This window comes from Pinus tabuliformis, chromosome 1_2 (genome assembly GCF_031772625.1).
Source record: "Pinus tabuliformis cultivar Carrire ecotype Pingquan chromosome 1_2, CPIR1, whole genome shotgun sequence".
In the NCBI taxonomy this organism is placed as follows: Eukaryota; Viridiplantae; Streptophyta; class Pinopsida; order Pinales; family Pinaceae; genus Pinus; species Pinus tabuliformis.
Window position 1 is genome coordinate 541,953,393 of NC_142298.1, and position 72,089 is coordinate 542,025,481.

At 38.8% G+C, this 72,089-nt stretch overlaps 1 protein-coding gene across 2 annotated transcripts; it reads right to left on the reverse strand.

Annotated features, from left to right (window-relative positions):
- Window positions 1-4,125: 4,125 nt before the first annotated feature.
- Window positions 4,126-51,550, reverse strand: LOC149206733 (RabGAP/TBC domain-containing protein). Of its 2 annotated transcripts, XM_089395551.1 has the most exons (16): window positions 50,956-51,550; window positions 48,381-48,560; window positions 48,135-48,210; window positions 47,894-48,001; window positions 47,528-47,612; window positions 25,303-25,357; window positions 24,734-25,156; window positions 19,652-19,732; window positions 18,855-18,914; window positions 15,191-15,289; window positions 14,971-15,081; window positions 14,556-14,627; window positions 14,269-14,385; window positions 12,788-12,937; window positions 4,747-4,847; window positions 4,126-4,653 (listed from the first exon to the last, which is right to left on the reverse strand). In XM_089395551.1, exons 1-16 carry the CDS (start codon window positions 51,064-51,066, stop codon window positions 4,353-4,355), a joined length of 2,130 nt encoding a protein of 709 aa, XP_089251677.1. In that variant the 5' UTR covers window positions 51,067-51,550; the 3' UTR covers window positions 4,126-4,352. The 2 variants fall into 2 exon arrangements, with proteins under 2 accessions (XP_089251677.1, XP_089251678.1); XM_089395552.1 differs by lacking the exon at window positions 19,652-19,732 and having other exon boundaries at window positions 50,956-51,547.
- Window positions 51,551-72,089: the final 20,539 nt, after the last annotated feature.

A 72,089-nucleotide genomic window follows, 5' to 3' on the forward strand; every position in this document is an offset into this window, starting at 1 on the left:
GGAGTGTTTGAGATTTGAGGTGGACTTGGACATATCAACAAAGGTGGATGTCTATTTTATTACTGGGTTATAGCCATTGGGAGAGGAGGTTCCCCTAGATGCATATTGCATGCCCATGACCCTAGATGAGTGGGAATTTTGTGATTGTAATGAGGGCATCGTTGAGGGCAGCACCATCTGAATCTCAAAGATCTAGGATGATCATTCGTGTGTGGTGGGACTACTACCCACCGCATTACAGGATGCTAGATGGGGATCGTGGAGCATATGATTAAAGGGACCTTTCTTGACTGGGCCTTTATAAGTGTGTGCTCAATAGAATCTACATTGTCTAATGACTTGGACCTCTATATCATACTAGAGCCATGCAATGTTGTAAGGTTATGGGTGTGTGTGGGTCACAAGTTTTCATTATTTTACCATGGTCATGGAAAACATAAATGTCATGCCTCTCCCACAAGGCAGGCTTCTCAATAACATGCCATAAATCTCCAAGGACATAACATCACACAATTTCATCGATGGATTGTTGGTTTACTAGAATATGCGTTATCTAATGACATCAATATCCTTATTTAATGTTGCAAAATTATCAATAAAGAAATTTTGAGGTCTAAAATAGGCCTCCTAAGGAATATTATAAAATAATAGTGGAAATAATAAAATAAGATTACATTACATCATCAAATTGTAGAAGAAGAAAAATAAATAAATAAGTAAATTCAACTTGTATTTTCAACTTATTTCTCTATGGTTTCACTCAAATTTCGAGTGAGAGCACTCGTTGGATGCGAAATTTAATTCTTCAACCAAGGAGTACCAATGTTGCTTACTTTTAATGGACCATGCTACATGAAAAATGAGAAATACATAAAAATATGATTGCAATCACGTTTTTTTATGTATTTCTCATTTTTCATTTAGCAAGGTCCATTGAAAGTATGCAACATGAATGCTCCCGCTTGAAATTTGTGTAAAACTATAGTGAGAAAAGTTGAAATTTCTTTCTTTTTTTTAATCTTTTCACTTTTTTACTCCAAAAATGGTGAATCATCATCTTGAATTTTATTGGTTCTTATAAAGTTGATTTTGATTGTGTATTTTTGTTTTTTAGGCCCATTTTTTACCTCAAAATTTCTCTCATGAGATGTGTTTGGGTCACAAGCCTTCCTTAATTTACCATGGCCATGGGAATAAGTGATAAATAGATTTTGGTGTTCATACAAAGTGAGAGGTTGTACTTCCATTGTTAACAAATAAAGGGAGAGGTTGTACTTCCATTGTTAACAAATAAAGGGAGAGGTTGTTAACAAACCTACATTTGGAGATGGAATACATGCTCTCTTCCTCCATTTTAATTTTCTTATTGAGGGAGCTAAGTCAATGTACATTGTGAGAATAATGGTGAAGGATTTCACATTAGAGGGCACAATCTACGTTCCTTGTTATAGTCTTGTTATATTAGAAACTATTTTAAATGAGAATTACAAGGATGACAATCCTTATAGTTGTGGTTGGATTTATAATGGGAGTCACACCACTTACATGTATCTTTATTCTTTCGTTGCTACCATCTCCATTGCCTTATTTTGTGGGCACATAAAAATTTCCAAATTGGGCAACATCCTCTATACTATGACAATTTCATTTCATTATCTTGCATTTTTTGTTGCATTGTTTACCTAAGGAAGTGGGGTAGTGTTTGGATTTGTATATCTATTTAATTTTCTATATAAATTTAGGTGTTCTTTATTTAAAGAATAGGAGATTCAAATAAGAAATAAAATATTGTAAGATCACAAAATAAAATAATAGATTATAATGGACAACTATAGAAAATCCATAATACCACAATTAGTAATACCTTAATTGAGAAAACAATGTTCGCTTGCATCTTCAAAGGGGAAACCTCCAAATGAGTAGAGCTCCAATTACAATATGCTTGACAAGATATCCCATTACCTTGTTTGTATTCTATTATAAATTTTTATTTTAACCTACTAGGAACTTTCTAGTGAAGGAACTTTGTTGTATACAAACCTTCTAGTAACCTTTCTTACAATTATTGTTTTCACACTATATCTACTACAATGACGTTTTAATAGAGATGATCTGAATACATAGCAACCTATCTATCAAGGGGGTCAGGGTAGAATCCTAACAATTTATGGATTTCTACGAGTCACCCTCGAGAATTCCATTTTCTAGTTTATGGACTAGTGAATTCCATTAATATTAAGGAGCAAGATTTGACTCCTAATAAATAAAAATACCATTGCAGTAGCAGACTTCTATATATATTCATCCAATGATTAGTCTTAGCATTGGCACAATTATTTCCACTTCATGTATTGGGTTTCTTTGTCTCACTGAGGATAATACTTCTCATGCATCACATTTTTCCCACATACCCGTGAGCTCACTATGCTTTTCACATTGTTGGTTGTGGGATTCCCACCATGTCTTTGCAATAAGTGGCATTTTCAAGGTTGTGAACTTGATATTCTTAACATTGTTGAGATGTTTAGCATAAAAGAACACCAACAAGATAATAACTACTAATCAAGTGCTTGCTTAATGCTTAATATGGGGTTTCTTCGTAATTTAATCATTTGATAAACAAATAATTTTGCATTTAAATTTATATTAACAAAATTATACAAGTGAAACTAACATATTTATCTTCATAACTAAAACACTTATCTAACTATGGCAATCATTGGGTTCAAACAAAAATTAACGTTAACAGTATACAAATGGGGCCATATAAAAGTAAGTTTACACTTGTATTGGGGATGGTTGGCTACAAATAAATGAAATTCAGATTTGTGTTAACTTTTAATCGATTTCGTACTAATCGAGTGCTTAATGCATCCATATTCCCTTTGATAAATGGCATGCTGTGGTCAATTTTGGCCTTCACAGGGTTTCTTTGTGATTTGATTATCTGGTAATCAAATTATTTTTGTGTTTATATTTAACTTAACAAAATTATATAAGTGGAGGTAACATATTTATCTTCATAATTAACACTTATCTAAGTTTTTTGTGTTTATATTTAACTTAACAAAATTATATAAGTGGAGGTAACATATTTATCTTCATAATTAACACTTATCTAAGTTTAACCTGCAATGGGTTAAATCTCTCATATTGAAAAACAAGCATCTGTTTTAAACATCATCAACAATATATTTTTTTCCTGTTCAAACACAAATTAACATTAACGATATACAAATGGGGAAGTAACATATAAAATGTAAGTTTACACTTGTATTGGGGTTGGTTGGCTACAAACAAATGAAATTCAGGTTTGTGTTCATTTTTTATTGATTCCATGGACATGAGCTTGTGGTCCAATGACATGTCCATGTCTCGTTTAACAACAATGTGGAGGATTCACCATATGCAAGTTTCATATCTCAGCTCTCAGCCCTCTAATGATAGGGACACTAGAAGTGATCTTTACTTGGCTATGGTTTGGATCTTCTGCTGAAAGGACTTTGGTGATTGTCTAGGCTAATAATATTATATTACTGGTAAAATATTGCTAATAATATTATATTAATATATTTCTAATAATATTATATTACTAATATTATAAACATATTTTAGTTAATGTTTAAAAATCTGTAAATTATTACCATTTTCTAACATTTTGGAAGTGTTGTTTCTAAAAGCCATGTTGTTCCATAAACCTTTACCCATCTAGTCATTCCAACCTCTAGGTGACACACATTATTAGCCTGCGTCATACCTAAAATAAAAGGAAAAGTAAATGCATCATGCCTCCTCTCTAACAGTTTGAGACATGATCTTCAAAATCCTCAAACGCAAGTTGATGAATTAAAAAGCCTCGAGTCATTAAAAGGCAATAAGTGCATAACATAAAGTAATTTCAAGCATGCCTGGGTCACAGAGATTGTGCCCTAGTCAAATAGAACAGCTAGTGAAGACCTAATGAAGTACGGGTTTATGTTTGAGCCCTTCCAGCCTAAAATCAAAATTAAATACGAATTTTCAATTCGATTGAGATGCAGGAAAACTAGACTTAAAACCTTGAAGTCACTTGCAAGTTAGAAAACACATTGGAAAAATAACATTTCCATGATAGAGAAAGCATGATAAACCTGCCAAACTTAATATGAATTTAATAAATGAAAACAGTGTTACAATCTACAATCATAATGTACAAATATTTAGTTGACATGTTTACCAAACATGGTCGAGTGCTAAATCCAAAAAAGGTTAAGGGCGGTTCCTTGATAGTAGATGTATCTCCCAATGTAAATAATTGCCCAGAATCACAAGTGGTATAATTACTTGAAAAAAAAGGTACTGTGCATAAATTTTTAATATGCATCACTGTCAATAGGCAAAGAAGGTGGTGTTCCTGGGGGTATACATGCAGAGCCCGCATCACCAGCACAGACACAAAGTGCCTCTGTATCTCGCAATGTTGCTTCGAGATCAATATGACAACTGAGTTCATTAATGAACTTTAATAGAGTGTCGAAGTCCATTTGCTCCTCTATTATTTTTTTCCGATGGCGCTTAAGAAGTGCAACACACATGTAAAGATGGAAGTGCTCTGATAAGTAGTGTGTCCATAAAACCTCCCATAGTCGCATCACCTTATCATACTCAAATTCTCTGAAACAAAATTATGTATCTGAGCAAAGTTTTTCAATATAATGCACACAAAAATGTGAATCCTGTGACATTCAAAGAGAATTGTTTTCTGACCTTTTAAATTGTATAAGAATCCATCGGAAGCAAAAGAAATAGTTGAGGCAATCAGCCTGCTTAAAGTAGTTATGTAAAGGGCTGTCCAATATCTCTACTAGCTGCAACATTTCAAAAGAAAAACGATAGATGAGGAGCTAAAAAGATTATATACATTAGCTATATCAAAACGAATTCATTTTAGGGTATTGCTCTTAGTGCTAATTTTTTAAAGGAAACTGTGCTTGATAATATAAAACAATTCGAGTAAATCCTTCAAAATCAATCTCAAACTATTTATCCGTAGCCATCAAAATGAAGACCCACGCATGTTGCCCTCGAAGACATCAAATCTCCGGAAGCTCTCCACTTCCACTCCATTTCTATTTGTCCAGGGAAATCTCTAATTACTATCTTTTCCCTCCAGATTTTGCTGTGATGGACTAATATGTTGCCCGTGTCTGCCACCAGTATGCTATTCATATATTATCTCCTTGGTGTAAGTTTTGACATCAATACAAAATATGCCCTAATCAATACTGAAGATTAAAATATTAACCTCTCTTAATAGAATACGGATTGTGTTTCCAGGAAGATCTGAGTATGCACTTCTTAATTTCACTGAGAATTAAGGAAAGTTTAAAGCAATAGCATACACCCAATTGTGCTTGTACAATAAAAATGCAGTTCTTAATTTCAATGTAAGAGAATGAGGAAATTTTGCATAGAGAAGAGCTAAAATTCAGGAAAATTGTGGCATAAAAATAATTGTCTTTCCCTTCTGAAGTGTCACATAAGCCAGGAACCAATGCCAATTTTTGACATATTTTTGGCACAAGTATTGGGGTTTTCGCAATGCATTATATTAGCTATCATTTTGGGATTCAACTGCGTTAAGTAAGTCATTCATCTATGACCATTATAACTGACTAATTTCTCATGATTTTTGAATAGTCCACTTAGCATTCATTGCATCAGGTGATGCTCATAGGGGTGAAGAAGTGGGATTGAAACTAGTGAAATGAATCACATAGCGTCAATCTAGCTACCCTAAGTCACTAAGTCTTATTTCACGTACCCAAGACTGATTTTGAGATCAATTTTAATGTGTTAAGAAAATGTACTAGAAGGTATAGTTTTTAAATTCAGAACCTGTCTTCAAGCTAGCCATCTATCAAACGAGTTTCAAACCAGAACCGGATCAAACCTTAGTGACAAAATATGCAAAGTTTGTTCTTCTATATACCATGTAAAGGTGAAAATATGAAAATGGAACAGAATGCAATACATATCAGCAACAAAAATACATAATCAATGAGGTCTAAATGGCCTCTAGAGTCCACAAACCACGCTACAAACTACTGGGCCACTGGCCTACTACAAATCACTGATCAACATGATCACTCATCAAACTCATCACCACTAGTAGTAACGGGATCATCAGCAGGAGCTACATAAACATCATCTACCTCAGAGTCTTCAGACTCCTAAGATTCCTGAAGAACTTAACATGCCTAACCAATGATGTTGGTTTAGGGTATAGGGTTTAGGAGTTAGGCTTTTACAGTGTGACCAGTTTAAGATGGGACTGGGTCCAGGTTGGACGCTGGTTTGACCCATGGCCACCGGCCAGTTTGACTGGTTCTGGTTCAAACTGGGCCAGTTTTAAAACTATGCTAGAAGCTGCTACTAAAAGGGTAGAATAGATGCAACTATAAAGCAACTGACTTGAGTATGTTGTCTTCTACCACTCTCAAACATCCTGAAACAATTAATGGTAATGTTAAAAGTTTAATTAAAAGGAGAAAAGGGAAAGATAAACAACCATTGATTGCTAACATTGCTAGGGTTTAGGAGTTAGGTTTTTTGTTTAGGGTATAGGGTTTAGGAGTTAGGATTTTACAGTGTGACCAGTTTAAGATGGGATTGGGTCCAGGTTGTATTAGAATAATACTATTTAGTGTTTAATGCTCATTCTTATTAGCTGTTGCTATTATTATCTTTTTAGCAGTTTCTTAGATGAAACTGATTGTTTCTATTTCCTAATAGAAACTTGATGTTTCTACTACTGTAAATATCTCTGTATTATTAGCTTTATTTTGCTCATCAATTCAATTCATTCATTGGAAATCCATATGTGTGTTTCGCACTGTTTTATGGTATCAAAGCTCAGGTATTTTTTTCGAAATAATTTTTCATAGTTTGAAAAATATTTCGAAATTGCTCTTCTGTGGAGAATTTTTTGCTTCAGTTTCTATTAGGGTCACTGTGCATGGTTTTGGATCTGGGCCATTCCGTGGAAACTAGTGCCTGCAATCGATTGATTGTGGTTGCATTAAATGATTCAGCGTGCGTACGTTGGTTTTTTCTACGGGATTTCTTGCTACATGCCTACATTGGACTCCATTTGATCACAGTTTTTCTGCTCCACGATTCAGTTTTTTCTCAGAATCTGGGTTTCATTCTACACACAGGTTATTTGTTACAGTCCGGATTCGATCCGCAGCTATCACATTGCCAGTATCACACGACGGCAGCAATTTAAAGTTGACGGACACACCTGATCTCCACACAATTTTTTTTTTGAGTGCACGCGGGATTTTTTTTTGCATGGACATTGCATTCAAGGTAACTGGCCCTGTTTGGAGAAGGTTCTGAGCAACGCCCATTGAGGGCTGGAAACGTCTTTGTTAACAACGAGCAAATTTAGAGAGGTCGACTGAGACGGAGCGGGAAGTGGCTGTCGATCGAATCGCAGCCCAGGGTTTCTTCTCAACATTGCGCAGATTGGCTATTCTCATGCTTCAGGAGGAAATCCGCTATTCTCATGCTTCAGGAGGAAAATTGTGACCAGTACACAAAACGGATATATAGTGTTCCTCGAAGCGTTAAATAATTCAGTCGTGCTACTCTGAGCTGCGAGGAAGAACAATTCCACAGTCTACGAATTTATCAGATCTCTGCGAGTGACAGGCATGGACTTCTGAGAATATCTCAACCTTACAGAAAGTGAACTTGCATTCTAGCTCATTGCACCGTGGCAGCATTGGAGAGGCAACGGATCTTTTCGGATAATCAGCGGAGGTATTTCGTGTGGCAACGACATTTTTTTTACAACAAATCTTTCCAAGCGTTTTCAAGTGCTTCTAGTGTGCTTCAAGAACCACCATCAGAATACGCATTACGCTACTCAAAGGTTTCTCTTTTGCGTGGCGAAATAAAATCTGAGCCAGGGCAGTATCACGTAAGTACGTAACAGTTGTTTTTTTTTACAGTCAACGAGTGTAAAATCTACGTGGAAGAATCAGTTTTTTTTGGTCTACGTGGAAAAATTGTTTTTGGCATTCCTTCATATTTACACCATCACGATTGTAAAATCTGCGTGGAAAAATCAGTTTTTCTTGGCATTTCTTCATATTTTACACCATCATCTGTGAGTTTTTGTCCGGATCAGCCGGCATTTGCATTAAAATTCGTGCCAGATTTCTTTGGTGTTTTCTGTGTCTTGGGAAAAGTGCAGATGGCTTCGCTAACCAATCTGATGTTGGAAGGCAGTCAACGCTTTAATGGCACCAATTATAACATCTGGAAACAGAGAATGTTGACCATTTTTGAATATAGGCGTCTTGACCAGCTTGTTTTGGCCAAAGAGCTCCGTCCTGGTACAGCTGGTACCGATCAAGATAAGTTTGATGATCGAAATCGAGAGGCTGTTATGCTTCTCAAACTTTCTGTCACTGATGATCAGTTACCGCAGATTCCTTCCGGCAAAACAGCTGCTGAAATTTGGCAACATCTTAAGGAATTGCACGAGACATCCGACAAGAGCAGAGCCTTCTTTCTCAAGAATCAGCTATTCTCCATCATGATGGATGAACATATGTCTTTACAAGAACATCTTAACAGGATTAAAGACATTCGAGATCAGCTCGAAGCCATTGGTCGGACCATGGAGGAAGAAGATATGGTAGTCATCACTCTGAAAAGTCTACCGAAATATTATGAGCACTTCATAGAAACACTCAACATTACCACCACAAAAGTTGATCTGAAGTTTCCAGAGTTATGCACCAAACTCCTATAGCAGGATCGTTGGAAACAACAGTTTGGTAGTAGTGCTTCATCAGTGTCCTCGGAAAATGCTTTTGCTGCCAAATATCAGTCCTTTCAGCAGAAAGGTTCTTCTCAACCTTTTGATCTGGCTAGGAAGAAAAGTGTGCAGTGTAATTACTGTCACAAGTTCGGCCACATGAAGAAAGATTGCCGACAGAGGATTGCTTCTGAACAGAAGAAACAGGGAGGGCCCCATCAGACAGCGAATGTTGCAGAACGTTCCGAGCAGACAGATTCTGCCTTTTACGCCTTTATGGCTAAAAGGTCTTCAGATCATGTTCCGTCTTCTGCCTGGTACATTGACTCTGGTGCATCAGTGCATCACGCCATTTCTCTCACAGGCGTGACTGGTTTATTGACTTCTCACCTTTCAGTGATTCCATGGTATTTGGCGGAGGTGAAAAGTACACAGTGGTTGGCAGAGGTACAGTTCAGATCCAGTCTGGTGGGCGCACACTCATCTTCCTGAATGTGTACCATGTTCTTGGTATGGAATTAATCTGTTGTCTGTCAGCCAGATTATGAGGAACTCTCCTCAGCTTGATGTAGTGTTCAGTGCGCACAAGTGCTCTATTATCGACAGGGAGACTAGTCTTACGGTTGCTGTTGGCCTAGAAGATCACGGTCTATACAGGCTTCTTGACACTGGTGATTCTCTAGAAGTGGCTCTAGCAACTCGTGTTTCTCCCATCAGCACTCTGTGGCATCAGCGATATGGGCATCTAAACATGCAGTATCTCTCTCAGCTTTCTCGGGAGGGACTTGTGTCAGGGTTACCTGATATTCAGACTCAGCAGTTGGGCGTGTGCGGCGCCTGTCAAGCTGGCAAGCAACATCAGTCTTCATTCAAGGATGGAGAATCTTGGCGCGCATCTAAGGTACTCCAGTTAATTCATGTTGATATTTGTGGTCCTATGAATACATCTTCTATCACTGCTTGCAAATATTTTTTGCTTATTGTAGATGATTTCAGTAGAAAGATGTGGGTGTATTTTCTAAAATATAAATCTGATGCATTTAGTACCTTTCAGAAATTTAAAACCTTAGTTGAAAAAGAGTCTGGCTATAATATCATGACTCTTAGGACAGATAACGGGGGGGAATTTTGTTCTTCTTCTTTTTCCAACTTTTGTGATACTCATGGCATCAAACGCCAATTAACTACACCCTACACTCCTCAACAGAACAGTGTTGTCGAACGCCGCAACCGCACGGTTGTTGAAATGGCTCGTTCCATGTTACAACACAGGAGTGTTCCGAACAAATTCTGGGCTGAAGCAGTATTTACTGCTGTTTATCTTCTTAACCGATCTCCCACTCAAGTTGTTAAGGGGAAGACTCCCGAAGAGGTTTGGTCTGGCCGTAAGCCTAAGATCAATCACCTCAAAGTATTTGGCTCAGTTGCATATGTTTGGATTCCAACTGCTAAGCGCTCTAAGTTGGATTCCAAAAGCCAGAAACTCATGATGACAGGATACAGTGATCATCACAAGGCCTATAGACTAATAGATATAGCCACTGGTCGTCTTAGCTTCAGTCGGGATGTAGTATTTGATGAAGACAGAGGATTCTTTCAATCTTCTCCTTCTGAGCAGTGTTCTGAGGATCAGTCTCACAATGTTCTTCTTCCGGTAGGTCCACCTGATAGGAGGGATGATGCAGCATCAGTGTTTGATAATACACTACCTGAGCTTCCTCCGGAAAATAACCCTCCTCTTGCTGCCCCTATTGTTCTTGAGCCTTCTCCACCTCCTCCTGATATTGGTTCCTCTACTCTTCGGCCTAAATGGTGGGCTAAAACCATTGGTGATCTTCGGGATGATGAGCTTCTTAAAGGTAGAACTTCTAGACATAAGAGCAAACAGCAGTCTACAGTAAATTTTGCTCTTATGGCTAACCTACACAGTATTTTTGAGCCTCAAACCTATTCAGAGGCTAAGGGTACATCTGAGTGGGAACAGGCTATGGAAGTTGAATTCCAGAGTCTTCAGAAGAATCACACGTGGACCCTTTCTGATCTTCCTGCAGGGAAAAAGCCCATCAGCTGCAAATGGGTGTATAAAGTGAAATACAAAGCTAACAGAACCCTAGACAAGTATAAAGCTCGTCTTGTGGCTCGAGGGTTCTCACAGAAGGAAGGCATCGACTATGAGGAGACTTTTGCTCCTACAGCCAAGATGAGTACCATACGGCTTGTCCTTGCCCTAGCAGCGCAGTTCAATTGGAGAGTTCATCAGATGGATGTAAAGAGTGCTTTCCTAAATGGTGACTTACTGGAAGAAGTCTACATGAAGCAGCCTCCAAGATTCAAGATTGCCGGTCAAGAACAGAAAGTGTGTAGATTAGCTAAAGCACTCTATGGATTGAAACAAGCTCCTCGGGCTTGGTACATGAAAATTGATCAGTACCTGACAGATCATGGCTTTCAGCGGATCCCATCTGATGCAAACTTGTATATCAAGCATACTGGTGATGATACTTTGTTTGTGGTTGTCTATGTGGATGACCTTATCATTACTGACAGCTCTGCACATTTGATCCATGGGATCAAACAAGACTTATGCAGCACCTTTGATATGACAGACTTGGGACTTCTTCATTACTGTCTGGGGGTTGAAGTCTGGCAGACTGAGAACAACATCTTTCTCTCTCAGTCCAAGTATGCCAAAACTCTTGTGGACAGGTTCAGAATGCAGGATTGCAAACCGGCCACAACTCCTATGGAACTAGGGCTCAAACTTTCAACTCAGTCATCCTCCCCCCTTGTGGATGAAACTTTATTCAGGCAATTATTGGGCAGCCTCATCTACCTTACTACCACTAGATCTGACATCAATTTTGCAGTGAGCTACATTTCCCGCTTCATGTCAACTCCTAAGGCTGATCATTGGATAGCAGCGAAGCGTGTGCTACAATATGTGCGTGGCACTTCTGATTATGGACTCCTATACACTCGAAGTTCCGATCCTATACTCAGTGGTTACACAGATTCTGACTGGGCCGGTTCGGTTGATGACCATAAATCTACAGCTGGGTATGTGTTTAGTCTAGGATCCGGTGCTGTCACCTGGACTAGTAAGAAGCAGCAAGCAGTGGCTCTCTCCTCAACAGAAGCAGAGTATCGGGGAGCAGTTAAGGCATCCTGTGAGGCAGTTTGGCTTCGACATATGTTTGCAGATATGCATGTTTCCCAGACAAGTCCTACTCCCTTGTTTTGTGATAATCAGGGAGTGCTCAAACTTGCCAAGAATCCAGTCTTTCATGAACGAACAAAGCATGTGGAAACCCATTGCCACTACATTCGTCAGCTTGTTGAAGACGGATCCGTTCAGTTGCAATATGTTCCCACAACAGAGCAGCCCGCAGACATCTTCACCAAGCCTCTTGGTCCTGATAAGTTTGTAAAATTCAGAGGGTCTATCGGTGTTGTAAATAGATTGAGCATTAAGGGAAGGTATTAGAATAATACTATTTAGTGTTTAATGCTCATTCTTATTAGCTGTTGCTATTTTTATCTTTTTAGCAGTTTCTTAGATGAAACTGATTGTTTCTATTTCCTAATAGAAACTTGATGTTTCTATTACTGTAAATATCTCTGTATTATTATTGAGCTTCATTTTGCTCATCAATTCAATTCATTCATTGGCAATCCATATGTGTGTTTCGCACTGTTTTAGGTTGGACGCTGGTTTGACCCATGACCACCAGCCAGTTTGACCAGTTCTGGTTCCAACTGGGCCAGTTTTAAAACTATGCTAGAAGGTGCTACTGAAAGGATAGAATAGATGCTACTATAGAGCAACTGACTTGAGTATGCTGTCTTCTACCTTTTTGATAACCCCTGAAAAGATACTTCATAAAATACAAACTAGTAAAGAGCAGGGCAACAAGAACTTAACTCGTAATTGCCAATATCTGTTTCAGACTGGAAATAAAAATGTCAACCCACCTTTGAAAGAGCCAAAAGCTGTGAATGCATTCCATTTTGATCCCGGTCAAAATTTGGGCCTAAGCGCTCCATTAAAGCAACAAAACACCAGAAAGCCTCTGATTCATCCTCCATAACAAAGAGTATAGGAGACAGTAGATCACTCATACCCTGCATCATATTCAAAAAAATATATTAAAACATGCATATGAACACCAAAGAATGACTTAAAATGCATTATATAGAGAAAACTACATAAAAGGAAAAAAATCTGAAATTACCACATTAAAAAATCACGAAAAAATAAAATTAAGGTTGGAATTAATATCATCAGGATTCAGAACACCTTATTGAAAAAAAAAATCATTCCTAGCGAACAAAAATATAGAGAAGTAATTCAAAATTAAGAATATTTGTTGCTCTGCCCATCATGATTCAGAATGTTTGTTGTATGTTAATATGTATCATGTTCTCGCATCTGACAACAATAAAGGCAATACACTGCAGTTTGGAAGGGGGGCTATCTCAACTTACCTATAACTATGATTGATGTTCCTAACAGTTATAGTTGCTTATGCACATAAATATTGTCCAAACTATTACTCTTTCAATGTGTTCCAGTCTGAATCTGTTTTCAATGTTTCCTCATTTGTAGCCACTTGTTAAAAAGGGAAGCAAATGACAAATGAAGCATGCTAAAGTACACTGCAACAAAATACATGACAGAGACGCAGGATGACGAATCACTGATTTTGATGTTTTCATCATGAAAACAGACAGTAGAGACTGTAAAAAACCTAGTAAGTTACAGAACACAGCAACATTACAAATCTAAATACCAATGAATGCAGATCCCACAAGCATTTGAATACAAGAGTCCAGAGCAAATTTATAGAAACCAATCAATCGGTGCTTGAAATTTGAGACACTTACTACTCTATCTAATGATTAACTATCATAAATTCATCTTAATCCCAGATCTAATAAGTGCTGAAATGGATCCAAAAACTACTCAAGGTGTTAAACTCAATGAGGTTATATCATCCGGTTAAAACATTTGAGATTGTCACCTTGAATTTTTTATACTACTCAGCAATTAATATTAACTCTGGATTAAAATAGATCTATGCCAGTTTATTTAAAAAAAAATTATGTTATCTGTATTTTTTATATTGTTTATCTGGCAAGTTAATATCCTCTTGTATTGTTAATGTCATCTAGTATTTTTATATTGTTCATGTCTGCTTGTGTTTTAGGTTGGCTATTTTTCATCATTTGTTTGGTTGCGTTACACACACACACACAATCACATTGTCCCCTACCTGAGCTCTATAGAGCACGTCACTTATCACAGAGCAATAAGAGATCTAGAAACTGAAACAAATTGCTGAAATTCAAGAATCTGTTTCACATTTTTTGGCCCATTCCTACAATGTAATGTTGTGCTTAAAATTGATACCAAAAACAGCATACATCCCAGTTTCTATAAAGACCATACTCACCTGGCAGTATCCAAGATCAAAATTATAAAAGGAGTAAGTCAACAATATGTCCCTAAGTCGATCCAGATTTGGGTTGTCATCCCCAGCATAGTAAGGCAAGGATCGATCTGTCCTCACCTGCATTAGTGTGAACAAGTAAACGAAATAACCATCATTGTCTTTCTCCCCTCGTTCATGGCTACATATATAGATGTTTTGACTCTTTTGAGTTCATAATTCTGCTTGCAATCCTTGTATTATAGACAAAATGCAGGCAACAAATTGCTACAGCAGTTAGGAAAATTTACCACATCCTTTTCGATACGGCTTTTACGCTCTCTGAACTTGGAAAACTTTTTTGCCTGTGTCTGTGATATACTCTGCAAAGCATAATAAGTGATGAATCAGTTTATGTTGTGGGCACAAATTTCTAAGTGGTGAAGATGTTCACAGTAACAAGCACAATTATGACATCAGGGGATAAGCCCTTTACACTGACCGTTCTGCTTCTAATATGGGTAACCAATTCAACTTCCAACGTAATCCTAGTGTAGAGGAGATTCCAAAATATACATCATAAACAACAGAAAGGTGTGAATCATGCTCTTTCTACTCTACTGAACACCTGCTATATTTGACACCCTGTTTTCATATGTAAAAGGGATTAAAAATAAGTCATTCAACTGCCAAGGCAAATTAACCCAGAAAATTGCATATTCTCACCTGCCACTGAGATCTCAGAATTTGGTACTCTTCTTTCCTTATCAATGAAAGATATTGGCGTTCTGCATAGGTTGAATCAAACTTATAATAGCCCAGTAAGAACTTCCAAACCTGAAAAAGACATTTTGTCTATTACATCCATAAAACCACCTAGGCAATAGAAACATGGAAATGAACAAAGCAAAGCCAAAAATGATAATAGAAGCATCGAAACACAAACCTCTTGGCGTAGACCGTGCTCCATTCCTCCATGAAATATCCTTTCCTTTAGAGCCTTTGAATCAACTACCCGTCCTTCCAAATCTAAAAAAGTTGCCCACTGTGGAGAACATCTCAGGATTACTATAAAATAATTCATCTTTAACATGCAAGCACCCTTTTCTTAAACAACAAAAAGATCATATGAGAAAATAATTGCAGTCAGAAGCAAGCACACCTGACTGATGCAAGGAATTGAAAACACAGACCTCAAAACAGTCTAATGAATTTAATCAAAAAGTAGATGACTGTGAGCAGATTAAACGTATCACGCAGAAAAGTGTTGGGGTATTAAGTTATTAACACTCCAACAGCATAGCCCAATATAATAGTCATATTATGGTCAATGAAACTTAAGAAAAGAACAATTAGTGATAAGATGTAATTAGTTAAGTGAGAAATTTGGTAGCACACAATTACCTTATAAACAAATTAAGAGATTCCCCCTCATTGTATCAAATTGACTTTATTCATGATAAAATTATATACCATATCATGTGTATATCGTGCATTTATTTTTTTAAACATGTTATCAGAGCAATGTACTGGTCTGGAGCCTTTGATTACTAAATAGAGTCCTGGAATTGAAGGTTCAAAAGTAAAAGAGCAGAACTCAAAAACCAAGGAGAAACAAAAAGGGAAGAGAAAAATAAGTTTCAGTTTGTAAATTAAAAATTTCCTAGATTTGCGAAGTTTAGAAAATTGGTCTCTGAATAATTCAGTGAAAGAAGGTCCCAATGCTTCATAGAAACACAGTGAGCACTGTTGAGAAAACTAGAGCAACAAGAATTAGGATTTCTTTTACTTGTTTTCTCTTATTACATTGACATTTCTTGTGACATTAATTTAGATCATCATCATTATTATTATGTGTTTATCATCATCAAGACAATGCCAATAAAGAAGATCACAATGCAAACAAGAACACCAGAAAATTAGGCTCTTCGCCAGGGCAAAACCCCTCCATAGGGGAAAACCCAAAACTTCTCTTTCTTATAGAATTCTCAAGCAAGACTTCCAAACCTTAACCAAGATAATCCACCAAGTAAGGGCCAGCCATCCAAACAAAACTTCCTTCTGCAACTCGGATTACTTCTGTTCACTTGGCCGAAAATCTGAACCAAAACAGTATCCCTTCCACACGTGTGAGTTTGCTAAAACAAGAAAAGATGCCCAAAAACAAAATAAGAAGCCTTCTCTTCCTCCTTGCTGATCTTCTCTTCTTCGCTCTGATTTCCCTCAGACTTCTTCAAGAGATGTGAACTTGCTTGATGCCTTTGGAGGTCGAATGGCTCTCCTATATATAGCCTCTTGGTGTGGTGCAACTACCTTCTTGTGGAGCCGACTTGGTGGGCTGGCCGACCCATCACTTGGTGGTTTCTTGTCCTTTTTATATTCAAAAATGATTTCTTTTACATTGATCCAAGAGCCCTTTAAGGGACTTTACATCATGACCTTGGCCTTGACCTTGTCAAAACCCTAGGGCACTCAATGGGTGCCGAAACTAATAAAATATTCATGGGCAAGAAACCTATTCTTCAATAAATAATTTTTCTTTTGCAAGATATAATTTTTCTTTTCTTTTTCCTTTGACAAGTACATCAAGTCACGGTACATAAACAATTATGAAGACCGAAGCTAGTTACCATTTTCAACAAGCACATCACGTGCAAAACCGGACTAGAAAGAGACAGATGACACCATATGCAGAATGTGTCTGCTTGCCATAACTGAACAGATCTGACAGATAATGCACACAAATACTCCAAATCAAATCAGATTGAAGAAAACAATGGCCATAATGAAAGCACAAGATTAAAGTTTTAAACTTCAACTGCAGACATTCTTCTCCTCAAGCCTGCAATCAGATGGTTGAATGGAAGAAAGGAGGATAAACATTGAACCAATGTTATCAGAACCGAACGGGAGATCGAACCGAAAAACCTTGTGGACCGGGAACTGGACCGGAACCAGTAAAAAAAAAAAACAAAACATATTTTAAAGAAAAACATATATATTCATGTGCATCCATATGAATCCAAACCATTTATACACAAATATGCAAAAGTTCTCATTTATATAGCATTTAGTGCAAAACATCGCTGAACCAAAAAATATCAAGATGCAGGTTCTAAAAGGCCCTTATAGTCCAAAATAACATGATAGTATGATACTACAGTCTACAATACTACAGCTAAGCCTACAAATGCTAATTGTCAATGTCATCATTAGAATCATCATCTTGATCATCCTCCTCATCCTCATTTGAAGAATGAGTAGCATCCAAGTCTGTAATCATTTGCCTATATTGGGATCTTTGTCATCAATAGAATCCTCTAAGCATTAAAATAAGAAAGAAAAAGCGTAGCATGTCAAGTCAAGACTTTGTTTGAGTGATGGGTGTATTTTTAGTAGAGTCATGATAGAAGAGTTCGACAACCATTGCCATTAGCATCAAAGTACATAGAGGGACTGGTGTTCTTTATTAAATACTAGTTCCTTACCCTAGTACATGACAAAATCCAATGGAAACGTTGCAATCCCCACAATCCTGATATCCTGAAAATTTGTTAAGTCTGCTGGATTTTGAGTAATCTAAAATTCTACTTTCTCAATATGAAATCCAATGAGGTTGGAACCACTCTCAAACATCCTCAGTCATTTCATGGTAATGTTAAAAATTTAAGTAGAAGGATGAAAATGAAAGATTAAGGAGAATGTCACTTTTACGATTAAAGAGAATGTCACTTTTACATTCTTAAACATTACCATGAAATGCATAGCAATAATAGGACCATAGGCTTGAATATTAGGCTGAGGACCATAGGCTTCAATTTTAGGTTGGCCTGGGGGAGAATTAGAAGTCGGCCAACCACTTGAAAAAATCAAAAAATAAAAAAACGCACTTTTTTTATGTTGACCTCAGAAGGTACAAACTGAACAAAACCGGTCCTGAACAGGCCAGTTCGGACCAGTTTTGGGCCAAAAACAGCCAGACCAGCCGGTTCCACCGGTTCCGGTCCAGTACTGATAACATTGCGTTGAACAATGATATCCTAGACAGAGAACATTCCTTGGGACATCTAGGAAGCACACCAACACAGCAACTGCCACTTCAACTAACCTTCAGAACTCAGACTTCCAGTCCTATCTATAATGTGGACCCTCATAGGAAATAGTTTCCCAGACGTAGATAAGACAAGTCACTTTATAATTAACTAGAAATTCAATATTACAGAAACATGCCCCAAGATAAGTATGTTATATACAATGATCTATTCAAATATCGTAACAACAAATTTGATTAATCCAAAAATTCTCCATGGCAACATGGTGACCCATTTGAGAACAATCGAAATTAAAAAATTGACTCTTCACAAATAATTGCATATGATCAAATGTTAACACTTCATTTCCAGATAAATGTAAGTATCATGCAATGCCAAACTACATCTAGACCTACTAATTATTGTGCAAATGGAGAACGAAAGACATGAAAATGCAGAATCTCTCATACAAATGCTTTAGAAAGAAACCTTGACCATTCTTTAAATGATTGTAGTTCTCTGACCAATGCACATTACTAAATTCTCAATGGAATTATTCATACTATTTGAATTTTGTACCTCATCACTTCCGAGTGGAGGCTGTCGAGGCTTTCCCCATATTAAAGTCTGTTGATCGGGCTGTTAAAAGAAAAACAAAATGGGGTCAAAACCATATTTGCTTGTAATGTTTGAATGTTTGATTGTGAATATCACTTAAAAATGAACAATTAAAGGAAATAAAATTTAAAAGTACAGGGATTTTTTTGAAGTGTGAATGCAAACAAATATATGAACAAATTCTTTAAAACAAGATGATCATTTAGAAGAGAGAGCAAGGAAAACATTGAAGAAAAGTGAAACCATAAACAAGTACAAATTATTAAAAGTAGAAAAAATTCTTTCCATTCTACTGTTGCCATGTATCCTCTCGAATGGCAAACACTTTCACACAATGTCATCTTTGGTATCCTGAAATTCAGGAATTTAGCCAGCCAATCAATAAGGCTAAAACCATGGTTATCTACACCTTCTACAAGTTAATTACCACCAGCCCATAAAATAAGAACTACCCTACTTAGTAGAAAGAAAGTTAATGGGCAAGCTGACTTTTCACTATAAATAATTCTCCCAGATAATGTTGCTTGATAAGAGGTAAATTTTGACATCTTCGAGATTGGATTAAGAATGGCACATGTAACTAAATTGAATAGGAACAATAATACTAATTGCCTCAACTTGACTCTACTTTGTTGTGAAGTCAGATGCTCAAGTCTACACTTGAGTCAGACAGATAGATAGTAACATATCCTATTGAAGATATAAGGTGGGGAACTCTCGTGAGCTAAAGCACAGAGAACAGGCTGTTGTATAAGTACCTGTGTCCCATTGACAAGCTCAAAAATTCCTACATTAGTGGCTGCTTCTCCTTCAAGTTTTCCATTCGTATGATCAATACACTGTTTGACATGAGCAGTCATCTAGTATCAGATCACTATTATAGGATAAGATTAAAAAGACTAATTTTTCCTCAACATCCAATACAAAGAACGTTGAAAGTTGTACTATCAGAAAAAAGAGAAAGAAGAATATTTCAACTACACCCTTACATGTAGCTTAATATTTATAATAATCACTCATCTACAACACACTTTCAAGGTAGTTCTAAATGGCAAGAATTTCAGCATGGTAATATCAGCAACAAATTTGAATTGTTCTGACATTACACATGTGAGAAACTATCAATTCAAATGACCAAAAAGATACTGAAAGATATGATTCCTCAGTCTTTCTCCTCCACTGTAATGATCTTCTATCAACTCTTGCAAAATGACAGATAACTTGTCAGGAGGCCAAACTTAGGCCCTATTTTGCACTCTCAGCAGGGATTATGACTTGCTTGACCTCAAGTGAAAGGGTTCTATCTACATCTAGCAGAAGGGGAAATTCAAGAGGGTTCTCATGCTCTAATCAGTTGATACATCATTATAAGTCAATATACTTAAAGTTGGACATACTTAAACATGTTATGCTGATTGAATTAAATTATGGGAAAAGGACCATACAAGTTGTGCATTTGTCTGTGCCTTGAAAATATGATAACCAAGATTAATCAGCATATCTGAACCATCAAACATCAACTAATTAATAAACGTAATTCAATATGTGAGGACTGAGGCAGCCAAAGCTCAGTGTGATGAGCTATTAGTATTGGAACTATTGGTGTAACCTGCACATGTGGCCACAGCACATTCATATGCATCACTATGTGTATGTAATTATAACTAAGGCCATATTTTATTCCATTTATCATATACTAGGTTTGTGATTAAGGCCGACCTAGTCAAACTTAATATGTAGGCACAATAACCTACTTGGGGTGTGTGCTCCTGTTATACGGGCCCATAACCCCCCAAGAAGACCCCTCACTTGAGTTGTGTATAAATACATACTCTCATTTATAACATCTCATCTTGTGATCAGCATCTATTATACAAAGCGTGATAAGCCTAAGGACACTTATATTCGGTGTTTTTCTCTTGTGATTGGCATATTCTCTTGGTTGCACTTGTGTAATTCGATATGTAACACACTTCTACTTAGCTTTTACACTCTCCAGTGCGCTAGACCTCTAGCCCACTTGTAAAGAGACTATTTCAGAATTTGGACAAGATTTGGCTCCATCAATTCTCTTGTTGACCCTTTGTAAATCACAGAATCAAAGCAGGGTGTGAACCATCTTCTATCAATTCTTTTGGCTGATATGAAAAATATTGGCTAGTGGTATCTTTGATGGTGCAAAGGGTCTCTATAGGGATTCTACAGTTTCTGCTTTCTTCTAAGGTGTTCTTTGGCACTTTTAACCTTTATTTAAGGGCAGTATGTCCATTCCTAGGATTATGTAGGGTTTTGTATCATTTGGATTTATTAAGGCAAATTTCTAAAGTCCTCATTCCATTGGGAGCATTCAACCTGCTATTTTTGTGCCTATGGATTCAAAGTGATTGCTTTCCCATTTGGATGGGACCAATGATCAGTCTTGGGTGGATCAAATCACTACCCCACTTCGAAGAAAAGATCTATGGATGCCCTTGGCAAAGCAGCTTCCTGCTAAAGATGATGCTAGTTATGACCTCATATTTTTGAAGGGCAAAGCTCTTGGGTTTATCACTATTTATGTCAAGTATATTTCATTCATCATATCAAGGATAACAAAAGTGCAAAGGAACTTTGGATACCTTCAAAACACTCCTTGAAAAAGTGAATACTACTCAAGTCAGCCAACCTAGCACTGAACTATCCAATCTCAAGATGAGTGACTTCAACATAATTGAGTATATTGCAAGGTTTAAGAACCTAAAGGCTGACACTGTCCAAGTAGGAGGAAAAAGAAAAACAGATCTAGAACTTGTAAACAATGCTTTGAATGATCTCTCCAACATTGAAATATTTTGTTCTTATGGTCTACAGTATCCCTTTATTTGTCAAGGATCCTACAACTCCTACTCTTGAGGAATTTTTTTCTATTCTCTTTTAGCACCAAATTACCTTATTGAATATGGGTGAATATTGCTATCTCAAACCCTCTTAAATCTAAGACCATCCCTTCAAGTCTTTCCTTGTTCACATTTCAAAAATTGAAGAGCTTGCAAGATCTATAGGAAGCACTAAAGACCTTTTGATAAGAACATTTGATCTTCTCATAATACACTCTGCATTTTGGTCCTCTTCTTCTTAGCAAGAATGGATTGTTGACTCTAGAGCTACTCATATGACCAAACATGAACACCATCTCTTTGATTATAGAGAACAACATAGTGGAGTGAAGGTGTTGGACCAAACGCCCATCACTACACCTCCAGATGCTGAAATATTGAACCAAGAAGCCAAGGCATTGGCTTGATGGATGGTGTGCCTAGATGGACCCAGGACACCCCCAAGTTGGCCTTGACCCTATTTGATGGGCGTTGCTTTGTTCCAGAGCCCATATAATGATGGAATCATGGAGACCACTTAAGATTGTTTGCGAGGGCTAGCACATCATGCCTAGATGTCAATGCGTGCCCTTGAGGTTGCCATGTCATCCCTACATGCCCTAGAAGGGTGACATGAGCCTCCTTGATGATAATGTCATGGTGAAGGATATGTTAGTTGGAGATGTACCCATGAACTTTGATGATGTACCTTGGAATGAGGCGCACTCAAGGAATGACTTTGTCACTTGCTTGATGGAGATGTCCATTTTACAAGATGGTGCCATGTTAGAGAGCATTTATGCCCACAGGTGTGGGAGATTATTCATATATTTTTCATGTTTTATCATTTTTTAAAGCTGTATTAAGGTCAGCTTGTGACCTTTGGACCTAGTTTAATGCTCCAAGCAAATTTTTAGGGTTTTTGTTGTAAAGTTATAAAAAGTAACTTGTTTACCCTAATAAATAGAGGGAAGTCACTTTCATTTTCTCATCATCACATTTCACTCACTGCTTTCTCTAAAGGAATGTACACTAATTCTCTTGTACCTTTCTCTTGAACACAATGGATTTTTAGCGGAGTGAATTGTCTTGGGAGGGAGACTTTTAAATGGAGAACTTTTTGGGATTGATGAAATGATTCTTGGTGGAAATGTCTTTATTGCCATCTTCTTCCATTTGCATCTTATTCTTATGAAATTAGGGTTTCTATTGTTCCATATTAAAAAGTGCAATATCTTTCTTGAAATCTTGATTCTTCATGGTTATGCAAAATTTGTCTTTCAATAATGCATTAAAGAACTTGGTGCATGCATCATTTGACCTTAAATCTCCCATATGAGAAAGTCTGCTTGATTACTCTCGTCATGGCCATCTCTTCGGGAAGCCTCTCTTATGGGGATAACATCCACCACTAAACAATAGGAGAGACACTATTGAGGTGACAATTGTAGCTAATACCTTGTTTCCATAAGACCTAGGTTGCCTAGTGAGGCTTTGCATCAGGCTTGCTAGATATTGCAGCAACAGGCCCCATGTTCAACTCAAGGGGTAGTGTTGGAATTATTTGTGTAATCCGCACATGTGGTGGTGTTAGAATTATTTGTGTAATCTGCACATGTGGCCACAGCCCATTCATAAGTGTTGTTATGAACTTGTAATTATGGCTATGTCCATATTTATTCATTTATCGTATATCAGGTTTGGGTTAAGGCTGACCTAGTCAAACTTGATATGAGGCTCAATTACTTTCGTTTGGATTATCGGATTATCCTTGCTCAAAAAGGATAATCCACTCTGGCAGATGTCTGCCACCTAGATGGAGGAAATATGTGGATCTCAAGTTGGAAAACCAACGCAGATGTCGAACTGGAAGGAAAACAGATTAATGAATGGAACAAGTTTAGGTAAAGCACTGATAAAGTTTTCCTATAATCTAAGGGATGAAGAGGATGCATGATGCAGACTGAGAATCTATCTGGTTGGTACTACACTGCTAAATTGGAGTATTCTAACGCTCATCCACATGATGACGAGGAATCAAGATGAAAATGGTCAGGATATGGATATTAAAGCCCCTCTTAAAAGTTAAAACTGAGACCTCTTTGTTTCTTGCCCCAACAATAAAATTCTGATATGGGATAACCTGCAAAGAAGATCCTGGATGTGTCCTAGAGGCTAGCATATGTTTTTTGTGCAAATAATGGGGAGAAACTGTAAACCACTTGTTCCTTAAATGACATTTTGAGAAACTGTAAACCACTTGTTCCTTAAATGACATTTTTCCAAAACAGTCTGGGATGTTGTGAGTTTATAACAAAGGAAAAAGGGAATTGGACGAGTAAAAATGTTGAGGACGCATTGCAAAAATGGGTAGATGATAAGAGTCGTGAGTAAACACCCACAGTAGTTCTATGGTCAATATGGATTGCCAGGAATAAACCTATATTCCAAGATATCGTTCTTTCCCCTCACAGTTGCTACACACGATCGAATATAGTTATGGCAGCCTGCCAGAATATGTTCCTTCACACTTGTTTTCAGGCAGAGCAACTCCATAGCTGATGACCTGACAAAAAGAAGATGGGGTCTTCTCTCTTTCCCACAGGCAGATTGACACCTAATCCTGTTCTATTTTTTATATTCCATGTTGGTAACTTTATATCAATATAGTTCTTGAAGTGATGTTCAAAAGGAAATTTTCTATGATAATAATGAGTAAATGCCCAGCCTATCATGAGACTCTTTTATAGTCTTTCCTAGGGAACAGAGCTTCCTGGATATTTCAGTCCAAAGTCAACTATGACTTTACAAAATGTACCATTACCTCTTTCTATTGAAATTCAAATAAATTCAAGAGGAAAAAATAACTACATTCTTAATCCAAAATATTTCAATAATTGATTTCCCCATAGATTAATGAAATAGTGGAACAACTCATTAGAATCATCACACATTGAGTAATATTTCAGGAAATAATGTACTGACCTGTAAAGCATCCAGAGAAACAGCTGGTTGACTTTCTACTGAGTTGTCCATTTCTTTTTCTGGTTTTATTGCTTGAGCACTACCATGCTGGTCATTATCTGTATGTAAATAATTCTCTTCTGGACTGTCTATGCCACTCAATAAACGATTTTCACCAAAGATTTGAGCAGTAGTCTCACGAGCAAATTTTGTCACCATGGAAAATTTTTCCAAACCATGAATCAAAATCTCACGAGCAGGATCCCTCAAGCGCTCATGTTGACCCCCACCATTTTTCAAACCACCATAAATTTTATCTTGGTAGTTTTGATTGGAAGTATCCGCTGTGTTCTGAATAGAAGGAGCTGGTCCTTCTATATGAAGAGAAGATCTGATGTTTGCAACTGGAAGTGCTCCAGGTAGTTCCAAAGATGTTAAACTTCTCTGCAGCAAAACAGCAATCCAGACATTGCAAAATTCAACTTATGACATGGAATTTCCTTTTAGCATAAATGAATTTCAAGACCAAGCAGGGATTAAAACTATAGACACAAAATGAGCTTTAAGGTATTCCCTCAAAAGGTAACTACCTGAAGCGGATCTTGAATGTCATTTACAAGAAATACATTGGCATCATCAGCAGACCTGAAAAGACAAAATATTGCAGTGACATTTGCTTGGGTCATACCATTGTACTGAACATATTACTATATCAATTTCCATGACTGAACTATGAAGCTAATAAGAGAATATGGTCAGAAAATGTTCCAGACATGATCAGCTTCCTAGGCTACTTAATTTACAACCATATTCAAACAGTGCTAACATATGTCTGCATTTTTCATTGATCTAGAACATTGAACAACATATTCATGATTTTGTGCATACCAAGGTGCTTGGAAGCAGGAGCAGGAGCAGGAAGCAGGAGCGGGGAGTGACATTTTCAAAAGCTCCCGGGTCGGGAGAAAATTTTTATATAATATATATTTTGATGCATATATGTCAACAAAAGTATGTAGAATGATGAATTAGATATAAAAAAACATAGAAAAATGGATTGAACCATATAACATAAATCATCTAGAAGTTATAATCCTCATCAACCACGTCCATAAGTTAGTAACATACAACATACCGAGTCTCGTGATTCATCAATCTTAAAGTTTCAAGCTTTCAAAATTCAATATATAACATTTATCATCATTGATCACTAAAGTTGTAACTTGTACTTGTAACCATTACCATTACCAAGTAACCAAACGATAACAAAGAATATCTAACATGAAATGAAATGTTTCAACTTTCAACTTTCACGAAGCATCATATTCATAATTCATTACCAATGAGTTATAATTGCCAACTTCAAACTTCAAACTTAAATTTCCATATATTGTTTACAAAAAATATCATAATAAATATGAAAGAGTCAACAGTTATAAATGTTGAAATTTGGTACCGGAGGACAGGTGGTTCCCTTAGGCTTTGATCTTTGGCCTAGGGAAAAGTGTCCAAAAGAATTTAATTTTTCTCCTAAAGTGACTTTATAATTTTATAAAGTTAAATCTAATTTAAAAGTGACTTTAAGTGATAAAGTTATTAAGTCTAATTTTAAAGTGACTTTTATAAAGTCAATGAAAAATTAGAAAGGAAAAGTGACTTTGGAAATAAATGACTAAGTGGGTCTTTATTAAAGTGGGGTGAATTAAAAAATAGAAAGTGAGATTTAAATGAGCATTTAATCTCAGCCATTGGATTTAGAGATCACCCAAAAGTCACTTGGATCACCCAAAAGTCACTTGGAGTTATATTAAAGGAGGAAAAGGAGGAAAAGGTCATTCATTCTTTCATGAGCAGATTGGGAGAAGGAGAGCAAGAGAGATTTCTGAGCAGGGAGGAGAAGGAGACAGCAGTTTGGCACACATTCCAAGGCAGCAGTTGAGCAGATTTGTACAGCTGATTCAGCACATAGTGAAAGGCAGATTTTTGCACAAAAATCGAGGAGCAGTTTGCTGATTTTTCTGCACACAAAACGGAGGCCGTACAGCATTTATTGCTGTCCTGTTTGCTGTAATTTCCAGATTGCTGTGAGGCACGGGAAAGGAGATAAGTTGTAAATTTGCTTGTTGATTTTTTGCTGAATAATTCTCACTGTAAAAAGGCAATTTTCAGAAATAAAGAAGAGCTCTCAAACTGGTTTTCCCCAAGAGTTGTAGGGGGTTTTTCCAGGGTCAAGTTGACCAAAAATATCAGTGTTTTAATGTGTTTTAATGGCTGTTTTTGATTGCTGATTTTTAATTCTGAAATTTCCAGCATTCTGAAAAATTTCCAGAATTTGTGTTTTCAGCAATATTTATTTTTTTCAGTCTGTTAAATGTATGGTTATGGGAATGGGCATTTAACTACATGGGAGAAATAAGGAGAAACTGAAAACCGGGGTGGGAAAACAGAAATTTTTACATGGTATCAGAGCTTGAGTGCTGAAGGGCAGTTTGGGACAGCAAAAGGAAAAATTACAGTTGCTGATTTTTCACTCAGAAAATTCCAGCAAGCTGATTTTTTCATAAACAGCAGTTTTATCTTTACTACAGCAGTGCTATTTTTCAGTTTTAGGACAGCAGGATGTCATTGGGATTGAGGGTGAGGATAGGCTGGATGGGCATATAAATTACAGCGTTTGGAAGGAGAGAATGCAGAGTATCTTTGAGGAGGCAGAAGTCTGGGATATCATGGTGCATACCGCACAGAACCCTGTGGTTGTGCCCACTGATGTTACTCAGTTGGCTGAGTATAAAAAGAAGAACAATAAGGGTAAGAGGTTGATTCTAGACGGAATCAAAGACCATTGCATTCCTCATGTGAGAGGAAAGAGCAATGCCCATGAGATGTGGACAGCATTGTCCAATCTCTACCAGAGTACCAATGAGAACCGGAAGATGGTCCTGAAGGAGAAGCTGAAGAACATTAAGATGGGTAATGATAGTGCAGCTGGATATCTCACAAAGATTACTAATGTGAGAGATGAGTTGGCAGCGATTGGAGAGGCCATTCCACCCACTGAGTTGGTGCGGATTGCAGTGAATGGCCTCCCCCGTTCATGGTTGAACTTTGCTGATGGGGTTTGTGCACGTGAGACCCTTCCCACATGGGAGAGGTTTTGGGATGATTGCATTCAGACAGAGATCAGGAAAGGTCAGCTTGGGGCAGCCAAGCCAGTTGAGCAGGATGAGGACGTAGCACTGGTGGCAGGAGGCAAGAAAGGCAAAGGGAAGAAGCAGGCTTCCACAAGCAGTGGTGGGGGCAAAGGCAAAGGTAAAGGTAAACAAGGGAACACACAGAAGGACTATTCCAAGGTGAAGTGTTGGAATTGTCAAAAGATGGGACACTATGCAGTTGTGTGTCCGGAGAAGAAGAAGAAGAAGGGGAAGAACCAGGACGTGGCAGCTTCAGAAGAGATTGAGGACTTTGCTGGTCGTTTTGACCGAGAGTTTGCGTTCACTACGTGTGAGTCCTCTAGTGCAGGATCACCTGCCACACAGGTTCAGAGGGAGCATGCTTTTCCCTCGATTAGCGGAGCATCTACAGGTATCTGGTATGTGGACAGTGGGGCTTCATGTCACATGACAGGAGTCCGTGAGTACTTCTCAGAGCTTTCAGAGAGTGGCACTGATATTGAGGTAGTACTCGGTGATGACAGAGTTGTTAGAGCAGTCGGGGTGGGGACAGTGACATTTCAGAGGGAGTCCAAACCTCCCTTGAAGGTGTCAGAGGTTCTTTATGTGCCAGGGATGAGGAAGAACCTCATATCCGTCTCAGCTTTGGAGGACAGAGGATATGAGGTACTGTTCAGGGGAGGACAGGTGTTGATGTATCCCAGGGGCACTCCAGCTGATTCAGCTAGAGTGATAGGTGTACGCCATGCAAAGGTGTACAAGTTTGCATTCCAACCCCTTTTGGCATTGAGCAGTAGTATCGACAGCAGAGCTAGCAGTTCTGAGCTGTGTGAGATTTGGCACCGCAGGATGGGACATATGTATCATGGAGCCTTGAGGACATTGCGGGAGATCACTACAGGTGTGCCAGATTTCAGTATTGATCACTTTGATACTTGCAGAGGTTGTGCGATGGGCAAGTTTGCCAAATCCCCTTTTCCCAGCAGTGACAGCAGAGCGACGGGGATACTTGATTTGATTCATTCCGATGTGAGCGGTCGGATGTCTCATGTTTCCTTGAGTGGATATGAGTACTATGTGTTATTCATTGATGATCACTCCAGGAGGACCTGGATTTATTTTTTGAAGACCAAGAGTGAGGTCTTCAAGCGGTTTCAGGAGTTCAGAGCTCTTGTGGAGACTCAGACAGGTCGAAAGATCAAGTCCTTGAGGTCGGACAATGGAGGAGAGTACACCCTTGGAGAGTTTGTTGACTATTGTGCGGAGGCAGGCATTAGGAGGGAGTTCACTGTTCCTTACAACCCCCAGCAGAACGGAGTTGCAGAGAGGAAGAACAGATCCATCATAGGGGCTGCCAAAGCCATGTTACATGATCAGGGGTTGCCATTGTTCTTGTGGGCAGAAGCCTGCAACACAGCTGTTTACTTGCAGAACAGGAGTCCGCATCGTGCCTTGGGGCACATGACTCCGGAGGAGGCTTTCTCTGGGAAGAAGCCTGATATTGGTCATCTTCATATCTTTGGATGCATAACATACTCCGATATACCCAAGGAGAAGAGGACCAAACTAGAGCCCACCGCAGAGAAGGGTATCTTTGTGGGCTACAGTGAGACCTCAAAGGCCTTTCGGATTTACATTCCTGCACAGAGGAGAGTTGTTGTCAGACGGGATGTGAAGTTCGAGGAGGACAGGGCCTTTAGGAGGTCACGGGAGTTAGAGTATCTGGATCAGCCAGACCCTCAGCAGCAGTTGAGTCAGTCGCAGGGATCCAGTGGGCAGGGATCAGGAGGATCCGGAGGTACATCTATGAGGATGTCAGGTCCATCAGTGAGCAGTGGCTCGCCGAGCCAGAGGGGTGGTGCTCCGGGCAGCATGCAGAGCAGTTCACTAGGGAGTCCACTGATGGACAGTTCACACGGTACCTCAGCTTCTACAGGTTCAGGTGCAGGCAAGAGGACAGCAGACAGACAGTCAGGAGTTCAGGCTACTGATGATGATGAGGAGGAGGAGTTTCATTCTCCGGTGGGAGAAGTGCGCTCAGGGAAGAGGAAGCCCAAGTGGCTTCAGGACACCTTGAGAGATGCCACATCTGTTGCTGAGCCGAAGAGGCCGGTCAGAGAGAGTAGACCACCTGAGAGGTTTTGTAGCTATATGGCGATGGTTACCAGCATCCTTGACTCTGAGCCTTCTAGCTATGAGGAGGCAGCTAGCCAGCAGGTCTGGAGAGAGGCCATGCAGGAGGAGTATTCTTCTATCATGAAGAATGATGTTTGGGAGGTGGTGCCGAGGCCTGAGGGCAAATCCGCGGTTACTTCCAGATGGCTTTACAAGGTAAAGCATGCTGCAAATGGCAGCATTGAGAAATTCAAAGCGAGGTTTGTGGCTAGAGGGTTCTCCCAGGTAGAGGGAGTTGATTATGAGGAGACCTTCGCTCCCGTGGCCCGATATACTTCGATCCGCTCCATTATATCGATAGCAGCAGAGATGGGTTGGAAGATCCACCAGATGGATGTGAAGACCGCATTTCTCAATGGCTTCATACAGGAGGAGGTGTACATTGAGCAGCCACAGGGCTTTGAGGTGCATGGGAAGGAGTCCCATGTGTGCAGACTGAAGAAGGCCCTTTATGGCCTGAAGCAAGCTCCCAGAGCTTGGTACTCCAGGATAGATGCATACTTGCAGGGGATGGGTTTCACAAAGAGTGAGGCAGATCCGAACCTTTACTTTATTGTGATTGGTGAGGAGCCTCTCATTCTGGTGCTGTATGTGGATGACTTGATCATTACAGGTGCAGAGAGACTCATAGAGCACTGCAAGAGAGATCTTGCGGCGGAGTTTGAGATGAAGGACATCGGTTTGATGCATTACTTTTTGGGTTTGGAGGTGTGGCAGGAGGAGGGGCATTTCTTCCTGGGGCAGGGGAAGTATATTGTGGACATCCTTAGCAGATTCCACATGGAGGATTGTAGACCCATGTCGACACCGATGATCACCAACTGGAAGAAGCTTCATGCTTCGGATTCCGAGTTGGTGGATCCCACATTGTACAGGCAGCTGATTGGTTCCTTGATGTATTTGGTCAACACTAGACCAGATATCTGTTTTGCAGTCAACACGATGAGTCAGTTTATGTGTGAGCCTAGGAAGGTTCACTGGGTGGCTGCAAAACACATTTTGCGGTACTTGCAGGGGACATTGGATTATGGTCTGGACTACAGGCAGGGAGATGGAGTGTGATTGGCAGGATACACTGATTCTGATTGGGCAGGTTGTGCTTCTGATAGGAAGAGCACTTCAGGGTGTTGTTTTGGGTTGGGTTCAGCAGTAGTGTCATGGTTCAGCCGGAAGCAGCAGTCAGTAGCACTGAGTTCAGCGGAAGCAGAGTATATGGCAGCCAGTCTAGCTAGTTGTGAGGCCATCTGGCTTCGCAAGATGTTGTTTGGCTTATTTGGTCAGCCGTTGAGACCTTCAGTGATTTACTGTGATAATCAGAGTTGCATTAAACTCACGGAGAATCCAGTATTTCATGACAGGTCAAAGCATATCGGGATCAGATATCATTTCATCAGAGACTATGTTCAGAAGGGAGTTGTGAAACTTGAGTATATTTCCACTGATGAGCAAGTTGCAGATATTCTTACCAAAGCCTTACCACGGGGCAAGCATGTCTACTTCAGAGACAAGATGGGTGTGGTGAGGAACACCTTCCTCGGTAAGAGGGAGTGTTGAAATTTGGTACTGGAGGACAGGTGGTTCCCTTAGGCTTTGATCTTTGGCCTAGGGAAAAGTGTCCAAAAGAATTTAATTTTTCTCCTAAAGTGACTTTATAATTTTATAAAGTTAAATCTAATTTAAAAGTGACTTTAAGTGATAAAGTTATTAAGTCTAATTTTAAAGTGACTTTTATAAAGTCAATGAAAAATTAGAAAGGAAAAGTGACTTTGGAAATAAATGACTAAGTGGGTCTTTATTAAAGTGGGGTGAATTAAAAAATAGAAAGTGAGATTTAAATGAGCATTTAATCTCAGCCATTGATCTAAATCTATTTCAGCCATTGGATTTAGAGATCACCCAAAAGTCACTTGGAATTATATTAAAGGAGGAAAAGGTCATTCATTCTTTCATGAGTAGATTGGGAGAAGGAGAGCAAGAGAGCAAGAGAGATTTCTGAGCAGGGAGGAGAAGGAGACAGCAGCTTGGCACACATTCCAAGGCAGCAGTTGAGCAGATTTGTACAGCTGATTCAGCACATAGTGAAAGGCAGATTTTTGCACAAAAATCGAGGAGCAGTTTGCTGATTTTTCTGCACACAAAACGGAGGTCGTACAGCATTTATTGCTGTCCTGTTTGCTGTAATTTCCAGATTGCTGTGAGGCACGGGAAAGGAGATAAGTTGTAAATTTGCTTGCTGATTTTTTGCTGAATAATTCTCACTGTAAAAAGGCAATTTTCAGAAATAAAGAAGAGCTCTCAAACTGGTTTTCCCCAAGAGTTGTAGGGGGTTTTTCCAGGGTCAAGTTGACCAAAAATATCAGTGTTTTAATGTGTTTTAATGGCTGTTTTTGATTGCTGATTTTTAATTCTGAAATTTCCAGCATTCTGAAAAATTTCCAGAATTTGTGTTTTCAGCAATATTTATTTTTTTTCAGTCTGTTAAATGTATGGTTATGGGAATGGGCATTTAACTACATGGGAGAAATAAGGAGAAACTGAAAACCGGGGTGGGAAAACAGAAATTTTTACAATAAAAACTACTAGGAACTAGAAAAGACAAGTAAATCTATTATATATTGCTTGGTCCTCTTGCCACGAGAAATGTCTAATTTCTAAAAACCTCACAATGGTCTACTGGGAGTCTCCTCCTACATAGTCAGACAACCATGGCCAAAACCAAAACCAAAACCAAAACCAAAAGGCACATACATGACCTCCACTTGAGGATGTAGATGGAGGTGGGGGCATCAAAGGCAAAGATTGTGGAACTCGAGCACTGCTACTTGATGATGGGGGTGGCATGGTTGTTGTTGCTTCATCATCATCTTTCAAAAGTTTTGTTTCCAATTCTTCTAGATGTGGAGCGCCATCCTCCAAATTAGCTTCCTTTGGGTTGTTGTCCCTTGTATCGTCACGAGCCCACTCACAATAATGTGTCAAAAATTTAAGTTGTAGTGCACATAAACCAAGATTTTTGCCAGGTTTTCATTGAATATGTTTCTTCTCACATTATGGAAGAACCTATAGGTGCTCCAACACCTTTTTGCAGAAGAACTATTTACAACCTGTGAAAGCACTTTTTTTGCCAATTTTGGCAAAAGTCCCTGCCCGCCATACATGTCCCACAATGTGACAGCATCGAATCTGTCCCTATCCTCCATTGCATGGAAAGTACCAAACACTACAGTGCTACTGAAGTATTTGACTTATTCAAGACGCAATCTAGCACACTCCTCCCTATCAAGGCCCAGCTTGTCTAATGTTGTCATATACCCATTTTGTACCTTTGGTTCTATGGGGTTTGGCCCTAACCCCACCCCCAGGTGCAGGTTTTCCCAACCAAAATGGAGAGTAGTATTTTCGCGTAAGGATATACACCAAGGCATGTAGTGGAACATTAAATTTATCCCACCGTGCACACACAAAATTTTAAATAATATCATACAAGTTGGGATAGTTTCCTAAACAATATCTTTTATTTGCCCCAACATGTTATCCATCTGCTCATACCACCTCCCCAATCACTGGTGCATCTGTATCTGCAAAACGAATCATGTTATAGATGGGCTTGGTATATTACAGAACATCCCTCACACGTGCCCAAAACAAACCCTCAAGAGCGATCTCCTCCACCTCTTTAAAACCTTGCCAGTCAAGTGCAGTTGGAGCCCTATCCTTTAATACCTGCCAGCGTTGACTTGATACCATGCTAGGTAATGACTCTCTTGCCTTCAAAAGGTGCCTGAAGGTGAGGTAATAGCTAACAAATCTAGTCTTCGCAATCTTCAACAGCTCCAACCTTGAGTGATTGTGGAAAATCCCATGGGTATTGCTATGATTGGTAATAAATTTTATCATTCTCTTGCCTCTCTTGTACAAATCACCAATCCATCTGTATTGAGGGTGTTTGTTCTTAATAATATCATGCATCAAAAGGTTCATTGTGTGAACCAAACACCCAGACAAAAATATGTTGGAGTATCTATCCTCAATAATTGCTTCCGTTGATTCTACAATGTTAATGGTGGTCTTGAACTTTTCCGAGTAATCATACGCTGAAAGAAAGACTACACCACTAGTTGACACACCAAGAACCCTTATCAATGGATTGCCTTTTACATTTGTCCAGCCATCAGTTACAATGGATACACCATATTCATTCCAAGAATTTGTCAATTTACCCAAAGCATGTGATGTAGGAATTTACAGGGTAAGTTCCTCAGATAGAACACCAAAGGACACCGCTCACAAATAGATCACAGATCAATACACCAGTATTCTTGACGTGGTTAAAACCCTCAAAGAGGGAAACAGTCCACGACCTGAGCCAACGCGGCCACTTCAGGGAATTTATTATAAAAGAATGAAGATTTACATAAGCTTCTCTCATGAACGGTCACCGTACAAATGACCCTCCATGCTCTTTAAATAGAGATCATGGACTAATCAGGTCTTAAGCCACGGATCAAGTGTCGGTAATATCGAAGAGAGAATGAACCATCAGATCACTTCATGTCTAGAACATCTCGTGACCGTCGGATTGTAAGTTACAAAAGTACATAGTAAAGAAACACATTTTACTTAACTCTATACTAGACCAAGTTATACTTAACCATTTCCTATGTGTCGGAATATCCTAACATCCCCCCCTCAAGAACAACTTGGGATAGGATTGAAGGATGTACAAATATGACACAATAGGAGAAAGAAGGAGGCATTAGAGCCTATCCCCCCTTAGTGACAACTTCCTGAACTCCAACCATAAATCGAAGTTTAGTAAACTTCGCCTCTATGAGAGCCTTTGTAAAGATGTCTGCAACTTGATCATCAGTTGAACAATATTGCACTTTAAAAACATGGTCATGAATGAGCTTTCTGATGAAGTGCATCTGTAGTTCAATGTGTTCGTTGTGCTGATGTTGGACTAAATCTTTGCATAGTTGAATGGCACTTTGATTATCACACCAAAGTGTAGTCGGATGCTGCTGCTGAAAGCCAAACTCTGACAGAATCTGACAAAGCCACAGGACTTCCTTACTAGCTTCTACGACGCCACAATACTCTGCTTCTGCTGAAGAAAGAGAAATGGCACTTTGTTTCTTGCAAGCCCATGTAATAGGCCCAGAACCAAGAGTGAAGACATAACCTGCAGTAGACTTCCGATCATCAGAGTCACCAGCCCAATCGAATCAGTGAAACCAACCAAGAGAGGAGATGCTTCTACATTGTAATGAATCCCAAACTGAATTGTACCTTGAACATAACGAAGTATTCTTTTAGCTGCTTTCCAATGACTTTCATGTGGGTTTTGCACAAACCGAGCAATAAGGCCAACAACAAAGGAAAGGTCAAGACGAGTATGGGTCAGATGCAAAAGTTTTCCTACAAGCTAACGGTATAACGTAGCATCAACTTCAGGGGAAGTACAAGTGACTGGCTCCAGACTGAAAGGGAGAAGGGGCTAGCTTACAGTCTTCCATGTGAAAATGGCGTAGAAGATCACATGCATACTTGGACTGGGAAAGGGAAATACCTTCCTTGGTTTGCAAGACTTGAAGACCAAGGAAATAATGCAAGTGTCCTAAGTCTGTCATTTCAAACTTCTTTTTAAGGTTGGACTGTTGGAAATAATACTGAGAGGGGGGGTGAATCAGTATTATCTAATCAATATAACTTTTTCATTTCCATATTCAGATTCATATACGCTAATTAAGTTAAGGCACACCGCGTGTATACGCAACTGTGTGTAATGCAACAAGCATATATCCAATAAACTTATGATTCAGTTAGTTGATCCTTAATGAGTGCATCAGAACATTATTAACCATATTAACAGTAAACAGGTGTAGTAAAACAGAACAGATCATCACACATAAGGAGCACACATGAACACCATGATATAAGGTGGAAACCCAATGTGGGTGAAAACCACCTGCTATAATTCGTCTCTATCTTCCTTTAATAAGAAACTTCTGTTTACAATATTTATGTACTGGTGCAGTCTTATACCAATACGCAGGCTTCTACCTGCGGAAGGTTACAACCTTCTCTTGTTCTCCAGTTTCTCCTGGAAGGGAGCTACAACCCCCTTAGCTTTTGTACTAGCTGATCCATTTACTAGTACGTAAGCGTCGGCCTACTAAAGGCTCCAACCTTCACTCGTTTTCCAGCTGCTCCTGGAAGGGAGCTACAACCCCCTGGCTCTTGTACTGGTCGATATGTTTAGTAGTATGTAGACGCCGGCCTACAGGACTCTACGATCTTCTTTCTTCCTCCAGGGACCACGTTTCATAAATTTTCAGACTAGATACTCCTGAAGCACAACACTATAAACTGAAGGCCACGTTTCAACCAATTTTCATACTGGACCCATTAACAACATTGAAGCACAAAATTAATCATCACAGCAATACACCCATCAACTACACCTGCATCATCAATCTCTGAATCACCCACTACTGAAACACTGAAACCCTGTCAACAACAAAGTCACCAGAACACAGAATAGACAACAGAACTCTGCAACAATAACCAAATCCAACTGCAACTTCAAATATCATATCTCATAATGTATACGCTACTATGAAGAACCAAACCAGCGTACATACGCGCTTTCACCAAAGCCAACCCGCGTACAGATCTACAAATATTTACTCATAACTTTGCAGCTGTTCCAAACATCAGTCGTACCCAGATCATAACATTCATACAATTAAACATGCGTCAATAATTCAAATCTAGTCTATCCATAATCAAACCATATAATGATAAACATTCCAAGCCTTAAGATCCTGATCCATCATTCATCATCATCCACATGAATGCATCCTTGGTTCAGATCAAGCAAAGCATCACAAACCCATAACCAGCATACTAGATCTCACACTTCATCAGATATATATCACTTGCACTTCCACCCCTTGGCCTAATGATTTTCTCCTTATATAGGTTTAGGCCTCTTTCAATACCATGGTCCAAAACCACTTAGAACCAATACCTTGGACCCAATACTTGGGGTCAACACTTCGGACCAAATACCATGGACCAATACCAAAATACCATGGATCAAATACCACGGACCAAAACTTAGTTTTCCGACATGTATGCGTCTTTCCTCCTGTGAACCTGCATGTGTACATATGCGCGTCTTATGTTCTAATCATCCGCGTGTATACGCACTTTCATCAAGGTTAACCTGCGTATATATCTCTCTTGACCTGCTGTACTATGATCTGTCATCTGATTGAGTTGCCACCTGTATCATACCTCTGAGTGAGTTGCCATCAAGGACAACACCTGTATCATAATGCCAACAATCTCCCCCTTTGGACTTGATGGCAACCACCACACCAAGTCACTCTCCTCCTTTGACATCAAGGGCAAAGGGCAAAAGCATAACATGACTCTATACATACATTGCCAATGACCTTCATACATACATCAATCTCCCAACCAAGTGGGGATACACCATTTTTGACTCAAACACAAGAACCAATAATTCATCCATCCCATGCATAGTGGGGTAACAAAATACATCATATGACTCACCAAGACCATGACAGTTATCAACAGCTATCATACACTATGTGATCTGCACTATAAGAATCTTAACCTACAATCCATTCTCTTGGTCAATCAACAATCAGTAGCAAGATATGTCAATAAGCATCATCACCAAGGACTTCTAACCATAATGCCAACAATGCATTATTCGAAGCATATGCTCCCCCTGAGCCTGTGCCAACCATCATATACCATGACATAACCATTTCCTGAGTCTGTTCTACTGTTTTTCTTCAGAGCTCCATATACGCGACTGTGGAGCGTCTAACTCGCGTATATACGCGACTTGTCTTCATTATACCTGCGTATGAGATTTAGAACACTGATGTTCCACACTTTCAGCTTCCTCTGAGTCTGTCATTGCTATGCCACATCTTTCTGACTGTACTTCCTTTTTCTTCCATATCTTTAACTGTGATGATGTTTTCTCCTTTTGGTATGGTGCCCAAAATCTTCTCCTGCATACCTTTGCTATGTGTCCGAGCTTGTTACACACATAACATCTTACATGTTTCATATTCCTTCTAAAACAATCAATGGTTTTGTGACCAAACATATTGCAAGCAAAACAATATCCCTTAAAGTACCTGGAACGTGATGATCTTTCTGTGTGATGGTCTTGAACCATTCTACTTCTGCATTTGGCTACAACATGTCCAAGATTATGACATACATAACATTCAACATTATTCATCGGAGGAAATAATCGTCTATCACTTCCACAGTTAGGAGTAAAAGATTTTCTTTGAGGAATTTCTTTCCTTGGCTGTTGATGGGGTTGTCCTCTCATCTCCTTATTGATCATTTTAGATTTCTCATTAGAGTTCCTTGCCTCACCTTGTGAGCTAGATTCACCTTCAACAGATTCATAAAAACCAAGACCAGTTTTCATAGTAGGCAACCTTTGACTACTAAGAATATCATCCAAAATCTTAGTACTGTCTTGAAATCGTAACAGTTTATCCTTTTCTTCTAATTTACCTTTCAAGATATTTACCTTAACCTGATGTCGTTCTTCCTTTTCCAGACATTACTTCTTCAAAATTTCCTCAAACTTTCTTCCTTCTTCCATTTGTTGCCTTAGTTTGAGAATCTCATTTTCTTGTTCTTCATTCAGCTCCTACAGCATTTGACGAACTCTGAAGGCACATTCCAGCTGAGCTTTTAAGCTAATAATTTCTTCTTTGAGGGCACTCTCCCTTTTGCTAGGTAGATCTTGTTGATCTATGATTTTATCTGATGCTTCATTTGCTTGTCCATCTTCAATATGAGAAGATTCAGGATCTGAATACTTGCTTCCACTCAACGGCAGGCTGTCATTGTTCCTTTGAGCTGTCTTCTTCTTTTGACGCGCTTTCTTTCCCATTGTTCTACGGATCTCCTTCAAGCGATCAATTTTCTACCAAAGGACCTGCTCTGATACCAATTGTTGAAAATAATACTGAGAAGGGGGGGTGAATCAGTATTATCTAATCAATATAACTTTTTCATTTCCATATTCAGATTCATATACGCTACTTAAGTTAAGGCAATGTATATGCAACTGTGTGTAATGCAACAAGCGTATATCCAGTAAACTTATGATTCAGTTAGTTGATCCTTAATGAGTGCATCAGAACATTATTAACCATATTAACAGTAAACAGGTGTAGTAAAACAGAACAGATCATCACACATAAGGAGCACACATGAACACCATGATATAAGGTGGAAACCCAATGTGGGTGAAAACCACCTGCTACAATTCGTCTCTATCTTCCTTTAATAAGAAACTTCTGTTTACAATATTTATGTACTGGTGCAGTCTTATACCAGTACGCAGGCTTCTACCTGCAGAAGGCTACAACCTTCTCTCGTTCTCCAATTTCTCCTGGAAGGGAGCTACAACCCCCTTAGCTCTTGTACTAGCTGATCCATTTACTAGTACGTAGGCGCCGGCCTACTGAAGGCTCCAACCTTCACTCGTTTTCCAACTTCTCCTGGAAGGGAGCTACAACCCCCTGGCTCTTGTACTGGCCGATATGTTTACCAGTACGTAGGCGCCGACCTACAGGACTCTACGATCTTCTTTCTTCCTCCAGGGACCACATTTCATAAATTTTCAGACTGGATACTCCTGAAGCACAACACCATAAACTGAAGGCCACGTTTCATCCAATTTTCATACTGGACCCATTAACAACATTGAAGCACAAAATTAATCATCACAGCAATACACCCATCAACTACACCTGCATCATCAATCTCTGAATCACCCACTACTGAAACATTGAAACCCTGTCAACAACAAAGTCATAAGAACACAGAACAGACAACAAAACTCTGCAACAATAACCAAATCCAACTGCAACTTCAAATATCATATCTCATAATGTATACGCTACTATGAAGAACCAAACCAGCGTACATACGCGCTTTCACCAAAGCCAACCCGCGTACAGATCTGCAAATATTTACTCATAACTTTGCAGCTGTTCCAGACATCATTCATACCCAGATCATAACATTCATACAATAAAACATGCATCAATAATTCAGATCTAGTCTATCCATAATCAAACCTTATAATGAAAAACATTCCAAGCCTTAAGATCTCGATCCATCATTCATCATCATCCACATGAATGCATCCTTGGTTCAGATCAAGCAAAGCATCACAAACCCATAACCAGCATACTAGATCTCACACTTCATCAAATATATATCACTTGCACTTCCACCCTTTGGCCTAATGATCTTCTCCTTATATAGATTTAGGCCTCTTTCAATACCATGGTCCAAAACCACTTAGAACCAATACCTTGGACCCAATACTTGGGGTCAACACTTCGGAACAAATACCATGGACCAATACCAAAATACCATGGATCAAATAACACGGACCGAAACTTAGTTTTCCGACATGTACGCGCCTTTCCTCCTGTGAACCTGCGTGTGTACGTATACGCGTCTTCTGTTCTAATCATCCGCGTGTATACGCACTTTCATCAAGGTTAACCTGCGTATATATCTCTCTTGACCTGTTGTACTATGATCTGTCATCTGATTGAGTTGCCACCTGTATCATACCTCTGACTGAGTTTCCATCAAGGACAACACCTGTATCATAATGCCAACATGGACTTCACATGGCTTATAAGGTTGGGATCACTACCAGTAAGGATAAGATCATCAACATAAAGAACAAGAATGATAAGATACTTACCCACTTTCTTGGTGTAAACAGTATTGTCAGAATGACACCTAGAAAAGCCAGTATCTAAAAGAAAGCTATCCATTTTGGCATACCAAGCCTGAGGGGCTTGCTTGAGACCATAAAGGGATTTCTTAAGCCAACATACAAGGCTGGAGTCTGTTTGTATAAAGCCAAGAGGTTGTTCCAGATAGATTTCTTCATGCAAGTCCCCATGCAAGAAGGCAGATTTAACATCCATCTGATGGACTTCCCATTTGAAAGAGGCAGCAAGGGAAATAACAAGGCGGATAGAGTTCATTTGGGCAACAAGGGAGAAGGTTTCAGTATAGTCAATGCCTTCAACTTGTGAAAAACCCTTAGCAACAAGACGAGCTTTATGTTTAGCAACTTTTCCATCTGATCCAAACTTGGTTCTGTAAACCCATTTGCATCTAACAAGTTTTCGTCCCTTTGGAAAAGGAACAAGATCCCATGTATCATTTGCCAATAATGAACGATATTCTTCATTCATAGCTGTGTCCCAATCTGGATGGACTGAAGCTTCTGCGAAGGTGTCAGGATCATAATTCGCTAAAGCTTGAGCCAATAAAGAAGAGGCTCTATCGAACTGAGAATGTGTATGTCGTTGATCTGTAGGATCACCTGCAAGAGCACCTGCTGCATCTCGAGTAGCACGGACCCATTTTGGAAGCTGAGGAGATGAAGGAGGATCTTGAGAAGGTGGGGGAGGATTGTCATCCTCGCTGTCATCATCTAAAGAAGAAATATTTTCAGAAGTAGAAGGGATAGAGAGAGGTGGCACATCCGCCGAACTAGGCTCGTAGGCCAATATATTTTCAGCAAACTTTACATCTCTTCTAATGATAACATTTTTGGACTTAAGTGGAATAAGTCTATATCCTTTGACATCTTCAGAATATCCAACAAAAATACATTTTTCACTCTTAGGTTCTAAGGCTTTATGTTTCTCACCAGGAATATGGGCCCATGCTTCACTTCCAAAAACATGAAAGTGACTTACATATGGTTTAATTGAGTTCCATGCTTCTTCTGGAGTGATATTCTTTAAAACCTTAGTAGGAGTGCGATTACTATGTAATTTGTATAGTTAATTGCTTCTGCCCAAAAATTAAGACTAAGTCCTTTAGATTGAAGCATACAATTAGCCATTTCCTTTAAGGTGCGATTCTTCATTTCAACTACACCATTTTGTTGTGGAGTATGTTGCATTTAAATTCCATGCTCAATACAAAAGTTGATGAATTTGTTCTTAACATATTCTCCGCCATTATCAAATCTTAGCTTAAGAATTTGATGTCCAAATTGTTTCTCAACAAAGGCCTTAAAGGCCAAGAACATATTAAATACTTCACTCTTGAGTTTTAATAAGTATATCGAAGTGTGTCTGAAGAAATCATCAATGAAAGTTAAGAAACACTTGTAGCCAGAGAATGAAACAACTAGAAGTGGACCACATAAATCACTATGCACAAGTTGTAAAGGGGCTGAGGCGTGCCAAGAGGCACGTTTTTCAAAACTATCTCGATGATGTTTTCCAAGTACACATCCGGAACAAACACCATCTCTGCAAGATACCATAGGAAGAGCTGTCACCATATTTTCTTTACATAGATTTTGAAGGGAGCGATAGTTTAAGTGACCAAATCGCTCATGCCAAAGTTTGCTCACTTCATCATTATGAGCAACAAATATCGAGGGAAGAGTTGATGACCCAAAGTTGTTAAACTTATACAACCTTGTAGAATCATCAGCCATGCCAGTAGCTAAAATCTGTCTAGGATCTCTTAGGTCCTTAATTACAACATCATGAGGTGAAAATTCAAAAAATTTACCATCACCTAAATGAGTTATCTGATATACAGATAGAAGGTTGCAGGATAAAGTTGGAACACATAATACATCATTAAACTGACCATTGTCTAGATGAGCAGTTCCAGTCCCTACAACACTAAGAGATCTATCATTACCAACATATATATTTTTGGTGTTACAATCATTTAAAGAAGAAAACATGGCTTTGTTTTTGGCCATGTGATAAGAAGCTCCAGAATTAATGAGCCACTCATGAGAATGAGAAGAAAAAGATACATTTAGTGCATAACCAAACCAAGATGCTTGACAACCACATGCAAAAGGTGTTATTCCTGAAGATGAAGTTGAAAAGTGCTCCAAATGGATGTTATGCTTCTTCATTGTTGCTTCTAAGGCTTCCATCTTCTTAAAGCATTTGGATTCTAAGTGGCCATCTCGATTACAAAAGTTGCAATGTCTATCAGTCTTCTTCCCTTTGTTTTTATTTGCCTTATCATTTTGTTGAATTGATTTTTCATTTTGAAATTGAAATTGCTTAGGACCCTTGTTTGGTTTAGGACCATTCTTTTTAGGATACTGCTTCTTAGGATTCTTTGAATTTGGTTGTTGTTGGGCAACTAAAGCTTTCTTAGAAGAGTTTCCAAGATTAAGAAGACCAAGATGTAAGAGTTTTTCTTGTTCTCTTATTAAAGAATCACAAAAAGCATCAAAAGAGGAGGACTTGTAATCTTGTCCTTGAGAAATAAAGGCTTCTCTAGTAGAATGGAAGGTGGAAACAAACACAGAGTACGCTGGTCCCAACTTAATAAGAATGGAATAGATAAGGCTGTCATCTTCTTTCTTAACCTAACACCTTCCAAGAGAAGTCTAAGGGTCTTGAACTTGGACAAAAAATCTTCAATGGAATAAAAGTTATTGGGGTCCAATGTAAGCAACTCATTTTCGAGTTGATGGGCTCTAATTTCATTTTTAATTCCAAAAACTTTAATGAGTTGTTTCAATGCTTCATTAGGGGTATCAAGTTCAGCGATATGGAATCTAAGGTCTGGAGAAATAGACATCCCTATCAACCCACATGCTTGATCTTGCCTATTTTCCCATTTGGCTACCTTATCTTCATCTTTAGGTTTAGTTTCTTGGCCTGAGGTTATCCTGTAAAGACCTTTACTTTTAAGTAAATCCACAATGTAGGACCACCATTGGAAGTAGTTGGTGTTGTCAAGAATAACTTGGCATGGACTTTACATTTTAATAGAAACTGAAGCTGTAGATGCTGAAACTAAGTGTTCCAATGGAAAGATCTCCAAAAATTAAGCCAATTCAAAAAAAACGGCTCTGAAAACGGCCTCCGGATGAAGAAACTATGGCTTTTTGAAGAAAAGTTGTTGAAGATGTCGACGAAGTGCGTGAATGTGCGGAAGTGAATGATAATGTTATATTTTTAAAAAATCCCCCCCCCCCCCACTCTTTCCAAACTTAATCTAATTAGCTCACTTTAAAAAAAATATTTTGTGTGACCCACTTTTATAAATAAATGAAAGTCACTTTTACAATGGTACTTTATGAGCTAATCATTAAATTGTAACTTAAATAAAAGATAAAGAAACTTTAGAAGTACAAGTGACTCACTTTTTATCATGGGTGAGAACATTTTTACATAAAGTAACTTTAAAACATAGTTTACATGTGCTTTTTGAAAAACTAACTCAACAAAAAGAAAGATTTGGACCCAAGACCTCTATTCTCATAAAGTAACTTTGGACCAAGTGAGCTAGTTTAAAAGGTTAGTAATTTTTGGAAAAGAGAAAGGGGGTTTTTTTTTGTCACTGAAGCTTTGGGGTGCGAGCTTACTTGAAAAAGCCCTTTTTCCCTACAAAACAAAAAACCACACAACCCAACACGGACATGCGAAAAAAACCAAACCTTATGGCTTGAAGTTAGCTTTCGCCAGAAACTCGATGTTTCTGATTTTCCGAGATCACACTAAAGCGCGACGGAAAATAACATACGCATAAGAAAAATCCTTCCTTTTTGTTTCTGATTTGCCCAGATCGCACAGAGTCGCAGGGCAAAGAGCATATGCAGAAATGAAAAGTATAGATCCGGTAATAAAAAACAGAGAGCTAAATAAACCGAAATAAATAGAGAGATGAATAACTAAAACTACAAATAAAAACTGTATACCTCCAGATCTTAAAAATGACGTAGCTAGGGCTACTGGAAACCTTTTCGCGTGAAACAAAAGGGGTTCCTCTCTGGAACAAATGCTCCTAACACAATAGAGCAGTCCTCTCGGCTCAAAAGCAATCAAAAACAGTAGATCTAGGAAATGACAGTCAGATGCAGTTGTATCGGCTTCGGATTTGGATCACCAACGGATGTGGCCCTCAAATAGCTCTGATACCATGTAGGAATTTGCAGGGTAAGTTTCTCAGATAGAACACCAAAAGGCACTGCTCACAAACAGATCACAGATCAATACACCAGTATTCTTGACGTGGTTAAAACCCTCAAAGAGGGAAACAGTCCACGGCCTGAGCCAACACGACCACTTCAGGCAACTTATTAATAAAAAAATGAAAATTTAAATAAGCTTCTCTCATGAACGGTCACCATACAAATGACCCTCCATGCTCTTTAAATAGAGATCATGGACCAATCGGGTATTAAGCCACGAATCAAGCGTCGGTAATACCGAAGAGAGAATGAACCACCGGACCACTTCATGTCTAGAACATATCGTGATCGTCGGATTGTAAGTTACAAAAGTACATAGTAAAGAAACACACTTTACCTAACTCTATACTAGACCAAGTTATACTTAACTATTTCCTATGTGTCGGAATAACCTAACATGTGATAGTTTGGCTTTTTAATGATCAAGTTCCACAGTTCTAGCTCTGTCATACCCAGGGGTCTTGTATCCTTTAAGGGCGTCATTGATGGCAGAAACCATTTCATGCCAATAAGGTGAGTGAAGAACATTGAATGACATCCCACATGCATAGAAAAACCAGAAATTTTTTGCATCCACATCATCCCTACACCCTTGATCAAGGAAATATGATATGGTTATGCGCCTTAAAGGGATGTTTGTGCCTGTGCCTCCATATCCACTACAAAGGGTGGATGTTGATGGAGTTCTTAGTCTATGTGATGGTGGGCTAATGGTGTCATCTTCAAAGTCACCCCTTGATCTTTTAGATTTGTACTGGGCTTCTTCCTCTTCCTTTACGTATTTGGCGCTTCGTTGTTGTGACACACTTCCACAAGTTTTGATTCCTATTTGTTTATTTCCATCCCATGCCATTTTCCCACAAAGATGCTTTCCAGCATGGATGTATGAATCTATGTAAGTGTTTTTGCAATGGAGGCATGTAAATTTAGTGGTTCCACCCCCTTTCCCTTCTGAAGGCCTAGAAACATATTTCCACAATGGGGTTTGGTTTGCTTTCCACTCTCATTATCCTCCTCCTCCTCACCACGATAATCCTCTTCTCTAGGGTTTCTTATTCCACCACTACCCACTTCTACATCATCCTCATCATTCCTCCTTTTACTCCCCAACATCATCATAACCAAAAGAGGAACCAACAAGAGAATGCCAAGCCACATACCCATCATGTTTGAAGTTTCAAACTTTGATGGAGTTATCGTTTTTTCCCTACAATAAAATGGAGGAATGGGAATGAGAAAGAGAGAAGAGAAAATTTTCATTGACCAATGAACATAAAAAAAACACAAATGTTAGATTAGAGTCTAGACCCTACCTCTTTGGCTCTCCAATAGCCTTCAATCCCAAGCTCCAATCTCCCTTGCAAGCTCCTCAAGCTCCCAAGCAACCCTCTCAGTCTTCCTCCTCAACTCAAGCTCCAATTCCAAAAACCCTATCTTGCTCTGTCAATATGTAAATGGTGCATTGTGGGAGGGGAGGAGGACCTTTTATTTCTTTTTGCCCCTATACATGAATATTTGTTTTTTTTAGTCACTGACATCTCCTATAGCCATGAGCTACATTCTCAACTCCCCTTGGAGAAATTTCCAAAATGCTACTTTCTTCCTAATGAACAGTCTTCTATGGACCTAATTCACTGATTCAGGTAACAATATGAAGACTTGTAGCTTTTAGTCCCATTGACCTACTTTTGTTTATCCCAATAAAAGCTTGTAATTATATAAAGTTTGCTCAGGAATCAGAACCTTGCAGTAATTCACACTGCTCATACAACTAGGATAGCATCTAACTATCAAAGATCAATAATTAATTTGTGCCGGGTTAGTAGCTTGAAACCGCTTAAGTGCAGAACACTGCACTGTAGGAGACAACACTAACAAACATGGAATAAATTCTGCAACCAAATGATAGTGAATTCCTTTTCTATGGATAAGATCCCCTATGTGGATATATCTCGATGCATGTTTATTTTCTGTTGAAAAAAGGCATATGGTTCAGTGTTTGGTATATAGAAGCCTGCCAGTGGCCTAAATTCCAAACTAGCAGGGTTTTACAGAGGGACATCTTTAGACTCGAGAGTTGGCCTTTAATATAAATATTGCAAGAAATTGACTGTGATGTTCCTTTTCTAGTTTTACTATGTCTAGGAGCTCTCTAAAATTAATGCAAAATCCTCCTATGTGTGCTATGGTTTACTGAGAAGTCATTGCCACTCAATAGACATCTGCTGCTTATTCCAAGATTTAGGAAAATGCAGGTAGTAACAATAAAAGCACAGAGCTTTAACAAGAAAATCTCCTCATTATTTCTGAAAGATGAAATGAAAATTATATAGATATTAAAATTCCAGAACATGAAATATGTATGAAGAATAGACATATAACCTGACAAGAAAAACATGCTCCTTCAAAGTGGCAAGAAAATCACGAACACCTCCATTATAGAAGTACAATGGTGGAAAAGCAAGGCCTGCAAAGAAGAAATGGTACTAAGCACAAAAGGGAGAACCAACAATTTGAAGTTCTATAACGTAGAGAAATAAAATTCTCAAAGATTTAGTAATGCACCACATCCAACAGATAAAATATCCTCAAAATTCATGATGTAAAAAGTTCCATATCCTACCAACCAGGTCATTTTATTTCAGTGTACTAGTTTTAAGGCAAGTTCTGAATTAAAGTGTTAATAATTATATAGAAACAAATGGCAATCGGCATTTTGCTTAGAGACAGTATGCTTAAGCAATTTACCAGATGTGAGAACAACAATGACAAACTGCCATCCCAGAGGTGGCGTGTGCCGGCGAATAGATTTAACTTCTGACAATGGCACAGCACGTATCGTATACAAGTTTCGATCTGTGAATTGCAGGGGAATACATAAAAAAGAATTACAATAAATTGAACATGGTATAAACTTCAAAAAGGCCTGGATAGATGTGTTTACAATATTTCTATTTACACAAGCAGCAGTCATAAAATTCCATCATACCTTTCTCAGAAATCTTACTTAATATACGAGCCATGCCATCCCTCACAGTATTGTTTTGTTTATAAGGAATCCATGTCTGCCATGAATTATTTTCACAAACATGTCTGATTTAGTCTCATTGTTGATTTAATGCATCCAATAAACAAATAACTTTGAATTATTGCATGCAACTACCAACTGCCACGATAAGCTTGCAAAATAATTTCCTGCATTCAACAGTATCTAGGACTCAGGAAGACACCCTACCATGAACAATGAAGAGCCTTGTTTGATAAGACGCAGACGCCCATTAATGCGTTCAAACGCATATTGTGTAGGATGAATTGTTACATTGTCTTTCACAAAAACAACCTCAGACCCATCAGGCCCAGAACAGTTACCTGGGTCTTTCACCGAATCCTTCCTTTGCTGCTTGTTTCTTGATAGCTGCAAGAACAAACAAGTGGGATGAAGACACCATTCGACCGCATTAGCAATTAAAAAGAAACAAAACTTTATCATTACAGAGATAAACATAGCAGGCTTCACTTTAGGGTGGTCATTTAATGGATGGCCATTAAGTTAGCTTATGACTACCTTGTTAAGAACCCACAGTTAGTGACGGAATATGCCATTTAACATCCTAATTGAAATGATGATTTGGATTAAATTTTACGTTTCTCCAGATGAGAAGGATATAGTGTCATGGCAATGATAAGTTGTCAAAACGGCATCTGAATACACTGGCTGAAAGACAGCCTACTATGCGCAGAGTTCTGATGTAAATTGTAATTGGGCAGCTTATCAATTAAAACATCATACATATTCTCTGGTTTGACTGTTGAAAGGCTTCAAGACATTGTGTAAAGACATTAAAAGGGTCATCAACATATATAGTTGCCTCACCTTAATGAAAAACAAAACCACTGGTGACTGCAGTGATCGTAGAGCACTATCATGATGGCAAGAATCCATACTATCTAATATTCATCAGTGTTGTCTAACTATCAGACGTTTTGGAGTTTTTGGCCAGAAACCAGCAAAAAAAAATTTAGTCAAATGTGGGCTTGTTGTTTACAATGGCTTTTTGACTGCATATATGGATTCAGCATCCTGTAAAACCCCTGGGACACTTGGATTGTGGAGAGTTCACAACTCAAACTTGTAATGCCAACAAATCCTTGACGAAATCTGGGCAAATTAGACACTCAAACTTGTAATGCCAACAAATCCTTGACGAAATCTGGGCAAATTAGACCAGAAAATAGACCAGAAGAACCTCCAAAACATCTAACAGATAGACTACAGCTTACTCATCGGCCTAACCAGCATCTTTTTGACCGTGTGTACAAAAGCAAGGAGATTATTTTCCCCTTTTGCACGTCATCGGCAAAAAAAAAATAGGCTCATTACATGCTGCATGAGTACATCCGGGTAGGGTACAGGTATGTGTACACTAAGGTTGAAAGCATTTGCATTACGGGTACGGAGGGCAGGTACATCATTTTTCCTTTGTAAAGGAGGTCATCGGGATGTGGGTTTGGTGAGTATAGTTATGGCTTATGGGGAAAGGAATGTACCCATGTAACTACGCATTGAGCTAACTTTGACTCACAAACTGTCACGATATGTTTGAAGGATGTTCCAAAGCTAGGAATTAAGAAAAGTTTCTGAAGGCTTTTATCTTCACGGAGCTAGCAGGGACCATAGTTATTTTTATTGAAATAGATATTTATTTATCGCTTGGCCCAAATGACTGGAATAATACAGCATTTCCAGCCCACACTGGCTGCAAATCAGATGGCCGGTAAAGCATAGTTACCAAAAACAGCACGGGAGCATACATTTCTCCGGGAAAATGTCAATAAACAGAAATTATTTTTGGGTGTTTTTCTGCCCAAAGCAATGTAATTTGATTTAAAACAGTAATACATACATATAGTAAAATATTTTGGAGTTTTGAGAGAATTTAGATTCACTAAATTATCTATTATGTATATAATATGCATAGTGAAGGGGGCTGTTTCTTATCCCAAAATCCTCTGGTCCCTGTTTATCCTTCCATTGTTATTTCCTGTTTCATTTCCCATTCCTTGTTTCCGGTATGTAAAATCCCCACCTAATTAGAGCTAGTGCCCATGTATGCAGCACGAGCCGGCTAATATAGATGCTAATGCTGGAACTACATGCCTTGGACAATACAGTATCAGTGAATGCTCCAGAACAGCAGACAAGAATAGGAGATGTTAATGTCATCTACATTCTATTATTTTGATTTTGAGATGGCGAAGCCCAGTGCAGGAGATGTCCTAGTTACAACTAATGTCATCTACTTAATAATATTTTGATTGTGATAAGGTGAAGCTCCGAGATCAACCATAATTCCATCGTCACTGTGGCTTGGGAGGTCTGCAGGGACTACTTAGAAATTTGTGATCATTGCAGTCCATCGACATACAATTTCACTCATAGCAATCTGGCCATTCTCCAACATCAGGCATGAATTGAAGTTGGCATATGAACTTGCTGGTATGCGCATATTGGGTAGGGATGAACAGCTCAGTTTGAAAGAATTTCAATCAACAGACAAATTAATTTACAAATTAAAATTAAAACCCTCCTGCAGTTACAAATGCACAAAAGGTCTTCATATTTTGATTATTCCCAAAACCCTGGTGAATTGTGCATTAATCCTTGTGAACAATCCATGCATTCCAAACTCCACAAGGCTACGCAAATGAAATCCCAAAACGATGCCAACCCTGAACCTTTCACTGTTAAAGAACCATTTGTCCAATTAAAACAAAAGGAGCATAAAAATCAGAAAAACAATAACGTCTACCTTTCGTAGGGAGAATCCAGGAGACCTATTCACCTCCTGTTGCGAGGCCGCGTAATCGGCATCGTCTGCCAAATCGTGCATCTCCATTTTGGGTCCAGGGCTTTTCTCCATCACAAATTCTTCAGAAAAATTAAACCATCAAAAACATAATTCAGATAAATTAATGTTTTAAGACCAACCCAATTCTCTATTTTCGATCACCGATTTGGACACGGAAATCTTCAGATCCGATTCTAAAATTGTTTTAAGAAACCGTGAAATCTGGTTCTCCTGTGGCTGTCGAATAATGGAGTTGAAAAATAAAAATTAATTATACCATTCCAAGCAAGAAAGGTATAAGATCCCCAGGACTGATTGATTGGTGTGGTTAGTTACAAGGACAATGCTTTTGCCGAGGAGACTGGTAGATTATAATACAAAATGCTTACTAGTAGACAAATACGATAACATGGAATATCTCTTCTTCCTTGGAATCGAACTAATAATTGATTTTATCTAGAGAGATAAATCTTCTTATTTTTCAATTGATTGTAATGCCGCCGACGAGAAAACACGGATAGTCTCTCAGACCGTGTTGCGCTTGCTTCGCCACAAAGGTTTCTATGCTTTTGGTATGGGTTTGCTGAGTTATGAATAAGCATTGTGTTGATTACGTCTTTAATTGCTTGAAAGCTCTATTTCTTTGGGCATTTTTGTAGATTTCAGGTTTTTCACTGAAGTGTTTTGCTTTATTTCTTTGAGGGTATTGTGTAGTTTTAGTGTTTTTTTAAGTGTTTTTTAAATTGGAGAGCAGTTCATTATTGATTAAAGTGTTTAGGGAAGTTATTTAATCATTAGAAAGAAAGAAGAAAGAAATTATTTTAACGTCCATGTAAAGATAGTTTATGGGACAGATTGTTTTTTCATCTGCTTGATGTATTCGCCCTTTTTCTATGAAGCTTCAAAATAAATGCTCCCAGCTTCTCGACAAACCCCTCGCTAAATTAGATTATCCCAAGATCTAGCTACCAGCATATCTGCATAACTTTCCCTGTTGTCTTTGAAGGCCTCACATTCTAAAATGAAATGTTTTTCTGTTTCCACTTTTCCGGAAGAACAAAAAATGCATACTCTTTGCTCCCACACTTCCTTTGGCCTTTTCCAGCGCCCTATTCACAACGGAGTTGATGAGAATTAGTCCTTAACTAAGCAATATGAATTTTGGCTCTCCAAGATATTGACCTCTATGTATGCTTTTGGTTGATGACAATGAGTGGGATTAAACACTGCAATATAGTAATTTTTCTTTCTTCCTAGCTCCTTATCCCAAGTACGCTTGTGGAACTTTTCCATAACAAAAGCTTTTATCTCTTTGTTGTTTATGGGACACGCATTCAAGCAAATACCCCATTTACTAAACTATTTGTTATTTTGTTGCATCCAAGTTTTTTTGCTCTTGCACAATCTATCATTAAAACGACCTTAGGCCATCTACCCTCTTCCATTTGCTCATTTTTTTTTAAATACCTTGTGACTTGCACCATAGCAATTGCTTCAATAGGAGCAGTCCATGTTTCACTTAACAAGATAGCATAAGGAACTGCACTTTTAATCTTAAATTTGTTTGTAATCAAACGCTTCTAAATTTTCTCAATTTGTCTCCACTACATGTCGGATGTACTGCTGGCCCATAGTTCACAACCATAAAGAATCACCAGAATTACTAGAAGCCCAAAAAGAGTTTGAGTGGTTTTCGAGTCCCATAACTCTGCCTCTCTACACCTATTATGAAAAGCATAAAATGTTTTCCAACCCCTCAAAGTTCTTTTCTTTCTATAACCATTCCAGCTTAGATTTTTGTTGAAGTCAATTCCGAGGTATTTGTAATCTGCAACTTCTTCCAGAATGTTGCCTTCAAAGTAGAACTTATGGTGGTTATGTTTTCTTTTCTTAGAGAAAACCATTACTTTCATTTTGCTAATATTGACTTGCATTCCCACACTTCTACAAAAATGCTCTCAAGGGATAGTAAGCGCTCTTGCAAACCAAGAGCCAATTTAGCAATCAGAATAAGGTCATTTGCATACAAAAGAAGCCTTATAACAAACTTGCCCAAATAGATACCATCACCCCCTTGTGAATTTAACCACTCCTCAAGCTTGTTGATATATAAACCAAAAAGGGTAGGAGACAGTGGGCAACCTTGCTTGACCCCGATATCGCTTCTAAAACTTTCAGAAATGCCTGTTGAAGTTCTAATTTTGACTTTCACCTCTTCATACAGCATATGCACAGTTGCTCTCAAATGTTTAGGAACCCCAAGTTCCTCCATTCTATGCCAAAGCTTATCCCTAGGAATCGAGTCAAACGCTTTTCTGAAATCAATAAAGCAACAATAGACTTCTTCCTTTTTCTCCCAAACTTTTTCAATGATGTGCCTTAAAGTTATACAATGATCAATTGTGGAATGTTTAGGTCTAAAACCTGTTTGCCCTTTAGCACGCTTATCTCTTTCTTCTGCCCACTTGCTAATTTTGTTTTCTAGCTTTGCAAACAAAGGGTTTATCACGATGGTCCCATAATTGGAGGGATTATTGACGTCACCACTTTTGAAAAGAGGTATTGCCAGACTAGTTGTCCAATCTGTGGGGAGCCCTTGTTGTATGATGTTGTTGAAGATTTTTGTAATGTGAGGTGCAAGAATCATTGAGCTCCACTTTAAATATTATGCTTGAAGTTCAAGTAAGTCTTTTGCTTTTCCAACACCCAACTTCTTAATACCCATCTCTACCTCTTGTACCGTGAAGAGTTCAGTATCAGTGTTGACCAAGGAGGAGGGCCAACCTTGGGAACCTACTCAAAGAGTTGTCTTGCATAGTCAAACCATTTAGAAGTTGTAATATTATTTCCAATTTGCATCTTTTTCGGTTGGAGCTTCTTCCAAAATAATTTGGGGTTATTTTTCCCAAGGAAGATTAGTTCTTCCCTCCTTGAAACCATGAAATTGGCCTTTTTCTTGCTTAATAATTGCTTGTAAGCTTTGAGCTTTATGTTATCCTTGTTTGACTCTTTCCACATTCTCCTTGCCTTTTTGCATTCCTCATCAAACCAAGCATTAACAGGAAAGCAATTTGTTTCAACTTCTTAATTTTTGCTCTTTTGCACTTTGCAAGTGTGCATTGAATTAAATGTGTTAATTCATGACTATGAAGGCTATGAATTGTAATTTTCTCCTTCTTGAAGAGCCTTTATAGCGTCATTTTGAAGGTATTGCAATTTTCTGGGGTCAAAAGAATTCTGCCTTGTGAGAGATTTTGTTGGACACGCTGAATTTTTTACTCTAATTGTTTATTTCCAATCCATGAGAAACATAAATAAATTGGCTTGTGATCTGATTTCAAGTCCCACAGCTGATCTCCAATCAAAACTTCCTCCATTTTCTCACACAAACCATGCGAGCAAATTGCATAATCTACCACACTTGCTCCATTGTACGTATTGCAAGTGAAATTACCAGACTTTTCCCATCTATTCAAGCCATTACAAATGACTAAATCAAAGGCCCGACATAGAGTAAGCAATTGTTCACCAAAGAGATTGCAACCCTTGTCCTCTAAAATTCTTTCCCACTGATGATTACTTTCTTCTGTAAGCCAAATAGGGTCACAATCATCTTTACAACAAAGAATGCTACCTTGCTCACTTGCAGTCCTAGCATTGAAATCACCCACTATAAGGACTTCACCTAGCTGCGAATATGTTGCAATATCCACTTTTAACACTGCAAATGGATCTTTGTGGTCAAGCCCTCTATCTTTGTAGAATTTTGAAACCTGCGGCGCAAAATAGCATGCTGCAATTCTGATGTGGTTTCCATTTTCTGATATTTTAAACCAAATGAATTGCTTATTTGAGTCTTCTTTTTCTAACTGAATGAGATGACCTTCTTTCTCCCTTACTAAAACCATGATACCCTCGTGCCCTTTGCCATTCCCTGTTGCCTTGTTCCACACTGCCGTCTTCCATTATCCTTCAAACAGAGGTGTTTTACACCCTTCATGCTAATGTGTTTCTATGAGGCAAATTATATCTCTATCTTCCGCAATAGGCCCTAACCCAGGGCCGCGTCTCCATGGGTAACCTTTGTAGTTCCAACAAACTAATCTTAAGGAAACCTGGGTATGACTTGATTGCTATTTATTTTGACATGCAAGACTCACATTTGAGTCTTTGTCCTTGCTTTCCCATATTGACCTTACTTTTTGATTTCCTGTTGAAGAGTTTGCCGCCTCTTCTTTATTACCATCTTGCTGCTTTGTTTTGGAAGGAGGTCCAAATCGCGCTATCACAGCTTTGCCTTTACAAATCCATGCTATCTTGTCTTCATCTCTTGCTGCCCTAACCTTTAAAATTTCCTCCCTTCTTTCCTCCTGTTGTTTTACAATTAAATCTTCTTCTACGAAAAAACGAGAACCCCTCAAGAGATGTTTCTTGCTTAGAATGATATATTTATCACGAAAGCTAGGCATAATGACTTTTATGGGTTTGACTCTCTCCCCGTTAAACTTACCCACCCTCCATGCTTGGCATATTTGTCCTTGTCATAGCAACTTGTCTTTCAAGAAGTCTCTTGCAAGGTCAAGAGTACATTCATTTTTCCCATAGTCTTTTACCCCTTTAATAATTATGTTTGCTGCCCTATTTTGTCTTTCCTTGCCTTCACTATCTTGCATGTTGTCAACCTAAATATTTGTTTCTCCTTCCTTATTAGCAGAATCGCTAATAACTTGAGCCCAAGTTTTAGAAACTTTGGTCTGCACGCAAGTGCATGGTACAGCGGTCGGGGCAGTCGGTTCCTTCGTACCCCGCCCGCGTTCGATCCTCCATGGTGCCGCTGCGCAACGACCTTTACTGTTCCATTTGCGAATGTATTCCGGATGTGACGGCTTAGATGTGATGGATGTCAGCTAGACTGATATGTATAATGTATAAAAAAGAGGACCCCATATCGCTTCTTCTGGGTACTAACCCCTCCTTTAAAAAAAAAAAAAATAGAAACTTTGGTGGAATCTCCTTTCATTTCTTCTCTTGCGTTCTCTTCATGAATGTTTATTTGAACAATATTTTCCCTTTATTTTAATAAATTAAGTTGTTATTATAAGTTTATTTTCTTTTATCAAAACATATAAGCATTACACTTAAATCTATAATTTTATATTCTTTTATCAAATCATATAAGTCTTACACTTAAATCTAAGTATTTATTTTTGCATGTAGGATAATTAAATTGATGACGGAGATCCCATTATAACCATCTTCATTGTTAATTACTTAAATTAAGTAGTTCGAGTCACATTACTTATATTAGGTTGGTTTTTAAGTGGTTATTTTATGTGTTAATGTTTTTTTAAATTGTGTTTTCTAAATTCAAGAGGAGCTTATCATTGGTTAAAGTGTTTTGGGAAGTTTTTTTTTTCCGAGGAAAAAAGCAAAACTTTTTATTAATGACTATAAAAAGTTTTTGTACATATTGTTCATGAACCATGCAATGGCTCATAAAGGTCCCAATCTGCTCAACCCATAGGGAGCTATTCTGTTGTTATAAAAATCTGTAGGAGTCTTCCTCCCGGGAGGATGTAAAGTCAGTATACAAACATGACATAAAAGTGTTTTGGGAAGTTATTTAAACATTAAATATAAATAGTTTTTTTAGATTAAAATGTTGTGATAAGTTTATATTTTTTTGTTAAATCATATAAGCTTTACACTTAAATTTAACTATTTATTTTAGCATGTAGGATAATTGAATCGATGAATGAGATTTTTATGTAACTATCTACATTGTTAAACCACAACTACTTAAATTTACTAGTCACTTTACTTTCATTCTATTGGTTTTTAAGTGGTTCTTTTATGTCTTAAAGTCCTTGTTAATTATATGCTCACAGGATATTTACTTATTATTAGACAAATTTATGATCTCTCATAAAATTCCCACCTCATAATTTTAGAGATTTTTTCAAGTCATCTTCAACGCAAGAACCATGAGAGATCAAGTGGAACTATGGAAGTAAGGCATTGTTATAGCATTCCCTAGCACTTGATTCCTCAAAAAAGTGACCAAGATGCTCTTATAAGAGGACTATTGATAAGTAATTATGTCATCATGGTCAGATTAGGTGGTCACATGCCTTTAGAAAATGGTTGACCTTTCTTCCTTCCCTTTACCCTTCACTCTCTAAACATTTCTTTTGGTTGTGTGGTTTTTGGGATGAAGTTCCAAATGAAGCCTCCAACTCTTGCCTTCTTAATGTCCACTCAATTTTTAGTATTGGAAAAAATTCTCGGTACTACGTAGGTTGATTAGCATTCTCTTTTTGTTCATGTTCCTCTAAACTTGAGACTACGTTGGGAAAGTTTCATGTCGTCTTTCCTACTGAAGGAACATGCACGAAAGTACTAAAAATCATCAACATTGTGACATTTCTTCTTGTGGTAGAAACAAATAGATGCTTTGTTATACCTCTTCAATTTGTGTCAACTTGTTTGGTTGGTCCCTTGATTTGGTGTAGTTTTGAATGGCAAAAACATGCCTGGATTCCCTCTTTCAAGCTTCTACAATCGAGTTGAAGTAATGGTTTTTTGTCCACTCCTTTTTGTTTCACCTTTTCCTTAATTGAAATGGCATGTTCTTTGATCCCTCTCACCTTAACAAAGGTTATCTTGGTGGTCTTCTCTTGAGCCAAACTTGAGCTTGCTTCAACTTGTCCATCAGAACCCAAGCCTTCATGCCTAACTCTATGCCCAGCTACAATGACATGTACTATCCCTTGGGTTCTCTTGCCTAGCCCTAGGCCATTAGAGCTAGCTTGAAACTAATGCATTCGGTATGTTATTCAAATTATCCAAAGGGTTCTTGAGAATGATATATAGAAGGTACTCTTACCATGCTTTCCTCAACCATGGTGCTAGCTTGTATGGTAGCAATGGAAAGTGTTTGTACATGTCTCTTGGACAACTAGGTGCAACTTGGCCAATGTCTCAAGCTTATTTTCCAAATCTATTATCATATCCTTCAAGTGTCAATTCTTTTCTTAAATCTACACATTGAAACCTCCTAATTCTTCTAGCCTCTCTCTTTTCCATGCCTTACCCATACTAGTCATATCCTTCTCCCCAAAATGATGACAAGAGATTAAGTTCATGGATTCAACCACTCTAATATGAATATTATCCATAAATGAAGGACTTGCATCTCATGCATCACATCAATAAATGTCCTTTATGGAGATTAAATTAAATTGTTTTTGCAATTCATATTTATGTTGAGATCATGATTCTCTTTAGGCTACTCTCTAGCAGACATGAATGAGCTTTATTTCAATTACCTACAATATCAACCTCTAAAAGAATTCAAAATATTAATCCCAATACTAAAATAAACATTGTAATTCAAATAATAATTGTCAACGTAACCCGGATGCGAGTGTCAATCCCAAGCATTAGAATGATAAGACAGCAAGGCGGCAGACGGGCTGGCCACATGGCCCCCTGCAACTTCCCCCATGCCACTCTGAATGGCATTCATGGCAACCTGCAAAAATCATTAAATGACTGCACAGGCCGAGGCAGAGCCAATCCCCACATTGCCCAGGTGAGTATAACTATAGAGCCTGCGAATTTCTCTGTTATTCCTCCCCCTTTAGTTCATTGTGCTTGTCCTCTGCAAGCGAGCGAGCCTAATGTGTGCACCGTCACTAGTAGCAAATGCTGGCTTTTAAGCCGTTTAGATCTAGGCAATGGTTTCCACCATTCCCACACCAATCTTTGCACTCTTGGTCAAAACCATAATTCCTCTGTAATTTCCCCGCACCGCTCCTCTGAAAATTCATCCACTACCCTTGCTACTTCTCCCCCTGTCACCATCCCTTCCATGGTACGCCATAAAATGTGCAGTAGAAGAGGAGGCACAAGAGGTGGCAGCTTGCATTCTCCTGCAATGTCTAGTCCCGACTCGGTTTCCCCTGCCTCCTCCGCCAACAGCCCCAACCCGAGCAGTTTCGCGGGGTATTATCCTGAGACTTGAAGCGACAGAGGTAGACCCTTGCTCCAGGGTTCTGGTCGTGGCGATGTTGCTCTCCACACTGTTACCTGCCCCCTTCCTCCGCACCCTGCTACTCACACCACGCAATTATGCTTTCGCAGTGTTCTGAATCGCCCAATTATTGTTGCTACTGTCTCAATTACCTTCACGGAGGAAATTTAGCCGCCAGTTCCTCAAACTAATCTCGCTGAGGGGGAGACCGAAGCTAGCCCGAGCAGCAGGAGAAGGGACAACATTGTTGAAACGGAAGCTGATGAAGCTCGGACTACCCTGCATGGCCATGCAGTTGCTGGCAGTCAGCATGTTGAGAAAGGCAGGCTTGGTTACACGCAGGCTGTGGGCTATTGCAGCAAAGACACGTCAAGCTAGCAAGTGGGAGCTTGCAGCACTGAGGGAGGCCAACCGGTTCATGGACGGGGCGAGTCGGACGAGGATGATGACCCATACAGGTATGTGTGTCCGGTTGTGGAGGAACCAGCCCCGGACGACTGATTGCCATGTGTCGCGTTGTCAGGTGGACGTTTTTTGTCATGTTGATGGTTCAGCTACTGTTCAGTTATGTGTCTCTTGGTCAGGATTATGTTTTCAATTTTCCTGTGTCCATTTTTGGGTCTACAGGACTATGTTTTTGGTTCTACTGTGGTAAAACTAGTTGGACTCATACTTTTCCGGATTGGTTTCCCCTCTGTTGGGGCAATAAAAAATAGTTACTCTAGATGTTTGATGAATTTTGCTAGGATCCTCTATGGTCGAGCCTCTCTGTAACCTTTTTGTATTATATTAATAGATTAAGCTTACTTAGAAAAAAAAAATTTGTCAATGTAGAATTCACCAATTGCAAATCAATGAAACACTTTACTTTGGATTTGGTTTTTGAGCTTGGGCTACTTGTGTTGGGTATGTGTTACATTTTTTGTAGTATTAGCCCAACAAGTGATTTGTATATGTGAGGAGCAGTGGGTAGGTCATGGTGGAGTAATAGCCCCCCTTGACTTAGCCCCTTTTCTACATCTATTTTTGGTAGTTTTCAACACATGATTTTCACTTTTGGTAATTTTGTGGCACATGGTGGTTTAGACCAAGGTTTTATAACTTTGATTAAGAAATTAATGTTGTAATCTAATTCCATTGTTTTACTTTTTTTTGTTTATTGAGAATCTAGGTATGCATTACATTATTTATAAGGTTTAAAACTTACATCTAGTATTAGGGTAGTCATTATCCTCAAGGTTAAGCCTTTGTGAGTAAGGGTTATATTATCTTGAGTCTATGATAAACCTTGTTGCAGTGGGAGCTCTACGGTGGTTATTCTTATAGTAGAAAATAATGGCGAGCATTTTTAAAATAGAAAATGAGAAATTTAATGGGCAAAGTTTTGAGTTGTGGAAGCTCAAGATGGAATATTTTTTGGTAAAAAAAGATCAGTGTGTCATTGTGGATCCAAGAACTGTACGTGTGGGAATGTTAACAAAATACTAGACAAAATTGTATTGGAAGGCAAAGAAAACAATCTCATTGTGTCGCTCAGATTTAGTATTATTGAATGTTTAAGAAGGAACTATATCCAAGGCATTATGGAACAAGTTAGTGATTTTGTATTAATCTAAGTTCTCGGTAAATAATTTTTTCCTATGGAAGGAGTTGTATAACTTAAGGATGAATGATAGAGACTCGGTGGTGGAGCATGTGAATGCTTTCAATACTTTGTTAAGTCAATCGTCGTTAGTTTATATTAATATTTATGATGAAGATAAGTGTATTAGTTTGTTGTGCTCCTTACTAGACTCATGGGATGCCTAGTCATAACCATAGGTAGTAATGCAACAAATTTAAGTTTTGATGATGTGGTCTCAACCTAGTTGTCATAGGAAATGAGGTAGTAAAACATAGAAATTTGGAGCAAAGATGTCTTATTTATATGAGGATGTTCACATGATAGAATTGAGAATAAGTCCTTCAGTCAGAGATCTAAATCTAGAAGTAGATTTAAATCTCTATGGAAAATCATAAAGAGATGTTGGAGATGTGGAAAAGAAGGGAATTTTAGGAAGAATTGAAGATCCAAAAGCATCAAGAGAGGGAAGGGATTTGATTTTGGTCCCTCTAAAGAAGAGAATGCCTCCTCAGAAAAAGGAGGGCATGTGTGCTTGGCTTTTCCAAGCACACATGCAGATCATGACATATAGTTGATCAACTCAGATGCCTCCTTTCATATGACTCCCCAAAGGGAGTGGTTTGTGAATATGAAAGGTATGATGGAAGTGACATTTTCCTTGGAGGTGACTCAATAGATAGGATCACAAGAAAAGTAAAATCCAAACTGATGCTCAAGGATGGAAGGGTCAGAACACTCTTTGGTGTTCTACACATTGCAAGCCTAGCTAGGAAATTGATATTTGTAAGTAGGATGAGTGATGCAAGTGTAACTACTATGTTTGAAAAGGAAACATGTATGATGCTTTGAGGAGCAGTGGTATTGCTAAGGTGTGTTTAGCTTGGAACTCTATATCAGATGTTGGGAAACATTGTCAGTGATGGGCCTAAAAACTAGCTGTTTAATATAGTCGTTACTTAATAATATTTGTTGTTTAATATATTAATAAATTAATATCATAATTTAAATATTATTGTTCAAATATAGTCATTACTTGAAATTATGGTCTCTACGTTGCTCTATATTTAAGCCTTTGCCATGGTCTGCCTCTTCATTTGGACTTGATGATGAACCACATTTGTTGGTTTGAAACACGTCGGCCAAAAATTTCTCTTATGTGATTTCTATCAAAAGACTTTCTTAGCTCCATTGTTCCTAGGGGCAAAGATGAATAATTCAAAATCCTATAGTATTTGGAGAAGTTATGATGTTGTGGCATCAAAGACTAGGGCATAATGGAGAGTAGGCATTTGAGCACTACATAGTAAATGTATGTTTTATTGCACTGTAGGTCTTGATTTTTGTGAATATTGTATTTATGGTAAACAAAATTGGGTGAGATTATCAACATGTGCTACAAGGGCTAAGGGAAATTTGGAGTTAGAATAAAGTGATATGATTAGACCTATTCTTGCTCCATCACTAGGAAATTTTGTGTACTATCTCTAGTTAATATATGAATTCTTAAGGAATACATGCATTTACTTCCTCCAAAAGAAATATGATTTATTTGGAAAATTTAAAGTATTCAAGGCTCTTGTGGAGAATGGAATAGAAAATAAATTCAAGGTGACGAGGACAAACAATGGTGGGGAATTATGCAAGAATGAGTTTGGGGAATTCTATAAGCAATACAGTATAGGAAAGCAGAAGACTACACCATACACACCTTAATAGAATGGGGTTTTAGAAAGGATGAATAGAAAATTCCTCAACAAGAATTCCTACTGTAGCAACAAATGATATTTATCCTATTTGTTAAATTCCTTCAAACAAATTACTTGTAGTTTCCTACGAAAAATATCGAAATACATACACTGCAACCTTCACTTAATTACATATTATGCAGAAACAAGAGACTGAGCAAGAAAGAAAATACAACACAAATGACATCGTTATTTTTGGACAAATCTCCCTAGAAAACCCTAATGCAGGAAAGCTGGTGCAGCAGATATGAGGGTTTTATTATTATGCAGTAGTAAATATGAGTACAATTCTTGGATGCTCAACTAGCAATCCGATACAGAGAGAAACTTGACGAAATGTATGGTGAAGTTCTCTCACCCTGTCACTGGGAGAACCTGAGTCTAATCACGTTGAACTGGAGCCTCTACGTACTCTCTGTGTAACCTTTGCGCAGAACTGTGTCACTCCCACGCAGTTCCAGCGTCACCCCTGCTGGGTATGACGTTGCTCCTTCTCTAGACCCTCTACTGGATGGAAAATCTGGATCTCTGCCTCCCAGTCTCAAACCCCGGCTCCCATCCACTGAAACTCGATTTCATCAGTAGGAATTTTATTTCTCCCTAAGGCCTGTGTTTTCATTGTGTCAGCTCTACGTGGGCCAGCGTCTGCATCTCTCTGGACGTCGTTCTGCCCTCTCTCTGCCTCATACTCTCCGACCCACAAAAAATTCCTTCTTTTGGATACTCATTGCCCCTCTCTACAAGAAATATCCTCGATCATAATTTCCTCTTGAGAGCTTCCCACTTCATAAATTTGATCCCTTGATCTCTCGGTGTGTTTTCCAAATGACCCTCAAGCCTCCTTAAATAATCTTCTCATTGAAATTCAACAGCCTAGATTAAAAGTTAATCAATGGCTAAGATCATTTTAGCTTGATCCTCGTCTTCTTCTAGAAGTTACACCCACAATTAGATTAATACCCGTTAATATTTTTAATTTCCTGGGTTTAGACTTAGGGTCCCATTAAAAAATATTAATTATTTTAATAAAATCATTTATGGGTGGAATTTCCCAAAACGCTTTATGAGTTCTTTGGAATACATGTGCCCAAGCCTCCCTACAAAATTTGAGGCCTAGAGCACATCCAATGCTACCCCAAATTAATACTCCCTCTTAGCGAGGAATGTGCTCTAGCAATGTACGTTGTTGCATATTTTTCTGACTCTGAAGCATCGTCCTCTGCGTTGTTTGACATGTTGTCCACCAACTACTGCATTGCTACTGCAACTGTACTGCTGCTGACACTACCACTGTCAATGCTGCATCTGTACTACAGATTCCTCTCAAGTGTTGCATCTGTGTTGTTGCTAGCACTGCCACTGCCAACTTCCACTACACTACAAATTGTTGTTGCTACTCTATCAACAATAGAAAAACATCCAAAATTACTGAACTAATTATGTTAAGCATGATACCATGTGAATGCTAGAGTATGATTGTTGCTAGTCTCTACGCTGACCCTCTGAATCTACTGCGTTGTTGCTGACCTTTGCTCTATGCCATATGCATTGCTTCCAACTCTACTTTGTGTTGTTTAGTCTCTGGTGTTCCTAGCCACTACAACTATCTTCTCGACACTCCTCGACACCATCTGACACTATTCCATCCTGCTACTTTTGATATGGGCTCCTGTAACAAGGAAATGATCGTAGAGGTGGAATTCCTCAAGGATCCTGCCCATTGTAGCTCTTTCGAACTACAACTCCAAATCAGCCCACCTCCCTCGTGGAGGTATCTTGGTTCTCATGGCAAACTCCTCCTCTTCGATCTTCACAGGTGCAGCCTTTAGATCATGCTTCTCATCCTTGTCTTTCTTCGTGAGAGGACATTGAGTAGCGTAGTGACCCATCTCACCACACCTGAAACACTTGATCTTCGAGACATCCTTCTTACGTCTTTGCGACTCACTTGATGCAAGGGCTGCATTATCCTCCTCCTCCTTGGGCATTGACCCACTGCTTTTGCTTCCCTCAAGTTTGACCTTGAATAAGTCTCTCTTCAACTTCTCTTGTTTTAGAGTTGCCCACATCTCATCCCAATTCGACAATGCTGCTCTGCCCATGATACTCTAGACAAAGACTTGCCACTCATCTGAGACAGAATTGAGGGCTAGTCTAACCAACTCTAAATCCTGAGGTGTATACCCCGCAACAGACAATTCATCATGGGTCTCCTTAAGCTTCATGAGGAATGGATCCACACACTCTCCCTTCTGCATCTGAGCAAATCTCAACTTCTACTCCAAGTACATCTTCATTTTCTCAGAAGATCCCTGATATAATGTAGCCAAGGTATCCCACATTACCTTAGCAGTTCCTCTGCTAGCGATATGACACAACACGTGATCCTTTACTCCATCAAGGATCATCCTCTTGGCCTTTTCCATTTTAGCTTGGTATTTCTGCAACAGATCTGGATCTGCATGCATAGCTACGACGTTGTCGACGTATGTCTTGAGGGCATGCTCATATAGAAGGAATGGCATTCTTGCCTTCCAGATGACAAAGTTGGATGCTCTGTCCAACCTGTTATGATCCCTCAAGTCACTGGTAGCCATTTCTGCCCCAAATAGAAAGTCGAATGACCTCCTCTATCCTTTGCGTTGTTGCGGAGCTAGCCTACACACTCCCTATTGGAGCTAGTAAAATTGTTTCCTCTTGTTGTTGCTCACTCTAGAGAATTTGAATTCCTTGGCTAGGAATTCTCTATGGAAGAAATTCCCTTAGTCGTTCTTCTCTTCCTTCTTCTGACGAAATTTTTCCAGCAAAACTATCTGTAGAAAAATCGCATCCCACCAGCTTCTCCTCACATTGAGGCTTCAACGCTGCTCCCTCTGCCCCGACAAAAATTCGATCTGGAAGCCCTTCTCTCCGTCGACTCACTCACTGCGCAAGCCCTCTAGGGTTTCGAATTGTTGCCTCATGCAGTTTTTCGATCTCCTTCTTCTACTCGGCGTTGGATCTATCGTCTCTTCTCTTCTTGCTTTACCTGCAACTCCGATACCATGTGAAAATTCCTCAACATGAATTCCTATTGCAACAACTGATGATATTTCTCCTGTTTGTTAAATTCCTTCAAATAAATTACTTGCAGTTTCCTACAACAAATATCGAAATACATACACTGCAGCCTTCACTTAATTACATACTATGCAGAAACAAGAGACTGAGCAAGAAATAAAATACAACACAAATGACATTGTTATTTTTGGACAAATGTCCCCGAAAAAACCCAATGCGGGAAAACCAGTGCAGAAAATCTGAGGGTTTTTTTATTCTGCAGTAGTAAATCTGAGTATAATTATTGGATGCTCAACTAGCAATCCGATACAAAGAGAAACTGGACAAAACGTATGGTGAAGTGCTCTCACCCTGTCACTGGGAGAATCTGAGTCTGATCACACTAAACTGGAGCCTTTGTGTAGCCTCTATGAAGAACTGTGTTACTCCCATGCAGTTCATGTGTCACCCCTGCTAGGTATCATGTTGCTCCTTCTCTGGGCCCTCTACTAGCTGGAAAATCTGAATCTCTACCTCCTGGTCTCACACCCCAGCTCCCGACTACTGAAACTCGATTTCCTCAGCAAGAATTTGATTTCCCTCTAAGGCCAATGTTGCCACTGCATCAACTTTAAGTGGGCCAGCATCTACCTCGTACTCTCTAGCCTAAGAAAACTTCTTTATTCCATATACTCACTACCCCTCTCTGTAAGAAATCTCCTCGATCAAAATTTCCTCTTGAGAACTTCTCACTTCAGAAATTCGATCTCTTGATCTCTCAGTGTGTTTTCCAAATGACCCTCAAGCCTCCTTAAATAATCTTCTCATTGACATTCAACGACCTAGTTTAAAAGCTAATCAATGGCTAAGATAATTTTAGCTTGATCCTTGTCTTCTTCTAGAAGTTACATCCACAATTAGATTAATACCCATTAATATTTTTAATTTCCTAAGTTTAGACTTAGGGTCCCATTAAAAAATATTAATTATTTTACTAAAATTGTTTATGGGTGGAATTTCCCAAAACGCTTTATGGGTTCTTTGGAATACATGTTCCCCAGCCTCCCTGCAAAATTTGAGGCCTAGAGCACATCTGATGCTACCCCAAGTCAACACACTAATGGAAAAATCTAGGAGCATGCTCAATGGTACCAAGTAAGGATAGAAATATTGGGAAAAGGTAGTGGGTACTGCGTGCTACCTTACAAATCAATTGCCCTCATCAACATTGGTTGACAAGACTCCACACAAAGCATGGAATGGTAGGAAACCCTCTCTCAAACATCTCAATTTTTTTGGTTGTGATACTTATGCACATATTCCAAAGGAAAATAGGAGTAAGTTGAACAATAAAGTTAAAAAGTGCATCTTTGTTGGATATAAAGATGGTTTAAAAGGATATAAGCTTTGGAGTCCATATAGGAATGTTGTTTACAATTGAAATGTTGTCATTAGAGAGGTCAAATATGCTGTCAAATAGGAAGTTCTGCCAAGGGAAAAGGAACCAAAGGTAGTGGAGTTCAAGTTTCAGGACGAAGAATCTAACCCAATAGAGGAACATGATTAAGAAGAATAAGAACACATACCCTAGTATTAACGAGATTATTTTGGGAAATAAGGGAACTAGAAAGGTATACTCCACCTAATTTTCATTCTAGTTTTGCTTTGTCTATTATTGATGATGATCCCAAAATTGTTAGGGAGGTGGTGAATTCAAAGGATGATAAACTTTGGAAAAAGGCCATGATCAAGGAAATGGCAATCTTGGACAAGAATGAGGATTGGAACCTAGTTGAGTTACTAATTGGAAGAAATCACATTAGTAGAAATTAGGTGTTTAAGAAGCAGTTAATTGCAAAAGGTAAAGTGGAGAAATATGCTCAATAAATAGCAAAAGGTTATTCCTCAGTAGAGGGAGTCGACTTTCGTAAAAAAAAAACTCCTATTCCAAAGTTAAATTTCTATTAAATTTCTTTTATCTATTGTTGATGCTTTTGATTCTCAGGTGGAATAAATGGATGTGAAGATAACATTCTTACATGGGGATTTGGAAGAAAAAATCTATATGAAACAAATATAATATTTTACAGTGAAAGGTAAGAAAGAGTTGGTTTACATATTGAAAAAGTCCTTCTATGGGTTAGAACAATCTCTAAGGATGTGGTATCAAAAAATTTATGGTTATATATTTGGACTTGATTTCATAAGGAGCAAAGTTGATCACTATGTGTCTTTCAAATTAATAGGTGATCATTTTATTTATGTGGCCTTGTAGGTGGATGATATGTTGCTAATTGGAACAACATGGAAATCAACAAGGAAGTGAAAACTCAGTTGTCCTCTAAATTTGACATAAAATATCTTAGTGCTACAAATTTTATTGTGGTCATGAAAATTAAAAGAGATTGGGTTAATAGAAAACTCTAGTTGAATCAAAGGAAATATGTTGAGACAGTGTTATGGAGGTTTAATATGCAAGAGTGTAGATCGACCAAGTTCTCTATTCCTTTAGGTGTATAGTTATCTACAAATTGATGTCCCAAGACATAAGAAGAAGAAGAGAAAATGTCCCATGTTCCATATGCTAGTGTTGTTTTCAGTTTGATGTATGCAATCATCTATACTATACCAAACGTTGCACATGTAGTGGTTGTTTTGAGAAAATATATGTCCAAACTAGGAAACACCATTGGAAAACTACAAAAAGGCTTTTAAGGTATTTGTGTGGCACTACACATTATAGAATTTTCTACCAAGGAAGACATAAAGAAGATAGGGTGTCGAGCATGCATAACTTTGTTGATGCAAACTAGGTTGAAGATCTAGATCATAAAATATCTACAAGTGGTTATTTGTTTAACTTATTTAGAGGAGAAATTAGTTAGATGAATATAAGTTAATTTGTAGTGTGATCCAGGTGGTTCCAGACACAGGAAGAAGTCCTAGAGGACTCAGAAAGGGTCAAAAGTCAAAGTGGTCAGATTGCCCCCAAACTAGCACCAAATTGAAGTGCTCGTCGCCCTAATTCCAACGGTACGAACGACACTCAAATCCAAGCTCGTATGTGGGAGAAAGAGCCAGGCAAAGTTGGGTTGTGGGCCAGGTTTAAGTGTCCTACAAATTGACCAAGTCCTAGACATGGAATCTGGCTCCCGAGGAGCGGGCGAATTTTTTGGATCCATAATTTGTCTAATAACCTTTATATTAGACAAAATCAGAAAAAACCTATTACTTAATAATATATATATATAGGAGATAAGGGAGTGCATGAAAAAACCTAGCTCTGATGCTGAAACGACTGTGGAAGGAAAACCTAGCAGCCGCCGCCGCCGTTGAACAGGTTCACGCTGTCTGTAGCAGACGCTGTCACTGACAGTCCTATGGAAGCTGAGGTAGGAGGGGAGAGCTCTGCCTCCCCTCCAAAAGGAACAAATCGCACCAACAAACAGCCACTCGAAGAGATACGACACCCTGCAAACAAAGACGCAGAGAAGGAAAAGGAAAAGCAACAGCAGCCAGAAAGGACGACGTCCTTAGATAACCCTGCAGAAGAGGAAGAAAGCATTGGACAGCAAAATGCAACAGGCCCATCTCAGACAAAAGTGACCTCAGCTACTTGTATCCCAAAAGCAGCAGAACCAATCAAGATTGAGTTACCAAGCCACCATATTAATGGAGAAATCCAATTTATGCAAGATTACGCACTCATTGGAAAGTTCTTGGGCTTTTGGCCCACAGAGAAAGCCCTCCAGGGTTGGATAGCTTCCAAATGGAAGCCCAAAGGACAAGTTACATTACAGCTTGGCCCAAAGGGCTTCTTCACAGCTATCTTTAACTGCCTAGAAGACAAAACCAGGATATTTGAAGGAGGCCCGTACTTTTTCAACTCATCCGGCTTATATCTAACAGATTGGAAGCCTCGCTTCAATCCTGACAAAGAAGACTTCAGCTGGGCACCTGTATGGATCAGAATGTATTCCCTACCAGTGGAATACTGGAGAGAAGAAACTTTAGCAGACATCGGCAACAAACTGGGAACCTTCATCAAAGTGGCCACAGAAACAAAGACGCGAAAATACACCTCATATGCCAGGATCTGCGTCAAAATGCACCTCACCAAGACCTTAGCGGACTCGGTAAGTCTTTTTCATGATGATTATGAATGGAAACAGACTCTTGACTATGAGCACATCCCTTTTCGATGTAGAAAGTGTCATGAGCATGGTCATCTCTTCCGAGATTGTCCCCTTAATGTGAAGCCTAAATTCCCTTCCGGTGAAGGTAACCTTGATCCTGAAGGCTTTACAAAAATCCCAATCCGTCGCCGTCATGGAAAAAAAACTCAAGCTAATCATGCTCCTGCATTCAAAGCTCCACCTCCAAATCGTTTCTCAGTTTTAGCCTCACAAGATATACATGCCATGCCTGAAGCCGATACTTCTGATCCTCTGTAACATTCCCAGACATCCCCCAACAGATCTAAGCCAACCTCATCAACTTCTGCACCTCCCATCCATGCCGAATTACCCTCCTCTGCCTCAGAGCCAGGGGATCTTGTTTCCGCTAAAGGAAAAACCATGTTAAACGAGTCCAATCAAGAGACGGATATGGATTTAGATGCCGCTCTAGCTCTAAGTCTTCATGATCAAAATATGGAGAACGCTCTAGTTGCTGCAAATGATATGGAGGAAGATCGAGAAGACGTTGATCTCGAGGAATTTGACATATCCAAGCTGGACATATCCAAACTGGAAGCTGCATGCAAGCAAAAGGAGTATAACTCAATCCCTCCCTGGCAATTAGACAAAATAGAAGGAGTACTCACAAGAGTACATCATCACAAAAGTTTGGGCATCCAAGGAGGCAGTCATTGGGATGGAAGAAAAATCATCAAAGAACAAAAGAAAAGAGGCAGAAAAACAGACTTACAGCGCACAATAGCAGTAGGGGAAATACTCATGGATTCGGGGCAATTCCCCAAGTTGACCAAGTTCTTCAAGCCCAAATCTCCGTCTACATGAAGTTACTCTCATGGAATATAAGAGGACTAAACAGTCCCACGAAGCACAGAGCAATTAAAAACATCATAATGAAAGAAAAACCAGCAATAGTATTGATCCAAGAAACAAAATGTAGCAGCTCAACAATGGACAGTCTCAGCAGTAAAGTATGGGCAGGCAGCAGTTCGATAGCAGTGGACTCCTCTGGAGCCTCCGGAGGCCTGGCCATCATATGGAATCCTCAGGTAGTGTCACTTGACAATTTTCATGCCACTCTGCATCTCATTCAAGCAACATTTCACATCATTGGCACTAGCATACATGGGCATATTACCAATGTGTACTTCCCGCAAACAATACAGCAGAAATCTGATCTTCTGGACACGATTTCCATCCTAAATGCAAACAGAAAGTTTCCTTTATGGATAGGCGGAGGAGACTTCAACATCATAAAATCTATGGAAGAGAAAAGAGGGGGTCGGACACGGCTAGATAGTGATAGCAGTAGATTCAAGCAATTTATACAAGATAACCGACTCATGGACATCTCAACTTCAAATGGCATCTTCACCTGGTCAAACAAAAGAAAAGGAGCTCATCAAATTTCTTCAAGACTAGATCGATTTTTAGTATCAGATAATGCCATACACTTAGGCGGAGAGTTCAATGCAGAAATCATCCCTCAAGGAGGTTCAGATCATTGGCCTATTCTTCTCCAATGGTCCAGACCTGGCGTCAGCAGCAACAGACCATTCAAATTCGAGGCCTTCTGGCTCACTGACAGCAACTTTAAAGAGGTAGTCAATCAAGCCTGGACATCCTTCATTCCGCCAGCAGGAGCCAGGATGTATCAGTTCCAGCAAAAACTGAAACATCTGAAGCACGCACTCAAAATTTGGAACCGAGATCATTTTGGCAATATACAGCAGAACAAACAAAAATTAGAACAGCAGATGAAGGAATTACAACAAAGATTTATTCTGGAAGGACGCACTGAGGAACAAACACAACAAGAGAAAACCTTATGGAGTCAAATAGAGGAGAAGCAAAAACAGGAAGAAATCTTATGGCGGCAAAAGTCGCGAGTAAGCTGGCTCAGAGAAGGCGAAAGAAATACTAAATTTTTCCACAAAACAACCATCCAAAGGCGCATGCACAACAAAATCTCCTTTATTAATAATCAACAGGGAGATAGATTGGAAGCTCACGAAGATATGGAGAAAGAATTTACTGGTTATTTCAAGGACATTCTAAAGGAACCCAATGAAAACAGAGATGAAGCAATCCAAGCCATCACTCAACACATTCCAAAAATTATTAATGAAGATCACAACACACAACTTCTCCAGCCTGTCACGCTAAAAGAGGTAGAAGATGCCATATCTCAGCTCAAAGATGGAAAAGCGCCAGGGCCTGACGGATTCACGGCCAATTTCTTCCATGCATTTTGGGACCTCATAAAACTGGAAGTGTGGGAATTGGTGGAAGAATCCCGAAGTATGCACTGGATACTCCCATCCATTAACTCAACCTTTATCGCTCTAGTCCCCAAGGAAGCAGCCTCAAACAAGCCGGAGAAATATCGACCAATAGCACTCTGTAATGTAATTTACAAACTAATCTCAAAGGTCATTGCAAACCGTCTCAAGCCG

Excerpts from the sequence above, each read along its gene's own strand:
- LOC149206733 (XM_089395551.1), bottom strand. The coding sequence starts at position 51,066 with ATGGAGAAAAGCCCTGGACCCAAAATGGAGATGCACGATTTGGCAGAC. Across the intron at positions 48,561-50,955 it reads CTGGATTCTCCCTACGAAAG|CTATCAAGAAACAAGCAGCA; the intron begins GTAGACGTTATT and ends TTGTTCTTGCAG. Across the intron at positions 47,613-47,893 it reads CATTGTTGTTCTCACATCTG|GCCTTGCTTTTCCACCATTG; the intron begins GTAAATTGCTTA and ends TCTTCTTTGCAG.